Here is a 60,948-nt window from a genome sequence, read left to right on the forward strand (position 1 = left end):
TAATTGATGTAACTCTGTTTGCAATTGAGGTACTTTTCTGATGAGTTTGTGTTGTGAAAAGGTTAGCTTCTCACATCACAATCATTCAGCGAAATTCTAATTCTAGCTTTTTGCAAGTTGTGAATTGTGATAGAATAGAATAAGGTTTAAGTGACTTTATGACGAAACACGATCCCCGTAATGTCTTCGGAATTTGTTGCTCTGAAGCACAAAGCCCCTGCAATTACACGCTACATTTAGGCTGGAGAAAGGTAAATGTTCTTCAGTGGCTTGATGACGATTACGGCAGAGTTTGATTGACAGCCACAGGTCTACAAATGGACACTTGATCTGATGAAACTATGCTGTAAAAATATTTATTTAATTACCATTCCAATGCAGTGTTTGCTTTCATGTGATGATTTTTAAGGTCAAAATATATGTTACGGTACAACTCATTGTCAAAGTAAAAAACTATTTCATGGTGCAATTATTGAACAACACATGCTGATACTGTCCAACTAAATAAACTAGTGGTTATTTCCACATAACTTCACAAATAATTGCTATAGGCAATATTGTATATTCTCTTGAGAGTCATATCACATGTAGCCCACTGACGCTAACCGCTTTGAGCATGAACTTTTTTATCTTACTTTTTAAACCAGCATCTTCTAATTATACTTGCATAGAACACAGCTTTACTAAACACAGTAAATTAGCAGTTTTTGAGGTTCAAATACTGAAACTTGGAACTCCGCAACGTAACAAAATTCGTCCTTCCAAAACAGAATAGTATCAGCACAAAAATTAGCTCCAAAGAATTGAGAACCATTCGACTTTGGATCAATTCAGTTTTACCGACCACATTGATTGTGTTTAATTTATCTAGTGGAGAGTTAAGATCGTATATTCTCCAACTTATGGACACCACGCTGGGCATCCAGGGGTCACCAAACTTTTTTCTCTGAGGGCCGGATTGCTGCGACATTAACACTTGCGGGCCGGATGCTAATTGTGAAAAGATATACAACTATTTAGAATCTCCATTGACTTGAATTGAGCAAAATAAATAACAAAGTGAGCGGTGTAATGGCAAAGTTGTGATGAAAATCGAAAGGTTGCTGGAAAAGTTATCCCCTGCTGTGATACACTACTGGGCATCGTGCTCTTGAAAAAACATTACATTTTTCCAAATTTGGCCTAGGCTGTCCCCATTTGTGGTGGCCTATTTCAGTCCCCATTTGTGGTGGCCTAAAAACAGAACACCAACATGTAGGCTGCCTGGTGGAAAAATGTACAAATTCAACATATAACAATGTAGTGCAGCCGTTATTTCCGCAGCACGTGGCGGGCCGGATAAAATTAGTTTGCGGGCCGGTTCCGGCCCGCGGGCCATAGTTTGGTGACCCCTGGGCATAAGCCAACAGAATTGTGTGATTGCTAGCGCAGTACTTAAAAGGGAAAAAGAAAAGAACAGGCTCATCTCAAAGAGTATAGTGTACAACTATAGCCGATCATAGTAGGGGAGACTGGGGTAAAGTGTGCAATGGGGTAAGATGAGCAACCCCTGTTTTTGGAAAAACGAGTCGGCGGAATTTTTTTTATTTTTATTCTGGATGTATCACTCATAATGCCACATCACTCAATGTATTTGTTATGTCCACTGACAATTGCATTTTACAATGGCACGCAATTATATCAGATTATATTGCATATGTCGAAAATTCGAAATTTTTATTTTTTTGCCAAAAACTGAATAACTTTATTGTTACACTATGTAAATCAAATCTGTTTTTTTTGTATTGGTAAGTATAAAGTGTGAGGATATTCAATAAAACGTTCAGGTTGGTTAGTCTTGTAGTTTTTAAAATATTTGTAATTTTGTCACAAAAATCAGGATGGGGTAAAGTGTGCAATGCTAGTTGAAGTACTGTATCTTGGAGCAATTGCTCAACTTACCCCAAAAGAAATAGCCTTAGCTTATTTAATGTTTGAACTGTTGAATTTGTGTCTTTTTAGGTTCGTATTGGATAAAAAAAACAGTGTTGTGTTGTGAAGCATAATGCCTCGCAATTATACAAACTAACTGACAGGGGAATGCTTCAACTTAATCGAATTGCTCAACTTACCCCAGGTCATTGCTCAATTTACCCCATACAATTTATGCCGGGGTAAGTTGAGCAACACGCGAATAAGTATCAATATAAAAAAAAATAAAAATCGCAAGGTGATAAAACTCAATCTAAAATGTAGCTGATTCACTAGTGCTTTAAGTTTACCCTATTAAAATTTTCCAAAACAAACGGTTCTTTTGTAAAAGCGACTTAAGCAAAAAGGTGCTCATCTTACCCCACCCTCCCCTATACGTCAACAAACACTTTTTTTATTCATACACGGACTTTAAGACCAAATTTGGGGTAATTTTAGAGGTTTTAATTCTAATCCGACTCAGATTTCTTCCTTCACATCAGGTTTTTGATGCATAATAATAAAAACTTGTTAGACTATCTTAGCTAGTTGTTTTGAAATTTCTGTAACGTTTACCACCCATACAGTTCTGTAGTAAAGGTTTGTGTCACTGAGGTAAACAACGCTCAACTAATAAATTCACTAGTTCCAATTTGGTGCTAAAGTTTCTGAATCGCTGCAAATTAGGCTTGTTTCAACTATTTTTCCCTTAAAAAACACTCAGATTTAGCACCTTAATACCAGCAATTACCTTGAACGAGTGTTCAAACTTCAAAGTATATGCAAAAATTGTGTTGACCAGTGATAATGAATTTAAGTGAGTTCAGGTGCCAAGTAAACTTAACGTTTAATAGATTAACTGCACATAATTTTGTCTTGCAAACAGCTATAAGTTTAGTCTACAATTTAACAACGGTTTAATAAGAGACCGTGTAAAATTACCGTAGGTTCTTGTTTAGGTTACTTTACACTGAAATTTATTTTTAGCTTTAAATTGTGAGTTTTTGTCATAGGTGTCATCATGTCATAGTTATTTTAGTATTTAGAGCATATGATGTCAACAGTATACTTTATTTTTTTAGTAAAGTGAACCCACAATACATCAGACCACCCTTACCATGTAATCAAAATATTATCCGCGGTATCACCGAAATCAGGTATTGATTCAAATCATCAGGTGAAATTATTGCACATCTTTGTGGCTGCACAGCGCACAGCCAAAGCATTGCCACTCGCCAGGCAGAACTTTTTTTCATTTTTGGATAGTGAGAAAAAAGTATGCTTTGAAGTAAAAATTGAATATTTTGGAATATTGGGGACAAACGCGTCAACAATCAAAAACAATTTTTAAATGTTAATGTTCGTTTCGATGTGAGCATTTTGGAGATTTTGTTCAATCCACGGAAAACATTTCTCGAGTTTTGGAAAGAAAACTAAAAGTTTCATTTGAAGGGTAGCTTATTTTTCAAACAATATGGCATGCAATAAAAATCTTAGATGCAGAAATACGAAATCTTTGAATGTCGATATTCTACTTGCTATTATTTTTGCTGCGCCTCCATACAGCTGCACTGACTTTCTGCTTTAAAAAGCGCTACGAGAAATGCAAACTTTGATGGATACAGCGCTATGCAAAACATTATTATTATGATTATCATCAAAACATGGAAACGTAGCTTAGGACGTTTTTGCGACATATTTTAAATCACTATCTTCGTATGTTGTAGATTAGTGGTGGAACCTGTATTGTCGTTTTGATCATTCTCGTTGTCACTGAGACCAGTTTAGACATTGATCACTACGTTCTGAAATTCTATTTGATTTCACGCTATTTGGCAGCATCACAAAGATAAACGAAGCTTTTGATAGCGCAAATTTTCATTTAAATTATTTAGTATATCAGCCAACACATCCATTCCAATTTAATCTTATCAGTTTATATATATATATAGTTTCTCAGATAATTGGTATCATTGCTACGATATCAGCTGCCACTTTTCATCATCGCTTATTATAACCTACACATGAAAACTCTATCAAACCAATCAAAAACGATTTAATGATATGATAATAGCAAATTAAGCCTTTTTTACGTTCAAAGGTAAATTTGTTTGTATTTTTTATTTGTTTATCATGTTAAGCGTCAGTATGGACAGAATGAGATGTCAATCCTTCTTTGGCTTCACTTGAAATTTTCCAGCATTTCAAGTGGAAGCTATTATTGTGTTGTCTCAAAGTGTTTTCTGAAAAACTATAAAACTTTTTATGAAGCTGGTTTTAAAGCTTTGAGCTTTAAAAAGATGAGAAATGTTAATGTTTAAAACATTGTATTCAAATGTCGTTTGTGCCAATCAAATGATAAAAAGTAGAAACATTCTCTTTGCTTCTCAATTATTAACAGTTAAACTACGTTAAAAATAATTGATTCTCGAAATTAGAAGTGCATTTATGTTGTCTTTTTATGAGTTTTACTTTTAGAAGTGGTAGTTTTTAATTTTTTTTTTTTAATTTTTTTCCTTGTTTGCTTGATACTTTACGGCTACAGCTTATGATTTGAAGTGTTGCCTAATTTTCCAACAATATAGCAGAGGTTGATTGATTTTCTGTAGCATCCAAGCTCATGCATAATGGTGTAAGATTAGGGTGAAGTTAGCAGAAAGGTAAAAAAGTCAATTTTCATGTAGCCTACATCTAAGTTACAACCATGCCATTAAGATTTTTTGTCAAGGCAAAGCGTTTGCTTTCGATGGATGTCGCATCAAGGTTATTTTGAATTTGGATTTATTCCAGTTGTTAGATAGCCTACCACTTACATTTGGTCAATAGTCATTCACTTATCACAGCACTGAAGCTGGGGGACTATCGGTGGCTTTCGTGTCCATTTCGTAATTACCAGCATGTCATAAAATAGCTATCCACAATCTACAGTGCAATATACAACAGAGGTTTCATCTGGACAGCACAGCTGCAGTGAAAAGCAAAGGCATTGCCCACCTATGGAATTTTGTTATAAGAAATCATTCCGTGCTGATTCTGTAGCGTTTACGATTTTGATGGAACAAATCAGGTGCTGTGGAGAAATTCCTACTATAACTCAGGGTTGGACAAAACGTAAATTTTTAAAAACCTTGATCATGTTCAAATATTTAGGGTTTAGCGTGAGTTCAAATTTTCTTTTGTTGTTCGTTGCAAAGGTAAACAAACCGGGAAAATGTAAAGGAAACTTCAACGCAGACTATAATTGTCACATAGCCTACTATCTTGCAAAATCAGAAATTACAAAGTGAACAAATTTTGTTAAAAGCGAATAACAGATTTTATGTTGCGATTGCTTCATCTACAAAAAAGCCGCCCACATCGTACCACCACAAATATGAAGTTTGTTCGCTATTCGAGTGGCAATTTGTGGTAGGCGTTGTTTGTCGCACACGTTTGCCGCAGATGTCTTTTTTTGTACAATTTGCAAAGTAAATAATCTGATAAACTAGAAATGTGCTTATTGGTTTGCAACTTTGCATTTTTTTTTAAAGACAAAAGTTTTGTAAATACTATGGTCTACCGTAGGTAATCTTTACTTGAATGCCCAACGTGAGATTTATCAAACACAAAAAAAGCCGCATAGGAATCATTAAAAAATCAAGATTTTAGATAATAATAATTATAATAATAACAATATTTATATAGCGCCACATCCACAGTCAAACTATGCTCCTGGGCGCTGTACATGACAATGGTGATAATTAATACGGTAATTTCAGTCATAATGTTCATTGAAGTAGAACGTTTTCAAGCGAGCTTTGAATTCATTTAAATTTTCTGCTTCCTTCACACAAATAGGCAAACAGTTCCAGCAACTGGCAGCAACAACTGGGAAGGTACGATTTCCATATTGTGTCTTATATGAAGGGTTGCACGAGAGCAATTGATGTTGAGAACGCAAAGTTCTGGCAGGTTTATAATGAACAAGCAAAGTGTCCAGATAGTTCGGAGCAAAACCATGGAAAACTTTATAAATTAATAGACATATTTTGAAGCGAATACGATACAATACTGGAAGCCAATGTAGGGATTTTAGTATAGGAGTGATATGCTCACGTTGACGTGTTAATGTAATTAGCCGAGCAGCAGCATTCTGAACTCTTTGAAGACGCAAAATAGTACAATATGGAATGTTATTTAACAATGAATTTGAATAATCAAGCCTGGATGTCACAAGTGCATGAGTTAAAGTTTTACAAGCATCAACATTAATAAACTGTCTGATGGAACCAATATTTCTAAGATGAAAAAAGCAAAATTTAACAGTGGAACTGACAAAGTTTTCTAAACACAAATGTTGATTTAATGTTACACCAAGCAATTTAATTGAGTTAGAAGAAAAATTGATATTACTCAGGGTAAGGGTCATGTCATTAAACTTTGAAATACATCGTTTCGGAGAAAATACAATAAACTCACATTTTTCTTGATTCAGTGCCCGGAATCCCTTTACGAGGCAGGGGAATTTGAACATATTACCTTGCATTATACTTCAAAGTGCGTTAACATACAATTCATACCTTTTAGAGCCAATCCCAGGTTTTTTGAAAACCTACCTCTTTCTTCAGCGATTTCACTTGTAAGTTATTTTCCTTTTTTCAGTTTTTTATTTTTTTTAAAGTTGTCTTTTTTCTGAGGTGTCTTATTTTGGCGCCCGGAAATCTCATCAGCACCGGATCCGAAGTATTTTCTGGACGGTTCCGACTCCTGACTACTACCTCGGTTAACCAAATGACTAACTAGGCCTTCCAATAGGCCTATATCTACTACGTAATACAGTGGTCTCCTGTCGTGTTACTTTTCAATCGTTTGAAAGGAAATTATCCCTATAGCTAGCAACCCGCTTTTTAATGTTTGCAGAATGCGATCTCACTCATTACGATAGTTGTTCATGAATTTTGCTACGATTACAAAACGTCGAGTTTTGTAATCGAAACTCTCGGACACACCGTGGTTTTGTATCGCAGTTGTTTCCACACAAATAAAACATATTTTATCTTATTGAACATTCACAAAAACAATGACATCTAGACACGCGTTGCTCCTCAGCGCGTTACAAACCAGATAGTGTCAGTGTGATTTAAATATACTTCAAGCTTATGAGTGTTCAAAATAAACAGAATATTTCGAAATGATTCGTTTTGTTTCAATAAAGAACTTTTATGTTGGCTTAGCTTCGAATTGAGATATTGTGAAGAACTTTGTTCATATACAAAGGAATTGTTTCAAACAGCCTTATCAAAATGTAGACAAAAATCATACAAATCAAGGAAACAGTTCAAAAAAATCGTTTAAATAAGAATAAGTTAACGACAAAAAACTAAAACGATAACAGTTTAAAAAACACAGCTTGAATAATGAGGTAGCCTATAGAAAATAAGGTGAGAACTGTTACTAAAAGCAGTAAAAATGACAAAACAAGTTTTACGATTTATTTTTGTAATAGCCTATACAGCTCTCAAAGAAATGTTGCTTGGCTCAGTTTGTGATGAAAGCGATGTGTTTTAAGTTTTCATAGATTGACCCATCTATAGTGCTTTCAGGAATAGTACTGTACTTCTAGCTGAAGTAACCTGCAAAAAAAAAAACAATTTTCAAACATTTCTCTGGTGAAACAATATATAAATTTTGAAACAACTTTATGAAATAATTTTTTGGAGGGCCAACAAAATTATATTTTTAATCATTACAAATGTTATCCTCTAACATTAGTAGGCTTCTAGAACATGGAAAGGATTTAAGGTAAGAAAATATTTTATTATGATGGTTTTGTATACCAACAGCAAAACTATTAGTTTTCAAAAATTTTCGAATACATGCAAAGACAGCATTTTTGTTTCCTATAAGAAGCAAGCATTCTTCTTCCCTTGTTTGCTTATCACATAAAAAATATTCAGGAAAACAAGATAAATAAATGACTTACACAACGAAAACCCACATATTCCATGGTGACATGCGCAGACCTAAGTGTGTCGAAATTTTGTATTATGTTTTTTTCCAATTCGTCAGAAGTATTCTACTTGAAGTAGTAAGTGCGATAGTTCATCGGAAAGCTTTTCCTAACATGCCATTTGGCTTATAGCTAGCACAATAACAGCCATTGCTGTGCTAACTAGATTGTAGCGCGACCAAAACCCAAATACGAACGTTCCACTTCCATCATTGCTTGAAAAGTAAGTTTTTGAAGGCCAAAGTTTGAAACTGATTGATTTCAGGTCATCCGATACTTGGTCGTGATTTCTTGAGGAATATGCGTAGTAAGTGCTCCATGGATAATTGGAGGCTGCATCTTTTTCTAAGGATCGATCTTGTTTCCAATCTTCATACAAATGAGATGGGAGGATGGTAGGATAATGATTGACAACTCGGACTTCATCTGGAGATTCGTCAAACGACAAATAAGTATCTTCCTCGTCAACGTCTAGAAGACCAGGACGAATTCTTTTCCTAAACAAGTCATTATAATATTAATTTTGGAATTCTTTGACAAACCGATGCGTCAAAAATGTATTAATTTTGGAAGTTTTGTTATTTGCTTACATCTTCACATATGCAGCTTGTGTTTTCTTAAAGTATTGAATTGCACAAAAGATTAAAAACAAAAAACTGATCTATAATAAACGATATCAACAACTGGGATCATTGTGCCAAATCCCATTAATTAGAAAAAATATTCGTGAACCGATAAAAACATTTTGAACAAATTTTTAACACCTCTTGTTGTTTTTAACGGGAGTCCACAAACTGTTACGAATTTCTTGTTTTCGATTATTGTTTCTTCTTTTTTCTCTTTGCCTGCGATTTCTCTTCTTTTGGCGTCTCCTCAAAGCATTTCGTCTTCTTCTGAGACACAATACAAAGACAAAAGGTACTGTAAAATGTAATCGATACGAGAAGTTTGCGCCTGCCAATTGTGTTTCATGAGACCTTAGGTAGCGCATTACGTTGCTTTGTCAGTTTTTACGTTGTTAATATTATCCTACTCGACTGTGTGCCATCGCAACAAAACACATAAAATATCCGCAACTTATGGCACGTGTTTTACAAGATATAGATATTTTCTAATGCAAAAAGTAGTGATAGTAGGCTACGACAATCTACAGTAAAGCTTACTTGGAAGAACGGTGTCGTTTCACGTTGTGAATTTTAAAACCGTCTTGTCTCAAAAAATCAAGAACGGAACCATTTCCAAGGAAATGTCCTGGAAATAAAATTACACTGTTCGGTCAATTTGGTTACGTTCAACATGGATGGAAAATATTACACAAACGCATTGAACAAATCTAAACAAAAGATATAACGATAGCAAATCGTTGCATAAACAATGAAATACACACGAAAGATCAAAACACTGATTCGTTTGATCTACCCGACACTTCAAATTTGAAAGACACTTTTGCGACTCTCGAAACTCTTGAGGACCTCTCATACAGGATATTTTGTTTAAATAATTTTGCCGTTTTACTACAAGTTCGAACTTTTGATGTTGTAATTTGTTGTAAGCTCAATATTCTTTGATCTTGTTTAGGAGAGTGTTGCCCAATATGTGTAGCGTCTTGGACCTTTGTGAAGATTTAATTCTAAGATGTGGTGATAATCTAGCTATAAGTCCGCCCTGGCAGAAACTAGCTTCCACGGTTTTGGTACTAAACCTTTAGAATAAATCACAATAATTTTTGTTGAAGATTGTGAGTTTTATATGAAACAAAACGTAATGGATTAACACTGCAGATTCGATGAGCTTGATTTAAGCGGTTCACGTCAACAAAAGGTGGGTGATTTATACTGTCTTGCTACTACGGTGTTGTTTGATTGTGCTAATGTTATGCAAAAGCTCATTCTTTTCTGACAATTCTTCCGAGTAAATCTGGTTTTCAGATACCTGGCTAGGAACTACTGTGGTTACTAAATTACCAATAATGACCTGGTTAAAAATTATATTTTTCGTATTCCGAGTTTTAGGATGAGACACGATGTTCGTTCAAAGTTGGAATGGCATTCGATGTGTTATTTGATTTTCTGCGCAAACTGTTTTCCAGATTGTCATCTGGTTGTAAAAACCATTTTTGAAAAACTATTTAAGAAGGGTAAAAGGCAAGAAAATTACCAATGAAGTAATTATAAACCAAACGTACATGCTTTAATGGCAACTCTTAAACATGCTTGAAATCATTAAAACAATAATTCTATACACTGTATTTTCCATTATTTTGATAGGCTACATTTTGTACCAGAATTAAATGCCAATCAATTAGTTGTCTCAATAGACAATAATCCAATTGGGACAGGTGTGGAGCAAATCTTCGTGTAGTTGCGTTAAAAGACAACAAAGAAGAGATTAAAATTAATCATTTGATGGTGCCGACGAAAGATAGGCACACAAAGCTCTGCATCATTAGCTTGGCCTCTTCACTTGGCACTATTATCTTCTTCTAACAAGCTTTGAGGGCTCCTAATTAACGTTTAACACGGTTTTCGAGAAGGTGCCACCAAGGTTTAGTCTTTCAAGAGCTTTCAAGTAGATCCTGACCATCAAATCCAAAGAGCGTTTAGATATTTGAGAAGAGCAAATAGTCATACGTTAATAGCCTAAATAAATTTCTGTAGCCTACGTAAGTAAGACCTATCGATACAAGGATGGCGATCATATCATATTTTTTCGTTGCCAATAAAAGCTCTTACAATGAGGTTTAGTTTATCGAGAACTGTCCTTCTAAACTCTATTGCTGTAGGCCTACGCCCTACGCCTTCAGAAAACATCAATTTTGATTAGAATTTATAATGAATAAGGCTACTACTCATCATAAGTCATTTGAAAATCGCTTTTAGTATTAAATCAACTTCGTCTCGTTGGAACAAGAATAACAAAAGTAACTCTTTCTGACCAATAGTCGGCGCCTCAGTGTCAACTAACCGAGCAAAGCAGACACCAACACGGTGTTTTGTATTCATTTTTCACCTAGTGATGTTTTTAATCTTTCATCGAAGAAATTGTTGAAATTGTACACGTTGGATAGCTGTGACGTGTTAAAACGCTGCAAAAATAGACCTTTATCAAGGCAAAACAAACAGTAACTTCCTAAAACTCATCACTTCAGATATAAATTAAAAACAACAATAAATTATACGGTTTGTCATTCCGTGACGCTGTTGGATATCGTCACCAGTGAGAATTTTTTCCATAATCAAACCAAGCTGTGTTTACAAAGCCAATGTTTTATACATCGCTTTGGGTCATTGATCATAATTTTAACAATTAAAAACAAAACAATCCTTCACCTATGAATGTTTCTCTTCTAGTTATCTCGAGGGGAAACAGCGAAAGATTGTTGTGATAAGAAAATGGTCAAGAAAATAATAAATGGCTGAATTGCAAAGGAAATATTGAAATCTATTTATGAGTTATTGGGTTGTGTGGCAGAAATTTGTTAAGGTTGTCGATAGAAGAAATAACTTTTACGTCAATAATTCACATGCTGGTATTTACAACAAAAAAACCTTCACATGAACCATACAAGAATAATTTCGTCCGACATTTTACAGATCAATGTCTATGTTTCGGGACATTACAATCTATGTGAGAGCACATGTTAGGCTATCTACTGAAATGTTATTCAACCTATTTCTAAATTTTTACCATCATCCGCAATTTAAGTTTCTTAAATTTCAAATACAACGCGTCTTTTTTTCTCCACAAAGAAATTTGTTTTGAAAGCATACAGCTCTTTTACAGCGAGTGCATGCCAAGATCTAATCAGGCTTACAACCGCGGTGTCTGCCGTTATTTCAAGGCACAGAGTAATTCCAACCTTTAAATAGATAAAACATGCAATTTCACATTTGTTTTGGGTTCGAGATATAGTGACCTCGTGATGTCGGGTCCTGATGTGGCGTGAAGTCGGTTGCCATGCAAAAATTCAGCAGAAGCGGGAAATGTTGCAAAATTCAACTGTTCGTGAAAATTGCAATTTATCCAAACAAAAGGAAACAAACAAGAATCAAATGTTGTTACTATATCTCGGTTGAGATGACAGAAGAATCAATCCTTAGTCAAGAGGAACTCAATAATGAGACAGGAAGAGAAAATGAATGTGAGAATCACGCAAGAAATCATCTTTGTACAGTATATAGCCTACTGATAGAAAGGCAAAAACATGGAATTTTCAAATGACACTTGAAACAAATGGGATGGATAAGGTCGAAAAAGTATGAAAATTATGCTTCAAAGCATATAAAAAATGTAATTGTAGACATTTGTTTAAGAAAATTAAAGGCTCTCAAAATAGGCTTGGAAGAGAAAATTTATCACTCAAGTGAACCGACAAAAAAGATTTGCACTGGCTCATTGCTTTACTAAAATTGACAATTATACGGAAAACATGTCGTGACGATTATTCAACAAGCTTTACTCATTGATTTTCAGCAGTCATTAACGCATTCTTTACGGTGAAGAAGGGTCAATTATTTTAACCAACGAGAAAAAATTCTCAATCAAAACAACTTTGATGTTAAAGTGATATTTTCTTTCATCTTTGATCATATTTGATTTGATTGCACTTGGCAGTTCACATTGCTCTAATTGACTGCTGGATTTACGATAAACTGGAATTCACTGGAATTGCAAATGTACGATTTATTTAAGTTTTTCTTGTGCCAGTCTCTTTCTTACTATAAAGTGAAAAGTTACCTAAGTGTTCAATATGCCACCTCAAGTATAGGCCTGCACACGTTTAAACAGTACGGTGCCCTACCAGACATTAAATCAGCCGTTTTTTACATTGATTTAACGTCTGCAGACGTTGAATAAATGTAAAAAGAGACTTAAGAAGCAAAGAAACTTTTGAGAATTTTCAGCAACCTCTCCATTTAGTAATGAAGAAATCTTCCAATATTTTCGTATTCAAAACCAAAAAACGTACCATCAATACTAAAATACACCAATCATAAACCTCCTTACTGTACTTGCAGTGGTTGGACGGTTGCAGCTGTAATAAACTATTTCCAAATTGTACTGTTAGGTTTCAATTTAACCAAACTGTTCTAAAGTTTTAAACATGTTTACGTAGCACTGTCACAGCTGTTGATTAATTATTGAAACAATAATAAATTGTCGAAACTAACAACCATATACATCTTCTCAATGTGTTTTTTTTAAAAAATCAGTTGTTTTTTAAGTGTTAGGCAAAATCTCAACATGTGGCTGAAGTTGAATGCAGAAAGAGGTAAAGGTCAGCAATGAGATTGGCATCGGCGACGTGTGCCGACAAATTAGTTTTGTGATCCAAGGTGAGCAGACTGCAGCTGCATTACCATTACAGACGTTAGGCTATACAATTACACATTCCAGTGTTTCGGTGTGGCCCAACTGTGCCTGTCACACTGGATTAATTAGAACAACAACTAAAGTTTCCCCGCGTTTTTAAATAAGACGGAAAAATGTAGCTTAAATTGATAGGAAAATTCATTCATGCATTCATAGGAAAACAGACGGAAACACGAATGTCTCTTCAATTGCACAGTTCACTTCCACTTAATGCAAATAGGGACGATCGTACCATGAGAGAACGACGCATTGTTGATTGTTTTTTTATATAATTAATATAAGAGGCTTGTATTATGCTGAAAACACTTAGATTAGATACCCTGATATTATACTGCTTTGCGAATAAATAATTATGCGGTTAGTTGCTCAAAATAAAAAACAACTGCTAGCTTTTTCTCAAAAGATTTAAACAAATTTCATGAAAACTTGAGCAGTAATGATCATTTCCTTGCTAAACTTCATCCAAGACAACTTCAACACAGTATCTACCCAACCTTCACACCATGAAAAATATTATGCTAAATTGGCAAGTTTAAAATACCTTTCCCATACCAATGACACCTGTGCAACAATTAGGGTAGAAATTTAAATGTTGCTCAATTGACACTGGTCAATGGTCATGTTAATGTTAGCATTTAACTCGAAAAGAGAGAAAATACAGGTTGTACGATTTTCAATTATTATTTAGAAAGAACAAAGTTTTTAAAACGTAAATTTGAAGACTTTGCAACATCTAATTCTTTAAGTTGATTTGCACTTTAATGTCAATGTCTGCTTGAGTAGCAACTTTCAAAAAATCACGGTTTTCATGCTTTCGAAAGTTCGGTAACAATTTGCAATGTTTAGATTTAACACAACTAATCATGTTTATACGTTATTTTCTTATTGTAAATATTTCTGAAAACCCTGAAAAGTCTGTCTTAATCAAACGCAACTCTATATTTTTATACTTCTATTGGCCAACAATCAAATTCTATAAGTAGGTTTGGCGCGTATGCAAGTGAGCCGATGCCTTCAAAACGCAAGACACAGCACGCTTGAGAAGTACAAATAAAAGCTGAAATAAACAAGCCACTCAATTTGATTCATTCAATGCTGATGGACCTTGCAGAGTGGCGTCTGTAATGAGAAAGTACTTGTGACGACTGACCTATAGTCAGGGGCGACTGAAGACGAAAGGGTTTATCAAGAGGCAAACCAGGAGTGTTTCCGGATGCTTGTAGACAATGGTCCATTTCATTGGTCGAGTAAACGGTTCGACAACCGCTTTTGTTCACTAGATACGATGTGATCTTCTAAAAATTTCAGTCTTCTGTTACTAAGTTGAAAATTTTAATTACTGTTTAGATTTAGGACAAAATTACGCCAGACATGTCTTGTGAAATGTATGCATACCACAAACTACCACCATAACTCACAGTCAAAATATTTAACCAAAGTTTTACAGCTAGGCAAGCACGCGACTTTTCATATGCAAAGAAAAGTTGGCATAAAATGAAAAAAAAAAAAAACAATTCAGTTTCATGTTTACATGAAGAATGAAAGTTTCAACAATTGCCAAAGTTATTACCAAAAAAAGAATAAACGCCAATACCAAAATATAAAAAGCCTAATTTTATATGGGCAGCAGCCTACTCAAAAAAAAAAAAATTGATCATGCAAAACTATAGATACAATCGATATTTTTTCACAATTGAAGCGCAGTCTTATTTAGCTTTTTCATACATATTTGAATCAGCAGAATGAGGAGAAGGGGTTAAGAACATACACTGGGGTTAATTACCCTATAAACATACATGACTGCTTTGATTACTGGCAAAACAGATTTTCGTTGAAGTATTTACGGCATTTAACAAAGTTTGTTTTTAGCAAAAGGAACTTGTTAGAAATCTTTAACGTAACGTCAAAAAGCAGAAAAAAGCCACAAAACATCCTGCATTTAACTGCAGGCCAGAATTTTCATTGGTATGTTTTTGCACTAGGCCTAGGCCTACTCAAAAAATATACACAAATAAAAAAGGTCAATTCTACAGTATGATTAATAAATTACAGAGCTGCGTTGAGTTTGGCAAAGCTATTGTCTGTCTAAAATAGCCACTCACCATATTTTTGTATAAACAACACGGCGCAAAAAATCATGATGACAACTCATTAATATTAATTTATAAGAGTGTTTATTTAAACACAAACTTTTCGTTACCGTAAGCTTGATGTTAGTGTAGATGATTATAAAGTGCATCTTTAATTTTAAGTTTGAAAAAGTCAAAGAAAAGAATCATAAGAACGGAAAAATGTTGATGAAACAAAAATACAGGAGACTGCTATTTTGAATTAGAAAGTTACTTCGCCATGTATGACAGTTTTTGCATACCGCATTCAAAGCAATTGCCTGTAGTTTACTTTATACCACGACACGCACACATTCATGCCAGCTATCGGTGTTTTGCTGAATGTACGATAATATTCCCTTTCATGCTGCATGCATTACTTTAAAGTAATAAATGTATTTCAAATCGCTGCACTGTTTCAGTCATTCCCCAATTCAAGCAGTCCAAATAATTTGAAAGCGTGGCTTTTGTTGACTCGCTGTGCACTGTGATTTACGATTCTAAGGTAAAATTTCTTGGTACGATTACATTAACAACATTAAACAAAAACTGCTTTCGTTCTGACAGCTTCACCCGGTAGCCCATTAGGCATATTTGTCTAGCGGTGGCCTTTACGACATGGCAAAACACTAAAAGAAAACACTTCACTGAGTATCAAATATTTTTGATCATTGCGCACCAACAGTCCAAAGATCGCAAGGTTTAAGTTGTGGAACTGCAACTAGTCCGAAAGTTTTCACAACCAGAGATGTTAGATCTTCCAATATTGAACAACTGCTTATTTTTCTTAATTTGTTTGCGAAAAATAAAAACTGTCTGCATTTCTAATTTCAACTCGCCAACAAATAAGCGTTTGAAATTATTTGCGAGCGAAAGGTAAGCGATTTGTTTTTTTATGGTTTGCTAAACGGAGAAACTCTGTTGTTATGACCGAAAATCTGGGCTAAAAATTACATCAAGCATAAAAACAACTTACTTAGGGTTTATGCTTTTTCAAAGTTATCTGCTCAGTGCAGAAAATTTGAAACTCTTATATGGAGATGTTATGAAAATGCTCGCAGAGTTCAGTGTGTTGAAGCGGAAAGTATGTCCAGTGTCCACAGCTTTACATTTTTTTAAAATTATTACTACTGCATAGGCTATGATTGAATTTGGGACGCAATTATCTGAAGTCTTATATAATGAAGCTTGTAAAGTATTCTGCACCAAAAGGTACCACATCTATAACTATAATACTACACAGTAATTGATGAAAAATTTTGTCAGCATTGGTGTAAAGGTGTATGATAAAAATGCAAGAACATTCCTTGACTACTACGATCAACTCCTGGTTTGGAAACCAATCTGTGCGTACTATCAACCGTATCGCAAATCAAATGAGAGAAAATAAAATTACATGCTAAAAGTAGCCACGTCGAAAACAACGTTTTGAAACGTTATAAAGCAACATTTAAGTTGGCACTATTCAATGTGAAGATATGGTTTTACTATGCATACCACAAACCAGCGAGTGGTTCTAATAAAAAAACTAGTAAACCTTCCATAGAGCATGAGAAACTTGATTATAGGCAAAACTATTAAACTTTATTGTTAAAGTTAAAGTTTAAATGTTTCTCTAAAAAAATATTGTACGGTATGAATGGATTTTGTGCAACGTTGTGCTGATGTAAAAAGGCATTACAATTGCTAAATAGGGTAAAGCTAAATTTTCTCTTCCTACCTTGACGAACATAGACAAACATCCAGTTATAAAATGGCATTGTTATAGTATTTACTGAAGAATGGGCGTTGGCAAAACCTTGCGGCACCAAAAACACATTTAAGTTTTCTAGCGTACCGCAAAACTATAAAAAGAACACTCAGCTGGAAAACGTCCGTTAAAAAATACTACAACAAACAGGCCAACAAACGATGAAATCAGTGGCAGCTAACATACATAGATCAGAGCTCACGGAACAGCTCACATAGAGATTTCTGAACTATGGTATAGCTAACATAATAAGAGATAAAAAAGACTATGATGTATTTTGCCACATGTATCATTTACACTTAATGTTTTGCCAGCTGATTATTAAATGGTTTCCAAACAGCAAATCAGTCGTTTTTTACATTGATTCAACGTCTGTAACCGTTGAATTAATGTAAAAACGACTGATTTGCTGTTTTGGTTGTTCTTTTGCTGTCGTGATTGATGTGGCCATTCATTGGTAATATTTGCTATGCGTTTGTAAGTGAAATTACTGTATTCTGCAGGTGTATTTAACTAATTACTAAACCAACCAGCATGCCCTTCAAACAAAGACCTGCGTGAAAGTTTTTCTGTGTTTGTACTGCCAATCAGTTAACGCCTAAGAAATTGATTGTGTGCCCAAGAACGGTAATATTTTGGCTTGTTCTTTGTTGAAGCCAGGGCGCTAAAACAAAAGCTACCCAACGCTGTCATCGCATGCGTAAGAGAAGTTTAAACAATAGAGCAATTATGAAGATTTGCCATCTGCGGACTCACAAACATGAGAGAATGATTGCACTTTGCTAGCAACGTTTATCCCAACGGAGATGCGGTCGAGAGAAATACCAGAATAGACGTTAAAGTTTCAATCAATACTCTGCCAGTAAATAAGTTTTTCTTTGTTTTTTCATTGTAAAAAGTGACTTATTTGTTGGCGAAAATAATTACAGTTTGTAACAGTTAAATAATTTCCTGTAGAAAAGCTACACAAAGCGGAAAAGATCGAGAAGTTTTCGAATCAACTGTTTAGAGTGGACAGAAAAGTTCTCAAACGACTAGTGCACATAATCAACATTACAGGATTGAAAACTATCGTAAATGACAAAAAAACAAACATACCTGTTCCAAAAGCGAAGAAAAAGCTCCGGGTGGGGTTGTTTTTCAACATGCTCTTTACACGTTCAGCCATCCGCTGATTTCTACGATAAATCAGCTCGTTTTTAAAGTAAGAGTCTATGTCTGTTGCTATGGCTACGTTCTCAGTGTCGCTTTCAGTTTCCGAAGAGTCACCCTCATCGTCATGGCTGCTGTGGTTAGTCATTTGAGGGACCTGAATATCCAAATGGATTAGGCTGCTACATTTTTTTTTCAAACATAAATGAATCATCACGTCTATTGACATCTAATAGCGTCTACGTACTTTTGGCATCCACGTTTTACACAAGGATTTATGTTATCTAAAGACCATTGTGCTTCACTACTTCTTCGATGAATGATTTTTGGAACGGTACGCTCTAAGACCCTGTAGGCTCCCAGACAACAAATCCGTCATTTTTACATTAGACGTTGAATCAATGTGACAATGACGGATTTTGCTGCGTGGGCTACGTTCTTTATTCACCAAACGATGCACACGCTGTAGTTTTCAAAACTGTAACGTCATAAAAAACAGATTTAAATTGCTGTTGAAGAAGCAAACATGTTTCATAACTTTGATCAAAATTCAGAGTCTCTCTTACTTGCGTTGACTCTTTGTCAAACATGACTGCATTGAGGGCTCCACAGTTGTACTCCTTGATCAGGTCGTCTGTGGTGTAGGGAGCTTGGAGTTCTCCTTGACGAAGTTTCTCAAGTGTCATAAGCGTATGATTGAGAGCGAATATCACCTGAGAAAAAACTCGTAGGCTTTATTTCAACTTAATTGTATGAGTTTGTGGAGTATGTCTAAACGCAAAATTTCTCTTGGAAGTTTTTATTTCTACACAAACTTGTGCAGATGCTAATGCAGAAAAATTACAAAATAGGTCTACATTTAAAATCAAAGCTTTCATTTTACGGCTGGTATTTTTATTACATTGAAATTTTTGCTTTTTTATGTGTTTTACTTGACTTAAAGACTCTTTTTTGCGGTACATTCTTAAATTTTACACACTGTAGAAACTTCAACACAATCAACTACCTGAGAGATGTTCAATCCATTGAGAGGTTGACATTGTTCATCAACTCTCTCCACGGCGCTGATTTTCTTCCCCATTCTTCCCGCTTGACGAGCAAGATGAAGATCAAGAACAGGAGTACCACGTGATCTCACACCCGCCTCTGTCAGGGAATTTATCATCAGCATCACCCAGATGGGCTTTTTGCGCTCCCAGTTTCCAACAATGGCGTCGTACATTTCTTTTCCGTAGTAACCTACGACAATATAATGTGTGTGAGCAGTTGAGCACGTACGAATATGAGTAGTTTGGAGTCGTGAATTCTTGGCAAGCAGTTTATAGGCACCTGGCAAAGAAGGACAAGCTTATTCAAAACAATTCAGCAACAAGGTGGAAAGAAATAATTAATTATCCATAAATTTTACAACAGAAATAATTTGGATTACATATCCATATTTATACAAAGCCATCAATGCTTAGCTCAGGAAAAACTATGTTGAAGATGAAAATCTTTACAACGTTAGATAATTTTTATGTAACGTTGTTATCGTGCTATCATAATCTCTGGAGTAAGTTCACTTTTTAAGACAAACCTTAGGTTCCCAAATCCAAAATATCCTTAGCAGAGACTTGATACTTTCGATACCACGCAAAAACAAAACAGGAAAGATTTTGAAAGATGATACTTTAGTCATTAAAAAGATCTTGTGAATAATATTAGTCCAATGGGAATTTAGAAAAAATGTTTGATTCATTCTATCGAACCGTTGATTCCTCTTTAAACTAGGATGAATTTCTTGACTAATTGAAAAAATATCTTTTTAAATCCAAGACTGAAAAGTCTCATTTTCCCAGGCTCTGTATTGATTACCTCTGATTTTTTGTTCCGACGTCACCCATCCAGGCATTGCTTTTTTGACGTAATTGAGATGGCGTTTCAAGCGTTGATAAAGATCAGGTGGGAGGACCTCACGCAAATCTGTTCCTCTTGGCAACATCTGGCAACGAGACAGCGCAGTCCTTGTTCGTGGATTGGTCAGGTCCAATTCAAAAACGACGTTCTCACTGGCGCTAAAAGCTTTCTGTGGAGTTGTTGAGATATCTCGTTAGTTTGGTGGTGTTTTTTTTATTATGACTGGAGAACAAATGAGCAAAAATAAATTCTAAACCCTCACCTGGGTCATATAAACCGATTGGGTTTGGCAACAAAATGTCAGTACTTTTGTTTACTTTTACAAGTTTGTTTAGTGTGATCGATATGCAATTAGTTCTTTCATGAGTTAGTACGCTTCTATAAAGAAACTATGTCCACTTTCTAACGCTGATATAGTGAAGTTTTGTAACACTGCTGACCAAGTTTAATCAATCAAGCCCTGATTTTGTAAACTGTGATCAAATGACCCCTATAATTTTGTGTTCAATTTGACCCCTATAATATAATGACCAATACAATGATTTTCAGACAAGTCTGAAACGTAAATTATTATTATTATAATTATAGTTATTTTTATCATAATCATTGCTATCAGAGGATGAAAATAGAACGTGAGAAATTATTGCTTTGCTGGCATTGACAAAAACAGCATGTCACAAAAACATAATTCCATTGTTTTTATATGGCAGTGAAAATACCAATCACCTAAGAGCAGTTATATCAATTATCAATTAATTATTATCAAAAACATTCATATCAATATTAGCCTACCTTAGAACTTTCAGGAATGTAATCCCATACTCTTGTATATGGGACATGGATGGTTCCGAAAAAATGCACAGGAGGATCTCTCTTCATCGTCCACAGAAATGAGCTTGATCTTCTCTGAAAGGATACTTGGCTGTTAATTTTGAAGGATTTAACTTCAGTGACATCTCTTCAGGTTCAAAAACAAAGAGCTTAACTTTACTACACTGCTGCGTTTACCACCAACGTCATCCTGACAAAGCTGCACCAAGCTAAGAGTTAGTTTATAAATTTGTTATCCTATTAAATGCGTTTAATGCAAAACTCATGTGGTGTTCTATTTAAGAGTGACGTCGATCTCTACTACGTTTCGTGTTTTGAAGTCAACAACAGAACGAATCCGGTTAATCCAGTATTAAGGATGCTGGACATAAAATAGTCCCCGGATAATAAATTGTCCGTTGATATTGCTTCATTGACTACTCGTCAGCAGCCTATGTACCACGTTCTATGTTTATCGAACTTCAGTCAAGATTTGAAATCAAGTACAAGTTTGTTGTAGTGAATTCGTGCCAAAAGCTATGTACATAAACTACAAAGGATTTTAAGTAGGCATACGCCATAATGCGACGTTGTGAAAACTTGTAAACTATTACTATGCATTAAAACAGTATTCCGAGAAATCACCTTTTCTCCACAAAGTTTTTCGTGTCTTGTTTTCTTGCAGGAAACGATTATGCAAACAGACAATGCAAACAAAATGAACAAACTCCGCATCTTTAATCTAACAAGCTTTGATGCCTCGAAAAAATAGTTGGTTGTTTTCTTCCCGATCACTTCTTCGCTCCAGTTAAAGCAAGTTTTTTAAACAAGTAAGTTTACTGTTTCTTGTAGTTGTAATCTATGTAGCACTAAAATAAAGTAAAATGTACTTTAAGCTTTATTTGATTGTTTTGCTTGCTGTTTCTATCTGATAATAATTTATTTTCTCTGATATCAATTTAAAACTCCTAAAATAAAAACTACCAAGTTATTTTTGAGATTGTTTAAACTGTGGGTGGGCCTGTTCTTGCTAATAATTTACTAACACTTTGTGTTTTCGGTTTTGCCTATTGTGATGCCACAAGCTGCATCGGTAACCATACACCTTCAAGCATTGTTCGTTTTCATCCGTTTCTCAGAAGTGCATCGATCGACTGATGGTTCTTTTACAAAATAGTGAGACGCGTTTTCTTTTTCAGCAAAACAGAAGAAAAAGGGATCATCCCAAGCAAACGTTCATCGGTGTGTTTGATGATCTTTATCCGCCGCGCAGTGAAAACATCCTGGTCAAGCCCTTTGACGGTTCACCGAAAGACTGCGTGCCGCAATTGTGCTTGCCGTCAGCCATTTCTAAGTGGATAAATTAAAAAAAAAAACAATCTAAAAATGGCATGCATCAGAAATTTGCTACCAGATGTTAATGTTGTAAGCTATTTACAAATGCTATTTCAGTTTTAACAAGTGCATCATTAGTCGAAAATATATTTGAAACACTGCAAAAAAACTTGAGTTTGCATGAAACACCTCAAATATGCGCTCATTGGTGCCATCACGTCTCATTCGTGGTTTAAAGTGGCATTTTTGTTATAAAAGAAAACAGCAAATGCTCATTAAAGTATACAAAGCTGGCCCCAGGGTCGATAAACTACCATCCATGAATTTGCAAAAGGCCCACGAGCCACGGAGGTCAAATAAACGACTAGAATTTTTTATATATAAAGTAGGCTATTACACACCAAATAAGCTACTAGGCCTACACACAATGCATTTTACATATGGCCTACAAAAATGCCAAACTCAAAAAAAAAAAAAAAAAAAAAGCCAAACTCGTGATGAAGTGTGATATGTTGTAAAAGACTCAATTTGTGATCTAGTAAACTTTTTCGAGGTGGACAAAGGGGAAAATGTCTACATTAGTTGGAAACACTGTGAACATCTGTGGCTACATTTCAAAATATAGCCTTAATGTTGCTTTCAAGATTCAAGGAGTCGGTTGCATCGTTAGCTGACAGTCCGACACCACTAGCTTTAGCATTTTTCGGATAGTAGGCTAGTTTTGAATGGCATTTTTACACCTGAAACTCGTTTAAGCCACTTTTTCAATGTATTTCTGGCTAACCGTGTTGTCAACTGAGATAAACTGTGTTGAAATCACCGATAACATTAATTCAACATAGGCTACGCCATCACGCCATTTTACAAGCATGGATTAACTTTTGACCTGGAAAAGCAGCGAAAAAGGACGTAGAAATCGAGAAAATCGAAAAAATCAACAATCGAGAAAGCGTTTAACTGAGCGCTGGGACTTAAAAATAAAACCGAACTAAGCAAAAACGCACTAAATAACTGCATCCGTAGCTATACGTTTCTGAACGAACTAAATTCACTTTGAGGAGGGTAATTTATAATTCTATGATGGACGACATCAGTGTCTTTCAGGAAATTAAACAAAAAAGAAGTTTTCAACATTCTGCAATTGGAGTGCATGTACTTTCAGCGTGGGTTTGGTTTGAAAAAAGATTTTAGCAAATTTTCATTTGGTTTGAAAACAAAAGTGTCCAAGTATTCACAGATGGGAAGGTGTCATGGAGTCATTATTTCGACATACATCTTTATTTAAACAAGTTTTCTCCCGGATAAAGAGCATCAAATGTCAGCCAAGACGCTGATAGTTATAGAAAAATACTCAATTTTCGCATTTCCGGATCATCACTCCAATCGTGCATCGAGAAGCTAATTCATGAAAAACCGTATCAGATTTCTTGTTGCAACTTTAACTAAAATAGTATTTGATTTTGTTTAAGCGGTAAGTTACTAGCGGTAGCACAAACTTTTCCTTATTTTACAATTTTGTCAATTTGAAGCCAAAGCGATTTTTAGCTGAAATTTTAATTTCATAAAACTGAACCACAAGCATAAACTAACTCACTTGTAGATCACAAAGTTAGATAAAAATTAAATCTAACTATTTTGAAGATATTCAGCCAATGAGTTGTGTAGGCTATTGAATGATAAAAATCATATCATAAATTCAAAATCAAATCATATCATACATATTGTTTTCAAACTTTTATTGCCAAACATTCAGCCTAATGAGTTTTAACTTAAAACCTTGATATTTCTGACATTATGCTGCAATGTATGTCTACATTTCTATAGACTCTACTACAGCACATCCTTGAAGTTAGACAGAGCTTAATGAAGTCCGTAAACCTGTCAAACAAGAAAGCGTGGAATGAGATGGTTTTGCAGGTATCACCTTACCATTAGAGCAGTAAATTATACACTCCATTTACAGCAGATTTTTTTTAACTTCTTACATTAGTTTCGTTGCATTGGTTCAACTAGTGTGTTTCAAATAAACTCTACCAATTAAAAATGAAAAAAAGTTCTCCAGCGAGGGGCTGCATTTTAGTGACTTCGTCTGAGTTTATTCCAACTCAAGTTGGGTCGTCGGTGCAGATTGCCAGAGGTGGGCATCCGTTGCTTTAAAAGTAGCGCACTCCCGCTAGTTTAAAAATCTCTAAAAATGATTCTGTTTTTTTACTTTAAATTGGAAAGTAGTAAAAATTCGACTGCAACAAATGTCTTACCTCTCCACTACCTTGGGAAAAAATAGCGTCGCTACTCTAACAAATTATTATTTGGCGCTCTTATTGCAACCAAAAAAGTAGCGCACAAGTAGCGGCGATACAAATGCTCTGCAGATTGTAGTCCTCCACATCACCACACCATTCAGTATATTTACTTTTTTACAGTTAACCTACACTAAAGTAAATCTTGGAATTTCGCTTTTTACAAATTAGAAACCGAAGCTAAACTAACAGAATTTTTTCAAGAAAATTCCTGGTAAAAATAAGATTTTAATAAAAAAAGCACACTTGCTTCTTGAAAACAAAATATAAAATTTTAAAGCAAATCTATGATTTACAGTTAGCCTACAACTAACAACAAATCATCTTTCAAAAGCAGTTATACCAATCAATTCAAGTGCTGAAAAACCACCTTGAGGCCTGAGCAGACGGACAGTTCTTGCGTCAATTCCATTTGGGTTTTTATTCCAAATAAGCTGATGGTTCAAAAAATACCTCTACATGCCTCCATATGCCAATTACAAGACTCTTCACTGTCCTAAGATTTAAATTTTTCTTAGCCATTATCCATATAATTCTATAGTTTCATTGCAATTCTTTTGTAACCGCAGAGCAATCATGTCTTGATCAATTTATCATGTCAATTTCACTAAAAATTCCTCACTTCAAAGCCAGCAATTATTAAGAATAATTGTAAACTGAACGTAATGATAGCAGGTGCAACACGTTCTATCTCTTTCCGCAATTGAAAAAGTGACAAGTAATGCAGATAGGCTACAAGTTCTAACACAGAGGTGGTGGCCTGTGCGTCAGATTATAAATATCAGTCGTGATTTAAAACTACTGTGCTGTATAACGTAAGTAAACGAACACCATCCAACTGTATGATTATACTAACAATCTCAAGTGATTTTTCTGAAGGCGTTGTGTTGTCTGCTTTCGACGTGATGTTAGCTGGACATTTGAATATGGAAAGACTAAAAACACCTACAAAATTAGGAAAGAGCAAAGATATTGAAAGTATAAACATGTTGCAAAACTAAAAAATAACAGTGCGAAACAGAAAGACTGACCATTTCCTTTGCAAATTTATAGTCGAACACCAATGATTGGCTTAGTATGAGTGATCTAAATCCTTTTAGCAAATAGATTGCAAATCGACTTATGAACCTGACAACTAATAGACTACACGTCAGCACAGGGCACTGTCTTCACTGCAATCATTTTCATAAATACTTCAGTTCTGTTTAATATTGGTAAATCGGTAATTAACATTTATGCTATCACGCATTCCTTAACATCACAAACCCTTTTGAAAAAATGACCGCGATATTAGTGATTTATAAGTTGATCTCAAGTTTTGTAATTTATCTTTCGCCCTACTATACGATAGGAGTAGTAGGCCAAAAGCTTCTTGGCTAGACCTACTAACAAAACTTCAACTGAGTAGGTAAAAATATTGCAGACGCAGCTGTAGCCTACTTACCGCTGATAATTCTGGTTAACCCCACACACATTGAACCAGTTTAGTAATCACAGCAGGCTACCAACACCCAACAGCACTGTATCGTCAGTCCTAGCAAAACACTTTTTAATTGATTACTAAACGGCTATCAGCATTTTTCAAAAAGCTGTATATTTTTTCCAACCCAAAAGCAATGGTTATGTAAACTGTTAATCTTATGAAGGAATTAGTGGAAGATAATCCGACAAGAAATCAACACAAAAGCCACAAAGTCATAGCAATATCAAGATTGATCTCGCAAATCTCCTTTATGCTGCAAAGCCATTTATGTCATTTTTGTTCTAACTTTTCGTAAAACTAATGCTAGTGTCATAACAAGAATGCTGAAAGATGTCATGAAGCTCTTAAGGTTAATAGTTGAAAATGGACACTTAGCAAGGCGGCTAATTAATTTAAGGATGTATAAATATGTAAATGGTTTAAGTCAAAACAGTGACTTGGGTTGGACTAATTGTATTAAGGCCTGTCTTAAAAGTAAGCTAATCCATCAGCTCACATAACCTGGGTAATATGTACAGTAGCTATAGCCTACTAAATTTCAAATGAAGAATTAGTTCCGTAGAGACATTGTATGTGAACGTTAATTAAAATGATACAAGGCTTGTAAATAGATGTCATTCAAAGATGAAAGCAATGCAAATGTGTTGTAAGCCGAAGTAACCTACTGCCAATATTAAGTTATTGTAGGCTACAGTAAGTTTTATCGTAGCATGAAAATATGAATTTTGTGATCAATTATGTACCATGAAAATACAACGTAGGCTAAAGAGACAAATATTGCCAGGGTTAGAAGAAATCAGTTTTTTTTTCAAAACAGCCGAATAGTTTTATGAAAAGCACCTCGCCCAGCAAAAACTAAAAAAATCAAATTTGGAGCAGTGGTCGTATAAAAATGAGGGTTGCTATACCCTTTGACAATGACCAACATGTTTTTCTCTTAGTATGATTAAAAATGAGCAGTCAATCTGGATTATAACTTCTGGTTATTCTTTGTTTAATTGAAAATAAACAATCTTAAATGTTTCTGAGTAAACTGACAAAAGAAACGAGTCCACGATTGCCCGCCCGGGGCATCTCAAAACTAGGGAGGAGAACCTGTTCCCGAGCCACGTTTAAGTGATTCCATTTGTTTCGTTAATAAATAAAAAAGTTTACCTGATAGCATACTTTGTTGCAACTGTTGGCGTCGTAATGAAGTTCTTCCTTGTTTGTTGCAAGATAGTAGGCCTATGCTTTTTGTAGCAGATTTTGTGGTAAGGTTATGTTATTTATTACTCTTGTGACATGTTTTTCTGGAAACAAAACACAAAATTCGCTCTAGTTGGCCTATTTACTGCTTAAATTACACATTTTTGATGAACTGCCTGTATTTAAAATAAATAAAATGCTTGGTGTTGCAAAAAATTAGATCTTTGTCACATGCAAGCTACAAAAACCGCTAAAAGACTTGAACAAAACACATGATGCTTATCGCTGGTGTATCAGTTTGCAAGAACATGAAGATAATAAAAAGCTGGCGATCATCCAACTGACAATACGCTGTCAAAAGCAACAGCACTGTAACTTATATGCAGCACACGCACTATTTTGCTAATGGAAGATTAAAAAAATAGCTGTGCAATGTATGTTAAATGTAAATTCTAAGCTAAAACAAAATATTTGTTTACTTTTTTATTCTTTGAAATCGATCTTTGTGAAGTTGACCAAAATTTAACGACAGTGATGCTTCAACAGCAACACTGGATACAGTGCAATTATGAGAGCTTGGACTTCCAAATAAGTAGACCTATGACCAGGTTGTGTACAAGGAATGTGGCTTTACATTTCAGTAAGCAGTGTAAACTTAATAAATCTGACTAACTTTATTTGCTCTACGATTAAAACCTCTTTTCTGTTGATGCTATTTTATGGTTGTTGAATACTTCAGCTTCGAAAACAAGTTCATTTTCACTATTTTTTTTCTCCACTGGACATAGTTGAACTAATTGTTTTCCTGCTGTTGTTGTACTCAAAATGTTTGGTGTGGGAAACTTTGAAAACCATGCAATGCAGGCTACAGTAGTGATGCAAGCCGCGCCGCGCCGCGCCGCGTACGCGGCCGCTTTTGACTTTTTCGCCGCGTGCCGCGCCGCGCCGCGTGGAAGGTTGAAATGACAAAGCCGCGCCGCGCCGCTTGCCGCGTAAACTTTCAAGAAATTAATTTTTCGTAAACGTAAACTTTCAAGAAATTAAACTTTCGTAAACGTAAACTTTCAACTTTTCAAGAATCAGCTATGAAACTTCAAATTTAAATTGGAAACACGGATCAGTTATTTTTCCCTTCGGAAACCCTAAGATGGAAAGCTATGCAAATGCAAATTGCAAATGGCTTGCAGTTGACAGGGTTTTAGGGCTTGCTTGTCAGGGAAGCTGTACGAATGTTTTTGGTTAGTAGCCTAGCTGATAAGCTCAGTTACCAGGCTATAGGCCTAGCGCAACTACCGCATTATTTACTATATCAGTTAGCCCAGTGAGTTCAGGCTATAAGTTTTACTCTTGTGTGTGTAGTTCATATAGCCACTGGCATTATAATTGCATTATTGCTTACAAAAAGTGTTCAAAAGTCCTGATACTGGATCCAGGAACATTCTATTTGTCTTAGTTTGTATTATGTCTTAGAACTTAGATGCATTGCTGATAAGAGAATATGATCTGGTTAGCCTGGCCAATTAGTGCACAACTGTATTGGTACTAGGTTACCAGTTATATGCCATGGATGCTTTTTCCTACAATTGACTTTCTAAACAATAACTCGTTAAAATATTTTTTTTTAATTTTGTAATTTGCGGTGTGCGGTGCGGTGCAGTGTCAAAGTTCCAGATAAATTGCGGTGTGCGGTGCGGTGCGCGGATAGATGAGTCAGTTGCGGTGCGGTGTGCGGATAAAAATTTTGGGTTCGCTGCATCTCTAGGCTACAGTGCTTTCTCATCGCAAATAGTGCACAGCTCACTAACAGCATGCACTAGCTCAAAGGTAGTTACTGGTTGATAATTTTTTCAGTGATTTCTACTCGGATTGCAATTGATTTCCACTAAGTTTACGTGCAATAACGATGATCTGACTGTTTATTTCGACAAAACAAATCACCTTTTCAACTGTCTAATCATTTTTACCTAAATTCAACGTTGTTAAAAGTTGAGTTTTTGCAATAAGGACTAGCTCTGTTGGGTAAAGGTACGAAAGGAACACAGAGAATATCGCGACATCAAATATTACCGAACGGAACAACACAAAAACGAACTCGACCAAGAATACACTCCAATACATTGGGGCAGATTTTTGTTTAGTAACAGAAGTAAAAGGTGACTGGCGGACAAAGGTTATTAAAGGTCAAAGCAACAGCTAAAAGGGACATGATTTGAGAATACAGTAAATTGCACGGGAGCGAAAAAATAGAATAAAACTGATCCACTGCAAAAACTGGGCAAAATAAACGAAGTGCATGAACACGAAGTCGCACAATAAAGCATTTAGAAAATACCAATTAGGTAAATCAGTAATTTGACGTTATTTTAACGTTAATTCCTTTGTCTTTGAAATTTTCTGAGCGATGTGATGCAAATTTTAGAGAAATCATTAACATTTTTTAGATATCTCTGAAAACGTGAAGTAAAATCAGAAGACTAGAACTTGTGTTGTTGCAAGACTGAAACTTGATGCAAAAAGCACATTATTTCTATGAGAAAATAAGGGAGGCTGGAAAACTTTTTCTTTCAGTATACCTCGCCTTTAGGTAAAGCCCACTATATTAAAAAAATGATCACTGCCAATTGCCATTGAAAAGAAATGATTACATTGGACTTCCTCCATGTTAGAGCGAGTTCAAGCGTATTTCACTAAATCGTACAAAAATGAGCAAAAAACAATAAAATTAGATTTCGACATCAAACTTATGAAAATACAATTTAACAAATAAGTGAAGTGAATTCGAAACAACTGTTTTGCAATAGAAGGATTGCAAGACTTAACAAAAAAAAAAACAACTGTTCTTTGAATAAAGCATTTCGCCATTCACAGATCAATTCAAGCCAAAACCACAAATAAATATAAACCTCTGACGACATCTCGCGGAAAAAAAAGCAATGATTTGAGGTCGCACGAACACTTTACGCTATGAGGTCATTAACTCGATTTTCTAATGTTTGATACTTTCCAATGAGAGTTTGGCTTCTGAGTACACCTGAAAAGCATAAGAGAGATAACACAAAAATCACAGAAACAATCCAAAATCGCTAGATGTAGCGTTTTCAAATGATGTTACAAAACGTAGCCGCCGCAAGGCAACAGCGCCGGCTAACAGCGCTCAAGAGCACGGGGCTGTGTCTTACGCAAGACTCTTAAAGGCATGCCTGAAGGGGGACATGAAGATTGGCTTCCTTGCCTTCCCGTCCACTTAATCTAAAATTTCAACCACCGGGCGTAAGCCTGGATATGACAGAAAAACATTGAACATGCAAAATCTGCAAATTGACATTTAATTTAACCATGATCAAACGTAATTCATTAACGGGTCATGCCACTGCTGATCACATAGAACGGTGAAGAAAAACATGCGAAGACCATTTCCACTAAAAATCATTTGACTCCTGAGTTGTTACGTGACTTGTGGGACATATGAAAGTACTGAGTTGTTACGTGACTTGTGGGACATATGAAAGTACTGAGTTGTTACGTGACTTGTGGGACATATGAAAAGAGTGGAGGATCCCACACAGCAAAATCGGTCATTTTTACATTGATTCAACGTCTGCAGACGTTGAATCCATGTAAAAATGACGGATTTTGTTGTTTTGAGTTGTCGCTGGTGCTACAGTTTTCACTGATACCGGTTATCAAAGTCAATTCAACGAAACGACAACTCACTTCAGTGAAGCGAATATCTTGGAACAATTCCTGGACAAATCTCCTTGTGGTGAGCCGGAAGCTGTACTCGCTCATGATCTTCATGATGTTGTTATAGAGTGAGATCGAGTCAAATAAGTCCGGCTTCTTCTCTTTCATCCTGAGAGTAAAAACTGGATAAGTTCAGATGAAGCTTTCAAGAAAAATAAACTTCAGGTTTTCTCGACAATTTTAACTAATTTACCTTGAACTAAAATACATGCTTATAGCAATTCAACTTCACTTGTCAGCCAAAAAACATTCCTTCGCAAACACATGGCTGTGTGAGACCTATACGCCGCAGGCCGTCAGTGATATGCAAAAAAGAACATGCAGAACAGAACATCACATTGGATTTTAAAAAGACAAATGGAACGAGCATACATGAGCAGTGACGTTTCGTGAGCTTTGATTCCGACGGAACTGGCCAGATTTGAAACGAGTTGGATGATTTCATCATGAACCAGCGCCACGAATTCCTCGCTGCCTGACTCCACGAAGTGGCCGCCTAAATGGAAAAAAGTCTAAACTTAAAGGGCGGGGAAACCCAAATTAACTTTTTGCGAGTTTTTTGTTTCAGCGTGATGTCATTGTGTACAACATGCGTTTTAGCAAAAAAAAATCCAAATTTTGTTGCCCTCGTCTCGCTAAGGCCGCTTTTGTTTGATACCCGTTTGCGAGATCTCGCGCGCATCAAGCTGTGATGCTGTTCGCTGTGACGTCACAATGTACATATAGTTGTGGCCAAAAGTTTAAGACCAGACTTGATTTATGACCATTTTTGCATTACTTCAAAATACTGCATCATATATTGTTTCAGTTGCATCATCTTTATGCATCATCTTATATCTGATGCAGTATTTTAAAGTTATGCAAAAATCGTCATATATCAAGTCTGGTCTTAAACTTTTGGCCACAACTATATGTACCTTGTGACGTCACAGCGAACAGCATCACAGCTTGATGCGCAACGAGACCTCGCAAACGGGTATCAAACAAAAGCGGCCTTAGCGAGACGAGGGCAACAAAATTTGAATTTTTTTATTGCTAAAACGCATGTTGTACACAATGACATCACGCTGAAACAAAAAACTCGCAAAGTTAATTTGGGTTTTCCCGCTCTTTAAAATAACGTCACTCGACGTAGTGGAACGCCAATTTCAAACTCGCTGTCTTGCGCTCGTAATAGTGATGAACGTGAGTCACGTGACCTTACGCTAAACAGCGAAGCTTTGCGTCTAACCAACCTTTTTTACATTGATTCAGCGTTTGCAGAGATGAGGGCTTGCGCAAATCATGGTGCGGTGGATTCCATTGCCTGAGAGCTTGTTCTGACTGTTTGCACCCATACAGAAAATCGATCACTTTTTACATTGATTTGCTGGCTGGGAATTTACTTTCACAGAGCGGTCGCTTGAAAGTTTAGCAATGCAGTCGGAAGATTAGCTTACCAATGAAACAGAAGTCGCTTGCTTCGCTCAGTATGCTGTCTGGTGTTTGAGCGAACGGTGTCGTGGCTGTGGGCTGCATCTTGCCGGACTTGGGCCGCATGATCTCGGCAGTGACGGCGGCACCGAACGTCGACTCATCGAGTCCGCGGAACTTGGGGGCTTGGCGCGCAGTGGAAACTTTTCTTTCTCTCAATGTCTCGGACGCTTCGAGCCGATCTGCTGGATTTCACAATTAGAATATTTTTATGAGTGTACTGTGTAACTCGACTTGTTATTATACATACTGATCGTAATCGGTCTTGCAAACCTCCACTGAAGGGTGTTATTACTGATCTATTGCATATGCAAACAAAATAATAAGTTATTCTTGTAGAAGCAATTGAAACAAACAACTGCGACCTAGTAAGCTCCACATTCAATGTATTGGCAAGATGGGTGTTTTATGAACAAAGAAATGGTGGTATCTTCTGCGCATTTGGCCAATACATCAGTCCTTGAAAAAAGCACTGATTTGTTGGCTGAAATATGTCCAAGAGTGGCACAAAAAAGACAACATGACGAGAGGTGGAAAGCTACAGCGCAGTAAATATTACGTCACGAAGTGGCAAAATAATGGCAAGAAATAACTTTAAATGTGCATTTCACTTCTTTGCCAAAGAATTGAAATTACCTACAACTGACACGTTAGGTAACTTAGCACGCACTGCAACAAAAACCGTAAAATTCTCAATCCTTGAATAACAAAATGTTCAATTTATAAGAGTATATAACTCTGGCAAGTTGGAGTCGTCAGTCATTGCATCCTACATGACCATCACAGGTTCCGCTACAGATCTATTAACTAGGGATAACATTATCTCAAATTGGGATAAACTTATTCAAGCACAGACGGTGCGCTATCACAACTGTCTGCCATGATCAGTGAAGTATATGAAGCAATTGTCGAACTTCACCGTTGTTCGTAGAGTCTCGGAGTCTGAAGCAGCCTTTGGACGAAGACTTTCCAGGCAAATGATTGGTCGGAGGCTGCAAAGCAGAAGTAAATGCGCAAATTTGAACATGACAATGGCAAAAGTTAAGCAGGTTTCAATTAACAAGTGAGCGCTGAGAAAAACACTACAGTCGAATTTTTTAACGCATGGAATACGAGTACACTTCAAGTTAAATGACGCCAAGCATGGTGCGGGCACTAAGGTGGCTGGGAAAACCACAGTGTCAAGTTGTCATGGCCTCGAGACCCTAGGGCAAACTGGATTATTTCACCACTGGATTTCCTTCAACACCTACACCCATGCAATCTATGACGCTATCTGTAGAAGTGAGCGGTGCTTTTAAGCTTTTCAATATTCAACCTGACCGGATGTCGAACCAGGATCGGTTAGTTGGAAGTCTAACACCTTACCCACTCTGCCACCATACCACGACACAACAAAATACATGGGATCAACACACAAAATAAGTACATATAACGTTCAATATAGTCTAATATAAGATAATAACACAAAATAAATTCAACGTATACTTGATGGTACACGACGTAAAGCTATCTACCTTGAATAGGTCAGACAACACAATCGGAATAGCGATGCCAACATATCTAGTGTTTTTGATGATTTCATCCCTTTCTTCAAAAGTTAATAGATCGCTTTGCAGAATTGACCTAAAAAGAAAGTGCAAATATGAACGCATCAGGTCTTGTCGACCTCTCCTTCTTATGACGGGATCATATACTTACTCGTCTGATTGGGAATTTCTACTTTCAGAACTCCGTTTGGATTGCTTTTGTCGGATCAACCTCAAAGCTGCTAAACCTGAAGAAAACAAAGCAAGCAAGCCCATAAAGCGGTCTATCGACGTATGCACAAGATCACACAAAAATTTTATAAAAAGAAGTTTTTAATTAGCTGTAAATCAACAAAAACAATCGAATAAAAAGACACTTTCAAATAGCTTCACAAAACAACAACACATCACTTTCTTTTGTACAACCGGCAGGCACATGTAGATTGTGACAAAGTACTCTCAATGGTAGTTACGGCGTTAGTTTAAGATGTTTTACCATTAAGTACCAGCGAACTTTTCAAGGCGTTAGAACAGATCATAAACAACCTGATTGTGCAGCACACAAATGGCCAAGAACACAACTACCGAAAAAACGATATAATTAAAAAGTTTTCACAGTATTTTAAAGGAGCATTTTCGAATTAATCAGAACTTTCCATAACAATTTTTTTAATGTGGTTGCAAATATATCAACGCTGGACAGTGGACACACTCTTACCTTTAGGAGTGGAAAACCGCCATTGATTTTCATTCACAGTTTCAGGTAATTCTCCAAGAGGAGAAACTATTTCCACGGAAGTGACGTCATCGTATTTAATGGTGGGAGAACTGGTGCGTGACGTGAGTGACGTCACGCACATGGTCGGCGTCGAGTCGATCCCAACGCCGGAGTCTTGCGACACTTGCGTGTTGCCGCGAGCTCTGGATTGCACGTCGCTGAAATGTGCGTCGGGGTCACGGTCGGTTTGCGATGGCTTTGTGTCGTCACGAGCAGCAGAAACGTCACAAATGTTGCAAGTGCTTGTGGATTGACTTGTAGAAACTAGCAGCGCAGGCGGTTTTAACACTGTTTTTGCGTCGATGATTTTGCCGGATGGGATATTTGGATCTTCTGCTTGCAAATTCGAAGCTGCGGTATTCTTGGGATTGGCTTGTAGTGTGTCGCAAGACTGGTTTTGACTGGTGTGATGCAGTTTTGCTCGAAAGGACCTTAACCTGCGCGACGGCAGCGTGTGGAACATCGAGTCCGACGCACTGTCATCGGCATCCACGATTTGAGGCAAGGATCGCGTGCGTTTGGCGTCTTTACATCCGGGATACTCGGCTCTCATGCCCTGGCGCGGAGTCGAAGAGTTGTTGCAAGTTTGTCCGCTTTCAAAATGCGACTGCGTTCTTGGCCGGTCTAAACTGGTGCTTGACAGCATCGAGCTGGTTTGACCCGAGTTATTCGTGTTCCACAAAGAAACATCGGCTTTGAGTGTGTTGTCCTTCTCGCTGTCCGAAATCTCGGTCGAGTTCAAATACTTGGAATCGCTATCTTGGATCATCTCCGACGACACCTGGCTGTGACCGGACATGTCGACTGTCTTGAGGGTGTCGACTGAGTTCGTCGACGACGAGGCCAAGGTAGTTGAGCTGATGCGACAACTACTGCGAACAATATCTACTTGAGGTTGAAGCTGAACTGGAAACGACTCTGGCGATCCCGGGTGCTTTTGTTCAGCGGCTTCAAGCATGGTCGGTTGATCGGACACGTATCCAGACGAGCTGTCGTCCTGATGGTTGCTCAGCACCTGTCAAGCAGCAATGACCTTAAGTAGAAATTTTTGCACTCCAATAAATCATTAAGGAATTACGAAACATTTATTTTTGGACAAAGAAAGGCCACTCTGCAATCATTCTTCTTGCTTGGCATCCTACGACGCACTACAGTGACTGAAAAATTGGTCTTTCATTCGCTGTCTAGCCTCGCGTGTTGCGTCTTGAGAACAAGGCATTGGTCAAAGAATGCCTGTTAAGTCAAGATAACAGCGCACACAGACGAGTCTTGTAAGCCTTGTTCTAACCTTTTAGGTTTCGACCTCTATGAGAGTAAATAAGCCATAATTGAAAAGACTTGAGCTATCGCAAAGTGTATTCACTATTTCAAATACTCACAAAGTTTGATCCACCGCCTACAGACTTGCTGCGGCGATTTCGTGAAAATATATCTGTGAAAAGAAACATTACAAATGAATCGATGTGCAGGAACGATAACCATGTTTCAGCCAACATGTACAGTTTTACTTAGTTGAGCTTGGCCCTTAATGATAGGTTTTCGCATGAAACGCATGAAGCTTGACAGGCAGAATAAACAACAAAACAGCAGTAAAACCTCTTCTCAAGCAATCAGCTAGCAGACAGATACGACTTTCCTAAAGAACAATATACAAAACATTTTTACCAAAGTAACCATAAAGGCGATCTTTAAACTTCTGCTTTGAAGGTGTCACGTTGAGTTGAAGATTGGGTCCCAGTGTCTTGGTTCGCCGGTCAATGGTTCTCGTTGGAGACAAAGTTGCTGTTTTGTTGTTGCGGAGACCAAACTCCATCGCGACTCCTTCGAATGTGTTCTTGTCGAATGAACGTGACGGGCTCGGCGTTTTAGCGTAAAGAAGGTTAGAAGACGCCAATGAACCTTTAATGCAAAATTAAATTAATAAAACATAAAAGCAACAAGAGGTGGGTAAACAAGCGCGAAGCAGAATTCAAATAAAAGAGGCCACAAGATAATTGCTGACTTACAACACAAAAAATTGCTGACTCACCGGTGTCAAGATCGAAAACGCTCGACCGCGAACTAACGTTGGATGTGGACAAAGTAGATTTGGATGGACTTGCCAAATAAGGTCTGTCATCCGCTGACGAGCCCTTCTCGCCACGCCGAGCTGCAATAATGGAAATTTAAAATTATTTTCAAACGGCAACCCTTATGTCCAATATTCCATCAACTAAGTTTGTTTTAAATATCCAATAAACCGTATCGAAACAAATTTCATGAGATTTTCTGTAATTTTATTCCTTGTCACGTGGCAGACTCAACATCGATCGTATTTCCACAAAACGTCTACGCACAGTAGTCTCACATATTATGCTTTCTTTCAACATGCTCAGCACTGAGTACATAACACAAAATTTACCTTTCTTTTTCTTGAAGCTAGACCCTGACTCGGAGCCGGTAGCTCTGCTAGAGGCCCGAGATCTAGAAGACCGACTCGATTTTAACCCATCGACTGATGAAGACATAGTGGCATCCGACGAGGAGCTGAGGTTGGATAGGCTTCCTAGAGGACTTTTTCTAAAAAGTCATCAGAGCTTTGTTAGTGTAATGTCTGCTCAGTGCTCATTAATATATTTTTGTGAATTAGACTGAAACATGCATGTTTGAATAAGGACAGTAAACACTTTTTTGTCGAATTTCAGTGGGGACCCCCTGGAATTGTTAGGTTGCATCTAAAAACCCAACAAACCAAATCTGAGCACGTTTGGTTCAGTATTAACCGTGCAACGTCAATTTGAAAAATTAGATTTTGGTTAAAATTTTCGAAATTTTTTTTACCCCCCCCCCCCCCCTGAAAAAAAAACATTTTTTTAACTTTTTTTGCATTGCTTGCAATGGAATAGCTGTAAATAAACCTGTTGACAGTTTAAAAGCGAGTAGTCATGGTATAAATGTCACATTTTAACAATAGTTGTGAGGTTGTTTTATGCAAAAGATGGCTTTTTTGCATGTTTTCATGAACTTTGGATAAGTTGTTGAATGTTGATATAATTGTGTGAATATTAACTGCACTATTTTTTTGATCTTTGACATCACGAGATCATTGTGAGTTGTCTCTCTCTTGTATAACATTATGTTGAACTTCAAGTCTTGTGTGTAGCTGATAAGCTGCAGTCAACTAATCTTTTTGATTTTCTCATTAACAAAGATTTGTAATAAGTGATAGCTAGAGTTTGTTCCTGATTGCATAATTACTGTAGAGTGCTGTAATTCTTCAAATTTGTTTACCTGCTGCCATGCATTCAACACGTTCAAAAGATGTGGAAGTATTTTTAATCGGAGAGCCCAAAGATCAACCATTCTCTCTCAGTTACAATTGCCAACAAAGAGAGCTGTTTTACAAAAGTTTTTTTTTTCTATTTAAAAATTCAGAGAAAGCCAAGACAGGATGCTGTGGCCACTACATGCAGTGAGGTTGAATTCCTGTGGAAAAAGATCTCTGGAGGATCCACACCTGAATATCCCTGTTTTCAGACCAAGAAAACAATCAAAGTAAAACTGAACAAACTGTGGAACGAGCACAGGAAAATTGAAGCACAGGCTTGTGAACATCCCAAACAAGGTAATACGAGAAAAGATCGGTTTGGCGCTGATTTGGATACCCTTTTTGATATAGCAAAAGCAAATTTTAAAGAAAAACTTAATGAAGAAGACTATGCTTTCGTGAAAGATCAACAAGGCCAGCGAAAGTCTACATTTGGATGCAAAGCTAAAGCATTGGAAAAACGCCTTCTACGGAAAAGAGCAGAAGAAGTTGAACTGGGAATGAAAAACAAATCGGTGAAGGAGATGGAAGTATTAAATTCTGTGGAGACTGACCTTGATTTCCTAAGCAGCAGTGATACTGATGCCAGTTCAAGCTGTGTGAGCAGAGAAGATTGGGAAGGTACATCCAACATCCCAGCGAAACCACAATCTGTTTCCTTAGAAGTGCCAAGGCAGATAACTAAACTGCCACAAGTCATAGCAGCTGCTGATCGCCATAAGATCTCAAGTAATGCAGCCAAAACATCATTTAATGCATTACTTGCGATCTTATGGCGATTCAAATTTCCTGTGCTCGTTCCACAGTTTGTTCACTTTTAGTTTGATTGTTTTCTTGGTCTGAAAACAGGAATATTCAGGTGTGGATCCTCCAGAGATCTTTTTCCACAGGAATTCAATCTCACTGCATGTAGTGGCTACAGCATCCTGTCTTGGCTTTTTCTGAATTTTCAAATAAAAAAGAAACCTTTGTAAAACAGCTCTCTTTGTTGGCAATTGTAACTGAGAGAGAATGGTTGATCTTTGGGCTCTCCGATTAAAAATACTTCCACATCTTTTGAACGTGTGGAATGCATGGCAGCAGGTGAACAAATTTGCAGAACTACAGCACTGTACAGTAATTATGCAATCAGGAACAAACTCTAGCTATCACTTATTACAAATCTTTGTTCTAGTATAATATCTAAATGAGAAAATCAAAAAGATTAGTTGACTGCAGCTTTCAGTTACACACAACACTTGAAGTTCAACATAATGTTATACAAGAGAGAGACAACTCACAATGATCTGTGATGTCAAAGATCAAAAAAATAGTGCAGTTAATATTCACACAATTATATCAACATTCAACCACTTATCCGAAGTTCATGAAAACATGCAAAAAAGCCATTTTTCGCATAAAACAACCTCACAACTATTGCCAAAATGTGACATTTATACTATGACTACTCGCTTTTAAACTGTCAACAGGTTTATTTACAGCTATTCCATTGCAAGCAATGCAAAAAAAATTGAAAAAAAATTTTTTTTGTCAGGGGGGGGGGGGGGGGGTAAAAACAATTTCGAAAATTTTAACCAAAATCTAAATTTTCAAATTGACGTTGCACGGTTAATACTGAACCAAACGTGCTCAGATTTGGTTTGTTGGGTTTTTAGATGCAACCTAACAATTCCAGGGGGTCCCCACTGAAATTCGAGAAAAAAGTGTTTTTTTGAACAACCCTAAAGGACAGTGATGATGTGTATTTTGAGAACTAGCGCATGTTATTCGAGTGACAAAAAACGTAGAAGTAAATTAAACTAATTGCCATACATCCGAATAAAAGATTCCATACTTCCAGAACTAAAACGCATGAAAAGATGTCACTTCTAACAAATCGTCTTCCAATTTTTTAACCCTTTGCGGTCCAACGTCATCCCTGAGATGACATCATGTCGCAGCAGCCATACCAAGCCCAACTGCTTGTATAGGCTGTGCGAGAGAATCAGGCAGCGAGAAGAAAGTCCTTTTTTCTGTAGCGACTTTTATCTAGCGGTTGAATTCTTTTATTGTAGTTTTTGATGCTTTGCTGCTTTATGTTTTGTGAAATAAAACTGCTTTTTCAGCATCGCAAAAGGAGTTGTGTTACTTGGATGTTATAAATTGGCCTCAGTTGTAAATATTGACTCCATAGTGCATACCAATTTGATCGAATGCAATATTATAGTTTAACAGCAAAGAAACCTACTTGGTAGCTCAACACAAACCACATTTTATTACAAAAAGTTTTTTGGTTTTGTTACAATGACTATGTAGTAATTGTAGTATGCACTATGCAGCACTAAATTGCATCGTAGAACTACCGTGTTCTAATGTGAAATGTGCGAAAGTTCACCTGAACTGCATCCTGGAGGCTGTTTCAAAAAGTAGCATACTGCTAAAAACTACAAAGATTGAATCTTAGACAAACATATGACGATGACTGAATCAACGTGTAGTCACTAGTCAGGTTTCTTTGTAAAAGCGCAACATTTTGTTGCTATATTGTTTGATTTTACAATAATCGTATCCATGTGCGACAAAAACCTATACAAGGTTACAAGTGACAAAAATTAAGGTTAGCTTACAGCATGCATATATCTGCAGTTGAAAGTATCTTTTTATGATTTTTTTTATTTAATACATATTGATATCTAGAAATGTGGGTAAAATGTTTCAACTATGTCGGATTTTTGCGGTTTATTTATAAACCAAAAATCGCTAAAATTCTTTGCATATTTGAAAAGGTAATGGAAAAACAAACCGGTTTCATGTTTTCAGACTTGTTGTAGTGTTAATGGTTCGAAACTTACAACTTGTCAAGTAAAGCACCAAAAAAGCTGTTACAAACTGCACGAGATAGAAAAAAAAGCGGACCTGCTGGCGTAGACGCGACAAAGCAAAGCGGACCGCAAAGGATCAAGTGTCTGAGCCAAACTGAAAACGTAACTTTTTTCAGAAACCACAACAGTTGATTATTATAAACTAACTGAAACGAAAGACACCTTACGATATAAGCACAAACCAGTTAAGCAATTTGTATGCTTATGAATCCGTAACTTGTATTCTCATCAAGAGAAGTTTAAAAACTGAAAATGAGACGCAACATGAAAATAGTCCTGGGAAGCCTGTGACTACAAGCAACCCGAAATCTGAATAAATATAATCTTTTATGAATTCTTACGTTGGTTGAGGATTGGACACAGTAGACCATTGAGATGAGGACGAAATTGATGTGCTAAGCGGATTACGAGTCATTCGGGGGGTGACTATGGGCTGTGGAGGGGTCATGTGACCATTATCCCTTGCGTTGTCCGTTTCACTGACCACGTTAAGAACACTCTGAAAAGCATGAATATTTCCAGGTCAATTCCACGTGTAGTTGTTGACTAGATACAGAGCGATGCAGAAATAAGCCTCTGAGTGAGACATCCACCTTGGAAACGAAGCCAGGCAGTGGGCACAGAAGCAGAGCCGAACGACGTTTATGCGTGGACCCTGATTGAAAAGACATAAGTGCCAGCTCGTCAGCCTGTAAGCGATCATATCCCAGACACTAAATCAGTCGTTTTTTGCATTGATTTAACGTCTGCAGACGTTAAATCAATGGAAAAAACGACTGATTTGGTGTATGAGGCTACGGCTATTTCACAATCGCATAAGAACGTATGCCAAATCAATACTCTTTTGGTTTCTCTTTAACAGAAATGTAAACATTTTTGATCTCAAAAACCCATTGAGATTATGATCACACTATATGTAGTACACCTAAAGTGATTGCACGGCATGCAACGTGATCTTGCCTGTAGCTGCTAGCCGATTGTTGCATTGATGCAACAAACCGTACGTGCTTAACAGTAGCTTGGTAGTCAACCTAACGTCAGGTTGTCTGTTTTGTTAGTATACGTATCTTTGTTAAATGGAGGTTTAATGCATGTTTTTGTTTTCTAGACACTTTCGTTATAAGTTAGTTTAAGCTTTTAACAAAGCAAATACAATGTACAGAATAGTTTCATTTCACACTTTTCGTACATATCTTCACACAGATACTAAAACAGCATAGAAAACAGTCATAAGACAACAGAGGCTACAACACCGAACCAGCGCGTAATTTACCTGGTAACCGAGTTGTTGGAGCGCCTCCACTCCAGGAATGGTTTGGGCAATAGCGCAAAGGCAGTATACGCACGTGCCCCGTATCGATGACACTGGAGATTCACATGCGAGCTTCGTAATTAGAGGTAACGCTTCACAAGTTTTCAGCAAGGAAAGGCCATATACTGTTGAACCTATATGAGCCTGTAAAGAAATCCACATGCTTGATTTGTGTTGGTTGGCTCGACAAAAAGCTACAATAGGAATTGTGAACAACATTTAAAAACAAAACAGAAAATAACTTCACAACCATGTATTTTACATTGTACAAGCCAAAAAGTTGTTATGGAAAACAAATAGGAACGAGAAAATATTGCACAAATGTTATTTTCAGAGAAGATTTCTGTAGAAATCTTCATTTACTTAAGCATGAAAACGTAGAAGAAATAAAATCTATAGTGTAACAACAAAATACTTTTCCTCATACCAGCGCCCACAAGTAGCTCTTGATCTTGAGGGAATGAGAGCTTTTGTTATCTTCCTCCATTTTCGACCGGTCCTCTTTCAGACGTACGGGCATTCCATTCTCCTCTGAAATGAGCCGCTTCAATGCTTCGGTGCACAGTCTCGGTATGTTCTCCCTCTCTACCACAGCAGCACCTTCCTCGTGCCTGCACAACTCTCCGTACAAGTGAGCTGGGAGGTAGACGGACTGGCGGGTTTTTCTAAAGCAACATATGATTGGAAGGTTTGAACCTGCCGAAAAGATCACATTCACTTGCAGTCATTCACTGTGAGGTGAAAACGGGAAACTCGTATAACATGTAAATTTTGAGATATAGGCAAATTCTGCAAAATTTTATACAAATTTCTTACTTTTTGTTTGTTTAAAGAGTGTTTTACAGGAGTGATGGTGCACTGTGTTACTTAGCAGGACCATGCAAATGGTGGCCTAAGCCCTAAGTCATAAAAAACTGGATGTCCTGTCCCAGCCAACAAGTCAGTCTTATTTTGCATTGATTCAACGTTTTTGCGTATGTAATCAATGTAAAAAATAACTGATTTGCTGACTGAGGTAGGGTCACTACCTGTTGCCGCTCCTCCGCACGAATCCGTCTTCTTTGTTCGCTTTTTCATAAGTAGTCAGTGACAACTTGAGTAGATCTTCCACATGGAGAACATATCTGTCGTTATATTCCGCCCACCATCTAAGGAAAAAATCAACTACAATCACCAAGTGTACAAAATCCGTTCATTTTGCTTTACATTGATGCAACGTTTGCAGACGTTGAATCAATGCAAAAAAGATGGATTTCGCAACCTGGACAAATGCCTTTTGTTCATCGTAAAATTATGTTAGCAAATGTAAGCTTAACACTATACAAATAAGAGTTTCACTCGCTCTACATAGCAAAAGTTACACAAGAAACTAAAAACAGCGTAAAAAAAGTTGCAGTTCTTACCGCTTCAGCTCTCTGTTGAGGTACTTGTTGTGCGACAAATAGGCGAATCCTTGTGGCTCCGACATAAACCTGCACACCAAGATGGCACCACGCTCGCCCAAGTGTAGAAGTGTGGGGCGCAGACTGACCACGGCGTGGAGATAATTCTGCGGAGATAACACAAAATTAAACCTCACTTTAATTTTGTAAAGCATTTATGGCAGCGTCCCAGACAGCAAAATCCACCATCTTTCACATTGATTCAACGTTTGCAGACGTTGAACAATGTAAAAAAGATGGATTTTGCTGTCTGGGGTTCTTGATCAAGACTGTGTTTGGAAAGTTCACTTACCCGGTCATCGCAAGCTTCGTGCAAGATATCCAAGGCCTCGCAAGCGACCTCGTTGCTTTTGTCGAAGAGTTGCGTCGTCAGAAACTCGGTGCCCCAGCGCAGGAATCCTGGACAGTTCGAACGCAACAAGACTCGAAGAAATCCGGTCGCATACAAACGAGAAGACTGAATGGAAATATTGACAGCTCGTTGTTTACTATGGGTTGGATTGTTTAAGAGAAAATGGTTTTGTAACATTGCAGCAACGTACCTCATTGCAAGTCGTGAGTACTTTTCCCAACACCATCTTAGCGGGACTATCTTCGCTGTAATGGAGACTTGAAACCAATAAACGTACAAGATTTTCATGAGTGTCTTCCGATGCCAATCCCATGAAGCTGCAATAAAAACAAAATTAATTTATGAAATATTCCAAAAATCTACATAAGTTTCAATAATAAGAAATCGTTGATCACAAATGAGCACAAAATCTGTGAGCTACTCACTAATGGTAGACTTTGCAATGGCCAAGGATCACATCCCCTCTTGGATGGAAAGACAAAGCCCCGAGAATTAGGAAGTATTCCCGACTGCAGGTAACAGCCAGCGACCCGGATGCCTTGCTGTAATTGGTCGCGTCTCCGCTCACCTGAAAAACGCGTAAAGAACATCAGCACGAGTTTTAGACCAGCACCACATTGGTGATGTGTACGGTGGCGTTCAGCGCTTGCGAGACGAAAGTTACAACTTCCGCGTTTTATGTTGAGTTAAAAAAAAATTGTCCAATAACTCTCCATTTACTGTCCGATTGCACTGTTTTTATTTTGTCGTAGGCTTAAGTCCAGTACTTAAGGATTTAGATAAGGTGGACGGGAAGACAAGGAAGATAATCTTCGTGTCTAAGGCTGTTCTTCAGGTCTAACGAAAAACTGTTTGGCCGTATGTAATATTAATAAGAAAAAAAAAAAGTTTAACGTTACTAGGGTTGCCAGGCTTACTTTAGGTAGACTCTCAACGATATCGACGATCAGGTTTTTGAGGACCCTCTGACCTTCCTCGTCGGAGAAGAGCAGGACACGGACCATGTAGATCGCGGTTTGGACAAACTTCCTACAAAGATCGTCGCATTACTTTTGTCATTATTGTTAAACAACAAAACTAAACCATAAATTATGCCAGATTATTTCATTATTTCAAACTCAGCCATTCATTTGTTTACACGTCTTTAATTTCTGAATCTTATCCCAGTTAGATAAAGGTTCTCTAGAGTCTAGACGGAAAAATGATGTAAAATAATGGCAACTTTTTCTCGCTCACATAAAAACCAATCGCGTTGCGTTGAAAACTTGGTCAGGGCGAAATCTTTGGTCCAATACTCACTTGTTTTCTGTGCACTTCCCGTCCTTGGACAAGTCGAGAGTGCTGAATAGTTTGCTGGAAGGTTGGTAGAAGAAAGTCAATCGTCTGTAAAATCTCCTCAGTCCGTCATCAGCACCGACAGCCCGGAGGAAGGCCATGGAAGGAGGAGAGATGAAGAGACACTGAAGAGCTTCCCAATCCCACTCTCGGTGGTCTTTCATGGTCAAAACCTGAAGATTAGATAAGTGTTGATGACATTCAAAATCTTGCATGCATTTTGCACTGAAAGTATATTACCAAAACATTGTTATAATGTATTGATGGGCGCATGACCAGGAAAACTGATTGAATTTTTAATTAAAATCAAAGAATATTATTCAATGTGAACGTTGCGGAACAGCAATAAAGCAGGCAAAGTAACACAAAGTTGCCGATAGCATTATCTCTATACAAATTTACTTCAGTGTTGTCAGTTTACATACTCTCTGCCAATAAAACAACTATTTATTTTTTCCACTGCGAAGAATTTCAACTAACAATATTTCCACTGGAAAGAATTTCGACCTGTCAATTTTGTTATCAGGGTATGCGTCAGTGGTTCAAAGCTTCTGCAAGTATGCAAAACTGTCAAAAAGCTTGTGAACATGACTTCCCGGTAGAAAGATGGAATTCACATTGAACTTGTCCAACTTAAACAGAACATTCACACTAAATCGAGCAGCTGTACAGCGCCACAAACTTTGGTGTTCTTGAGAGCAATCAGAGAGTTGTCCTCGGAAAAATCTCGAATCAGGTTCAGCGAACGATTCCGCTTCAAAATGGAAAAGGATCCGGCGGAAAACGAATCCGCCGAGTTGGTTGTGCTTGATCGAGACCTTGCCATCAATGCATTGAGAGGCAGAGATGACCTGGAAAGAATCAAGACGTTTGCAAACGTTGAATCAATGTTAAAAACAGGGTTGAGAAAAAACCCAGCTTTTTTGGGTTTTATTTAAAAAAGATGTAAAAAAGGTAGATTCATGCTTATTTCACCTCAAATACTACTTTTTACCAATGAAGTGCCTCTCACTCACAGTACATGCTGGCATAACTCAATAAAATAATGGCACTAGGGCTGTTTAACTATGAGGCCTTCTTGCATAAATGAGTTTTAGTGTAGTACAAAGTGGCATTACTTGATTTTTGTGTACAGAAACATCCACTGTGTTTTCAATTTATCCTTGGAAATTTCCTTTACAATCACATCCTTAAGTCCTAATTTGAAGTTTGTTTTAAGTACATTGTAGTACTTTGGTTCATTTTTTAAATTTTCTGATAAAAATTGGACAAATATGATGCTCTGTTTTTTTTTATGGGTTTTGGGTTTTTTTGGGTCGGGTAAAATACCGACAACCCTGTTTAAAAAGGAACTGATTTGCAGGCTGGGTTACGTAATTTGTGAAAATGGTACCTGCAATGTCCCATTCAATCGATTGCTTTAAATTAAAAAAAAAGAGAAAAGTTGTTTAAAGATTGACCCATTGCATGGCGGTATCCTTGACCGGCACCGCTGTTCTATGGCAACAGAAAAAAAACTGGACTTGTTTACCAACTTGCTGTTTATTCAAAATGCAGTCGACAAATTTGTTTACTTTGATGACGAAAGTTTCATATCCTTGTCCACTACACGCTTGTGCAAATAAACTTTGTGAAAAACATCACGTGATATCAACTTTAGCCAGGTGATAATGTTTCTACGTACATGGTGTTTTTATTGAATACAGCCATGTGCTGTACAATAGACAGTTTGAGAGAAGTTGCGCAGACAGCCAGCCGAGTTAACTATTACCGGAAATTCTATTTCCCTCATTCAACGCTTAGCGTTTGGCAAAAACAAATTTCAGTGACGTGAGATTTTTGTTATGGTACGATCAAGAAGAGGGCAACTTTTTGACAACGTACAACTTGACTAGACCAGGGGTTCTTAACAAACGAAGCACGCACCACTAAGGGTGCGAGACCTGTTCCTAAGGGTGCGGGGATGCTGAATCATTAGGATTAGTTATAATATGACGTAAGAAGCAATGTTTTTTTACCAGGTGTCAACTAACATTTTGAACTGAAGCCATCTATTATTTTAATCAGTCATTTTAGAAAGGGGTGCGACAACTGGTTGGTGATTTCAAGGTCGGGCCAACAAGGAGAAAGGACAAGAACCACTTGGGTACACAACTACACATTGACAGTATTTATCAGGTGAGGAGGAAGCTAGCCATCGCCATCATTGTTGAAGACAATATATACAATATACATATACACTAAATGCGGTGAACAAGTTGCCACATTGCTATAGCTTAAGAAAAATCACTATCACAAACTACCCTTGCACTAGTCAGCCCTTTTTTCACACGGATTCAACATCTGCAGACAACATTTGTGCTTTTTATATCGTTTGCACGTTGCTTGTGGTTGAAATGATGCAAAAAATTGAAACCTTTGCTGGTCTTCTGGACGCGAAGTTCGTTATGTAAAAACCATACAAAGACATTAGACAAAATATACAAGGACACACAAAGCAACTAGAAAGCTGTGTAAGTATCCTTGAGCACTCACTTGGTGGAGGAATGGTAGGAATTGTCGGTTGTGAGGTGGCTGAGATACAGGCTGTGTGGTTTCGGTGGATTGTTGTGCATCAGGTGGACTTCCTGCAGACGTTTTACTGTGAGGTTTATCCTTCTGTAATATAACATATGTTGTCTTAATGTTGTGGTGTGGCATGAAGGTGATCCAGAAATAGAGCGTAAATATCTGGCTTGTTGTTTTGCTATGAGAAATATTGAACAGTACCCCGCAGTAATTTGCAAGTCTGATATATATATTAAAAAAGCAGTTTTCAAAAACTATTCTTTGTGTTTTAATAGAAAAGAAAAGGAGGAAAGAAAAAGATATAATTTGTAAGAAACAAAAGTCACTGCGTATGCATCACACTCACAATAAGTTAACTACGAGTTTCCGACATCAAAATATTGATAAATATGAGACAAAAACTCAAGCAACTGACTGGCTTTCTTCCATTGATGTGTTCACGGAATTGTTCTTGAGAAGATGGGGAAGATGCCATTGCCACGAAGAGTCGCCGTTGGAAGGAAGCAAGCGACCGGCAAGGTGCAGAATCGAACCGAGGACTATGGTTGCGCTCACGGATGAGCAAGGGTCAGTAGAGGTGGCCACCCGACTAAGTGTCTACAGAAATAAAAAATAAACTTTACACTCTAGTTTTGAGATCACTGTAATTAAACTTCAGGACCAAAACCTGCAGACAAAACTGTGTTTTTTCCACATTCTTGTTGCAAAAACTGAATGTAAATAAGATATTTTGGCTTAAAAACTAATCCTTTTTACATAAGTTGGCTGAGATTGTTAATGGAAGTTTGGTAGTACTTTTTTTTCTTTTCTTAAAAAAAAGAGAATTGTCACAGTAATAACTAGTGATGCACCGGAAGCAACAATTTGGCAGGAGGCAGGATGTTCCGGCTAGAAAATGTCAATATCGTTTGTTAATATCTAATGTTTAACCAAGTGGTCGTTGGCAGCAGCTTTAACAGGGAAATTTAGATGGTACTTTTGGACTCGTGATGATTTTAGAGGCCCGTAACCATTCCACGAAGCCTAACAACTTGAAGAAATCACCTCGTATTTTTGGATAAGGTGCGTAGCGTTTATCTTAAAAGTGCATGAATGTGAGGCCTGAGAGTCTCATTGGCACCGGGCCCAAATTATCCTCTCAACAACCCTGGTTTTTGGTACACCACTCTCATCAAGCAGTAAAGCGAAAACCAGCACTCTTTAAGAAGGTGCTTTACGGCAATGCTTTAGGGTCCTTTGAAAGGTTCACTTAGGAGTAAACATTTGGGTAAATTTCAAATTTGGATGTGTTTTCTATCCACCTGATGCAGCATTGTTTTAAAGATATTGAAGATTTTTGATTGACTTCTTTGAACCCATTTTCATCTTACATATATACATTTAAGACCAATGTTACAGCCAACATGTGTAATTGTGTATTCATTATCTCAATGATACATTAAATAGAATTTATCCAAGTTTATAAACTCGACCACAGCCACACAAACTGTTAGTTCACACACTTCCGACTCCGGCCAAGCCACTATCCCCTCCGGCCCGAAACCGTTACCGTAGTTGAAAAAAGTGGCCAGAGCCGGAAGTTGTTCCATCACTAGTAATAACATAGAAGAAACGTTGATATCCGATTAAGAGTTATAGCAAAGTCCACCTCCAACAAGCCAGCTTGAAGAAAACTTGACAAAATAATGGAAATGTGGCAATCCACGAGGTCAGGACGGGACACAGATCGAACGGGGAGGATGGATTTTGCTTCGGCGACTACAAAACCTTCCGACAATCTCCAGTTGTCCCGAAAATGTCCTGGAGCTGGAGGAGAAAAATGTTGATCAGAAAAATCCTGATTTTGCATCCGGGATTGCATATAACTTTAATTATACTGCATTTTCATCAACAACAAAACATTTCAAACTATACTTTTCTATTACGAGTTTTGCAATTTCTTATATTACAAGGAAACAGAAGCACTTTAGATTCATAGAAGCTAATTCCTCGTCTCACCTGCGACATTGAGAGCAACCTTAAAGTCATCCGCCCACACAAGCTCGTTGAAATAAAACAAATCGCATATGACTGATAGAATTCCCCTCTGCAATGTTAACGTATAAACTTGGGAGAGAAGTACTTTCATTGTACAATGGTCATAATAGAGTATTATACCACGAAATAATTGAGTTGAAACACTAATGAAACCAACAACAGCAGAACAAGCTCGAAAGCTTTCACCGCAGCACTGCACCCTTATCAAGAAAAAATAATTAAAGTTATTCTGGAGAAAAAAAACATTACTAACGTATTAAACCATTAGTAAATAATATTAAAGCAACAACTTTGAGATACATTGCATTTAAAATGAAAATTAATGTTGAAGAAATGGAATAAATACGATTTAATGCCCAATTTTAAAAAGTAAACCTAAACCACGTTCACATAGACATGTGCATTTTTGAAGCACTTATTTTGACATATTCGAAACATTCTGATAGAAAGCCGACTAGGCCTACCTCAACTGCCCCAAAGCTCAGCTAGCAAAAATTGAACTCGGTTTTGATCGCTCCGTGTTGATACAAGAATCGTAAATTACTTTTCTTCAGAATATATCAACATTCCACATAGATAAAGCACAGAGTCTCACCCTAACAGCATCATTTGGAAGAAGAAGAGCATCCACAAATGACTTGATCATGTCTTTGGAATTGCAGACGTGAAGTAAACCGGACCACGTACGGAGCAAGGACACGAGAGCCATCTTGCTGGCTTGGAATCTCATTTCCAACTCTTCCCTGTTCACGTAAAAATTATGTCATAATTTGTATAAGTTTCATTACATGCTGATTCATCCAGCGAAGAAACTTTCCCTTTCATCCATCGTTGCAACGTCCGGTTAAGTTGAAGTGATGTAAGGGGCAACTTAAGTGTGCATCTCTCCGCACAGAATGACAGTTTTAAGCATTTCGTAATCGTACACCTATTGAACACACGCTGTACAAAAAGGTATTGCACAAAAAACAATTAGTCGTTTTCGTTCATCGGATGTATTTTGTATCATATCACCAACTAAGCAAAAATCTATTAAATCAAACTAAAAAAGCAAACAATTTAGGGAGCATTTTGTGCTCACTAATATGGATAAATTGCCCTATATCGCGACTTTATTTTGTAGAGAAAGTATTCTGAGAGCAATAGCTTGTCTTTTCTTCTACACCATAGAAACAGGCGATCTAATTCTATGATTCGGATGCACCAACAGCAACAGTACTTTTATTAAACGGCCAATTAAGCCATTCGCTTTATTAGTTAATATGAGGATCAGTGATCGGCGATTTTAACTAGCAGATAATAATGGTTGGTGTGTGAAAAAAGTCTACAAATTAAAATTCCTAATCCGTGGATTTTCGTAATCCACGAATGATCCATTGTTAATGCATCCAACCCTAGATGTTGAAAACATACTTTAATTTCGAATCCTCAACGTCAGGATGGAGTCTGTAATTGAGCTCAGTATAAGGGGCAAATGCCGGGCTTAAGTCCAACAGCGGTTTGTACCATTGTCTGAAAGTAAAAAAAAGTCCATAACATTCTCACGCCAATCATAGGGTAAGATTTGTCGATTGAAAAAAAAGACTTTCAAATTAACAAAAACAACTAATTTTATTGATATAACAAAAACGCTCCTCAAAGAATGATTCTTTAAGAGTTGTAATATGAAAAACAAGCTAAAAAACAGTAGAAAATCGCAGCATCACAGTCACCTCAGTGAAGGGTGGTTTATAATGTGCATTAGACTAAGACATAAACACTCGTTGATTCTTTGGTACATGTGGCATTCCAGAACAGCATTGATCAGCGCTAGAACTCCGTTGCATCGCACAACCAGCCAGGGCTGGAGGAGAGCTGAACAAGACGAGAACTGATTATTATGATATACAAGAGGCGCTCATTTCAGAGATGTTTTCTGCAAAATTACATATTCTGAGCCTCATAAAACAGCGACACACTGACTCCAACACCATTCGTCATTGCATATGACTAAGGAACTGTGTTCCGAAAGCGAGTGCAAACCACCACTACCATAGCAAAAACATCAGGCTAAAACAGGTTGTTAATATAGACGTTCGTGAAGTAAAATTACATATATACATCTTTGTAGTTAAAAAAATACTAATGAAAACGACAGGCTATAATGCAGAGAGCATCGATTTTAGTTCTCAAAATTGTGATGAGTCTCACTTTGATCTTGCAAAACACAACTTTTCGTTCAATGAAGTGAAAGCAATCCTTACCAAGTTCGCACAAAACGGCAAGACAAGTTCTATAGACACGATCTCGCTCTTCTGCGCCATCTAGTGACACGGAAACAACACATGCGATGAGGGAAAGTGGCACGATCGGGTCTGTGCTACTGTTGCTGTTCTTTTTTCGCTTCAAGTGCGCCAGTTTCCGAATCAAGCGGACAGCCTGTATTCTTTCTACTTCGTTGAAGTGACTTATATCGAGACACCTAACAAGTTGACATCATATCTAGGTTAAAGTAGGTTACATCCAATTTAAGACACACATGCACAATTGCACGTATCTTTAAGGCAAGGAGATAGCAAAATACAATGATAAATGTGGTTTTGCATGCTATCGGTAGCAATCTTGTGAGTAAAGCATTCTTTACAATTGCTCATTACATAATAACAACTTTATAATTAGAAACAGGTGAGGCTGCAACCACTTCTAAACATATAGCTTAAAGCATTACTCAATTTCTATCTCGTACCTTGGACTTTACATTGCTATGCAAAACTAATCACAGCAAATGAAAATCCAACTCACTTAGTTACAAGATAGTCGAGGTGTAAATCGATAAAAACTTGTTTGGCTTGATGGTCGTTAATGAGGTAGCGAAGCACACGGACGCCTGCAGCCCTCACTTCCTTCACGTCCGACACTAATGTGTTCTTTAAACTGAAAGCACACAGAAATAGGCATTATTTTTGAGCAATTTAGTTCATCAATTGAAACTCTGACAACTGTTTTTAAAAACAAACAAGAAAAACTTTATTTCCATCATTACAACCAACCACTTACCAGGTCATGATGATTTTCATAGGAATATCTATGAATGTGTTATCGGGAAGGCTGCATAAGAGCTGAAAAACAAAACGACTGACTTAGTGATTGATGCAATGTTGGGAACTAAGCGCAAACCAAGACATAAAAAAGTGACGACCATCGCCATCTTTTCAAATGATTTTTGCTAGAAATAATGTGAACTTTAAATTATTTCTGATTCAACATGAAATATTTTGGAAATCGAAATTGGTTGTAACGGTTTAGAATCAGAAGAATCTTCGAACACGAGTAGCTTCTTCTTGAAGCCTCTGAGGCGGGTGGTCTATACTCACACTATGTTAATGTTTGTCTGCACGACAATGAAACGCTATCAGAGAGCAGAGTGTCATCTGAATTATCCAATATAATTTTATGATGTATGGTAGTAAACGATTTATGTGGATGAATATGTTTCAGCAACTTTTTAGCAACTGCGCAGTGCAAGTTGTAAGAATAAAAGAAAAACGAAGCCAGAACTGATTAATAATTATTGTGATATGCCATTTTAAGGAAAGTTGAGCAACAACGTTGTGTAAAATTGTAATGGCTGTGAAACCATCGTTTGATTTACCAGAGATTGCAATAACTTTTTGAATATCATCTATTTATCACCTATAAAATAATGACAGTGATATGTGAAAAAGCACAAAAAATCAATATTCATTATTCACCCTGCATTGACACACACATTTTTACAAGCAGGTGCAAGTAAATGAAAATTTTAACAAAAGCAATACACAATAACAAAACTGAAGATATGTGAAAGATGAGGATTTCCAGCCGTTCCAGACTGAAACCATAAAAGTGAAAGGATCATCTCACCAACACCATACAAATTACCTATCTCAGTTCTAAAAAAATCTATAAATAAAATAACATTTCACACACATTCTTTTTCAATTAAATAAACTTACTTTTACAAAGTTATTTAGATGACCTAACTTTCTTGATGTTGAAACCCCTTGTTGGCTACATATATTTTGAAGAATTTCTTTTAAAATGTCATTGGGATCTGTGAATAAAAACATACGTATGTTGTACACAAAATATACAATTAATAATTAGAATTGTGGAAGTAGACTACTATTATATCTTAAATTATATATAAATTAAAAAAACAAAAACTTACACACACCAGAATATTAATTATTATCAATATAAAGTAATAAAACAGCAGCAAGATAATCATATTTTTATACCTCGAGTTAAGTCCAGGGGTACACTATCTTCACCATGGTCTGACCTCCCTGAAATTCAACAAGAAGTGTCACCACTCTGCTTCATAGATTATATGAAATATTTTGTTTGAGTAAGCTTCATTAAAAAAGCAATACTTGTGTGATAAAAGTTTAAAGTAGCATTGGGTGCAACTGCAGAAGTGAACCCTTTTATTGATATTATGACACCATTGCTAGAACAAATATTCTAAACCTATGTTGCATAATAATATAAGTTTAGGATTATTAGCTATGTACATCTTACCAACATATACATAGTTGAACATAAGAATTTTTAAGAAGATATCCTTCTCATACATTATTACAAATAAACACTAGTACCGGTGTCTGATATATTGCGTGTAAAGCACGTGCTTAATTTGTCTTATCATCAAGTCATTTATATGAAAAATATTTAAAATGCACAGAACTATCACTTAATAGCAGGCTAGTAGTTCAATCTAACAAGTTATTTATGAATATGATACAATTGATACATTAATAAGCTTGGCTCAGTTTATTTAATATAATACACAAATAAACAGCTTTAATCATATAATCTTACTTTTAAACACTAAAATATCAATCTTCAATATGCAATTGTGCATTGAAGGCTAAGCAAGTTAGAAATATGAGATTTGATGAATGAATAAAATATATACTTCAAAAAATACACAATATATTTAATCACATTGACATTTTTCAGTCTTACCAGTGGTTCAGTTTTAAGATATACGGAAGGATTTGCTTAATAAATCCACCTTGGTGCCAAGCGATTGTGGATTTAATAAGCGATGAATACTATATCATACTTTAAAATGTTAATCATTAAAAATTCATCTCAAAACACATTGGATTTAATACACGGATGGATTTATTAAGTGAATTCTCCTATATATACTCAATAAACAAACATCAATACTGTAATTGTAATCATGTACAGGCCTACAGGGTTAGACTAGTGTTCAGCTGAGAGCATCTAATTTTTCATTAAAAGGTTACAAAGGGCCTAAACTAGATTTTACCACTTCCACTGCGTCCGCTACGAATCCTTAAACTCCTGATTCTCTTTGAGGTGGCAGGATTTAGCCCTATATTAGATGCCATCACAGACTTGAAGAGTAAGATCTCATGGATAATTCATAGGCATGCTGAATCAACTTTTTAAGTTTTTATTATTAAATCCTACAAAAAAACAGGAAAAACAATTTAAATAAAACACAAAAATAAAATGACTTCTTACAAATTTTTCATTTTGTAGAAACAGATAAATAGATCGGCAATTGGCAATTCGGCAATTGCCGAGGTGATTGCTGACACAGTTGCATGAATGGCGTATTAGTGTCGGCAATAAAAATGCCGAGGCCACACGAGCGCTTATAAGGCTAGGGTTGGACATTCCCTTCAGCCGTTATGCCACAGATTTGTTCCTTAGTCAACACCCTGATGGAGCTCTGCGAAAGAGGTGTATGGATAGCTATCAAAGCACAAAAGCCGCAAAACGTGGACGCTTCATTGCTAACGGCAAAGACAGTGTAGATTTACAGCCAAGCGATGAGCCTCTTGATGTGTCTGATTCCAGTAATGACGCGACAACCTCATCCTCCGATACAGCACCTGATGATTCCGATTCTGACAGCTAGTTCTTTATCAAACAGACTTTGTGTTGCTCGCAGTATCCCGATTGTGCCGAAATTATGTTAGCTTATACGTAAATCGAGGCAATCTTCTTGCAGGGAGCTATTAATTTGTTACCACCGGTACCTGGTTGAGCAATTAACGTCATTTTATGATAATTCAACGTCGCTAGATGTCGAATTAATGTAAAACAAACGTAAATTTCTTTTTAGGCATTGTTATTACACAATATAACCAGGAAAATTAAATCGATTTGTGCTGACTCGAACGTTGAATCAACCCAAAATTAACTTACTTTTTCTCCCCCAGTGAGTTATTTAGCGTGAATTACGTAACAGCGTGCGTATCGCGTTGCTCAGTTTATCGCTACTTTTGGTATCATTACATTACAACAAATCAAAACAGTGCGGTCGTGATAGACTACTCTTAGTAGGGGGGTATGTTAAAAGACGAATTTTGAGTACAAACTCTGAGTACCCCCCAAAATTATGCCACTGGTAGTAAAAAAACATATTATGAAAAAAATTTTGGATTGCCCCTCCGGGAACTCCCCGCTACCGGGGGGTTTTATGAGCGATTGTCAAAATACATGTGATTTGATACCTAAAATTTGAACCGGTTGTCATGGAAGGCTGGCACCAGTCTCAAAAGTTTTGTTTTGAAAAGTTAAGATAGGAATGTAACTGTTTCAGAAGTGTCAGGTGTATGGACAGGCCCATTTTGGCCCAAAACGGCCTATTTGGCCTATCGCGATTGTATGAAATTCAAAATTTTACCTTACTAAGTATGAAACTGGGGTAATTTTTTGTTTAAAACGTTATGATTCGAATTAGTACTTTCAAATGAATCATATGCATGTCTAGTTGTAAAAAATTGATTGAATATATGACGTCATTACGTTTAAAATCAGGGACGTTTTGGGTAATGTCGTAAAAATTGTAATATAGGCATACAGCCAGTCATTATAAAGCATTTTCAATTTTCTTGCCCATGTTTGCTCTTTTGGAATATAAATATAATATGTACGTGTCAGTTACCAATGAGACATATTATATATATTCAGTATTGCTGTAGTGTCTATAATGTACTGATAAAATAATAAGAACAGGATGCTATGTAATATTAAATGATAGTTTGTTTGTGCATTTGCAGTTTGTGTATTATTTCATTGTTTTGAATATGGACAGCTTTGTCTGACGCAAATAAATAATAATAATAGTTATGTTTCAAAGGTCCAATGTTATGGAAGTATTGTGTAGTTCCAGATATCAAATTAGTGTTTTTTATCTTTTCATTAAGAGCTTCATTCAATAGTTGAACTGTTTCATTTGAAACACAGCATTTGATTCGGGCAGATCTGACATATGACACAGTAACAAGAAGTTTAGGATTTTCAGGAAAATCCATATTTCTTCATCTCTGCTGTTGCCAACCTTCTTGAAGTATGTAAGTAGTAAGGCATCATCATTAAGGATAGACCCAAGATAAATATTAAGGATAGACCCATAAAAGGATAGACCCTCGGCCCCAGAAGCTCAGACGATTCACAACTTCAACAATGTTAGCAAAGTACCAGTGTTATTAGCTTCCTTCAATCCAGATGGCAGCTATGAACTCACCAACTTGATAGGCTGGTGCTGCAGAATCAGATTCCTGGTCGTTTGATGTGGAGCTTGAATTTGCCTCTGTAAGCAAATGCATAGCAGAAAGCACACTTTGGAGGTCTGACATTGTTGTACATGAACGTGAATTATCTAACTAGCTGATAAGGTTGTTGGCATAGTCTTCAAATCTGGAATTTTTATAGTCTCGTTTCAGTCGGAATATTGAAGCACTTGATTTTAGGGAGAGGCATGTCTTCTTTGCATAGCAAACTTCAGTGCAAAGCAGGCCTCGAAATTCACGGCGGACACGGCGGACATGTCCGCCGTCACAGCATGTGATGTCCGCGGGAAGTACCCTCTAGATCGGTCATATTTGTCCGCCGAGAAATATCGCAGAAACTAGCGATACAAATCGTCATTGCATAGCACGAACAACTGTTGCAAGAATATAATTTGCGCTGGGAATGCGAAATTATCGCATTCCAAGCGCGCATCTAGAAAAAGTTAATACTGTATCTTTTAGCTTCCATTCAAGCAGAAAAACTTTCGAATTTTACGTTGCTTTAACGATTGATGACATTGAATCAGCGTAACAAAGGTGAATTTTTTGCTAAGAATCGATGGGAGTACCGGTACTTCTACACTAATCACGCGCAACTTAGTTCAAGTCTTACGTCACAATGTCTGGCTTTGATCTCCGAGTAATATTGATAAGGCAAGGTTGGTTACAAAGTTAGATTATAAGAGTAGGCTACTACAGCAAGATGCAGCAAAACTTAAGTTTTGGTATTACAGTAAGAAAGAAAAGGCCCAGGGAAAATTCTGAAAGTGAGAATGAGGGCGATGAACCTACTACTAGGAAATTTAGTGGTGATAGACGCATATATTAAATGAACAACGAATGTAAGGATTAGCTTTGTCCAAGATCACAACATATCGTTTACCCCAAGCCATCAATTTCCGATCATCAAGGCCATCAACAATATGAGTGACAACGAAAAAAATCAAAAGAGGTTGTTTGAAATCGCATATTTCATCGCTAAAGAAGAGCTCGCATTTACGTTTTTCCCTCAACTAGCCGGTCTGGAGAAAAGACACGGAATAGATCTCGGTATCACGAATCTTAACGACAAGCACTGATCTCGTGGAGATTGGCGCACGTCTTTGAAGATCGATGCTATTGAAGCTCTCATCATAAGCATATGTTTGGATGGCCTTGATTGCGCTGATTATAACTCCGAGCCTGCCGTGGTCTCGTGGAATACTGATACTATTTTGAAAAGGCGACCGCATCATGGAGAGGGGAAAAATAATTGTGCTTTTTCTAATGTTTTGTTTATTCTTTTCGTCACTTTCGCTCACATAACATGTAAAAATAAACCTAAAGAAAAAAGCCTATAGTGAAACTTTGCACATCAGAAAATAGTAGCGTTACGCGTTAGAGTTTTCCGACTCGTGCCCAGAGCATTGTGACGCAAGAAGCCACACGACCTCGTTCGGCGGAAGTTAATCAGTTATGCGGCGTATTATTTTTTTATTATTTATTTGCATCAGACACAAAAAGTCCATAGAATTCAAATTTTTAACAATCATCATCATCATATTTAGTAGCTACACGGCGTCAAGCGCACGTTGTTGGTCTGATGAAAGCCTTTCAGAGTAACTTTGCTGAAATTTTAAAAAGCCTAAACCGTAGCTATGATTCTCAAATGGCGAAGATTTATCAAGATAAAGGGATTAAGTATGACGATCGACGTTAAAACTGGTGTGTCCGCCGTGAGACTTAATTTGTCCGCCGAGATAGCTGCTCAGACCGGACACGTTTGTCCGCCGTCAACAAAAACGAATTTCGAGGCCTGGCAAAGTCTTTTGTTCTTTATGTGATCTGTTACAGCATCACTTTGAAGGTAAGCACTCACTTCCTCAGAAGTGGTGAAAGGCCCTGGTGGATTTTGCGCCTTCAGGAAATCTAAATCAGCAAGTTTACTTTGCTCTGCTCTGATATTAAGAGCTTCTTTTTTAGAGTAACCTTTTTCTTCATAAGCTTTCATCTTTTCATTCCATTGCAGTCTAATTTCTTTGCTGTCTTATTTCTGTACTGGTTTTTCCCATTTCTTTTTGTCAATCTTCTGAATATTTTCAAGTAAATCTGTGCTTTTATTGAGAACTACGCTTCTGGACACTGTATCAAGATTTCTTCTACCATAAACATTTATCTTGTAGTTCGCTAATCCGACACTACGTTCTTCACCCAGGTTGTGGACTGGCAGATTATCCAGTTTCTGTAGGACATCATCACTTGCCCATCCAATTTTCAACAACGATCCTGTGTCCTCATTTGCAGCAGGACCAAAACCAAACAGAGACCCTTTTTGAGTTGCCAAGCCTTTTGCAAAAGATTGAAGGAATAGAGCAAGCAAGCTCTTAACTTCGTTACAGTGTTCTTGCAAGCAAACATCGATCGAGCTGAGAATTGTTGGTTTTGGCAATGTCGATTTGAACATATCAATTGACGAAAAAGAAGTAACACACTCTGATGTTTGCAGGAAATGATGTGCCTGAAGCATAGTCAAGTCGGGCAAATATATGACTCAAAAATGTTACATCCCTATCATAGCTTATTAATCAAACATTTTAGGCCCATTGCCATCTCATTAAGGCCAATTATTGCCAAATTTTCGATTTTGTACCATCGCGGTATGCTAAATGGGTCATTTTGGGCCAAATTTGGTTTGTACGGGCCAAACTATACACCTGACACTTCTGAAACTGTTACATTCTTATCTTAACTTTTCAAGATGAAACTTTTGAGACTAGTCTGAGCTTTCTATGACTACCGGTTCAAAAGTTAGGTGTCAAATCCTATGCATTTTGGAAATCGCTCGTTAGACCCCCCGGTAGCGGGGAGTTCCCGGAGGAGCAACCCAAAATTTTTTTCATAACATATTTTTTTACACCCAGTGGCACAATTTTGGGGGGTACTGAGATTTTTTTAATTTTAACATACCCCCCTACTCTTAGTACTCTAGTATATTTTTCGCTTCTCGTTTTAGATGTTATGGTACAATTTTTTCGTAATAAACGTTCACAGCAATTGCCGAGGCCATTTCAACTTTTGCCGTTTGGCTTCGGCAACGTTTTTGCCGAAGTAAAAATATGCTAATTTCAAACACTGGCTATCATGTTTTGCATCATAGCTGCTGCAATTTGCAAACTTGTAGGTTCACAATTGGCAGTCAGCCGGTCACACGCTACCGTATCCAACCTAAGCTAGGCAGACATGGAAATCATCAACAACTCTAAACAGAAAATACAAAAACTTCTCAATAATCTCATAAATTCGACCCTCAAATAAAT

General features: G+C 37.0%; 2 protein-coding genes across 3 annotated transcripts; both read right to left on the reverse strand.

Annotated features, from left to right (window-relative positions):
- Positions 1-7,341: 7,341 nt before the first annotated feature.
- LOC145778561 (metalloprotease TIKI2-like) lies at positions 7,342-21,120 on the reverse strand. The gene is made up of 9 exons (XM_082590070.1): positions 21,011-21,120; positions 20,177-20,387; positions 19,329-19,561; positions 18,889-19,035; positions 18,269-18,479; positions 9,103-9,190; positions 8,704-8,832; positions 7,913-8,436; positions 7,342-7,562 (listed from the first exon to the last, which is right to left on the reverse strand). The coding sequence occupies exons 1-8, from the start codon at positions 21,095-21,097 to the stop codon at positions 8,049-8,051; spliced, it is 1,494 nt and encodes a 497-aa protein (XP_082446196.1). The 5' UTR covers positions 21,098-21,120; the 3' UTR covers positions 7,342-7,562; positions 7,913-8,048.
- An 8,118-nt stretch (positions 21,121-29,238) lies between these two features.
- On the reverse strand, positions 29,239-55,524 carry LOC145778591 (rapamycin-insensitive companion of mTOR-like). 2 transcript variants are annotated; one of them, XM_082590111.1, is made up of 36 exons: positions 55,375-55,524; positions 54,332-54,379; positions 54,047-54,144; positions 53,109-53,170; positions 52,854-52,985; positions 52,316-52,533; positions 51,785-51,926; positions 51,486-51,584; positions 50,668-50,815; positions 50,034-50,121; positions 49,684-49,841; positions 48,451-48,632; positions 48,003-48,125; positions 46,150-46,318; positions 45,432-45,640; positions 45,050-45,161; positions 44,558-44,700; positions 44,323-44,449; positions 44,073-44,237; positions 43,742-43,887; positions 43,367-43,486; positions 42,766-43,003; positions 42,300-42,482; positions 41,368-41,525; positions 37,260-37,417; positions 36,888-37,007; positions 36,524-36,757; positions 36,238-36,290; positions 34,799-35,873; positions 34,253-34,328; positions 34,069-34,177; positions 33,471-33,543; positions 32,518-32,733; positions 31,451-31,574; positions 31,049-31,187; positions 29,239-30,365 (listed from the first exon to the last, which is right to left on the reverse strand). In XM_082590111.1, exons 1-36 carry the CDS (start codon positions 55,454-55,456, stop codon positions 30,321-30,323), a joined length of 5,772 nt encoding a protein of 1,923 aa, XP_082446237.1. In that variant the 5' UTR covers positions 55,457-55,524; the 3' UTR covers positions 29,239-30,320. The 2 variants fall into 2 exon arrangements, with proteins under 2 accessions (XP_082446237.1, XP_082446236.1); XM_082590110.1 differs by having other exon boundaries at positions 32,518-32,736.
- Between the last annotated feature and the right edge of the window lie 5,424 nt (positions 55,525-60,948).

The sequence above is a fragment of the Aplidium turbinatum genome, chromosome 10, assembly GCF_918807975.1.
Source record: "Aplidium turbinatum chromosome 10, kaAplTurb1.1, whole genome shotgun sequence".
NCBI lineage: Eukaryota > Metazoa > Chordata > Ascidiacea > Aplousobranchia > Polyclinidae > Aplidium > Aplidium turbinatum.

Excerpts from the sequence above, each read along its gene's own strand:
- LOC145778561 (XM_082590070.1), bottom strand. The coding sequence starts at position 21,097 with ATGAAGAGAGATCCTCCTGTGCATTTTTTCGGAACCATCCATGTCCCA. Across the intron at positions 18,480-18,888 it reads TTGACAAAGAGTCAACGCAA|GTCCCTCAAATGACTAACCA; the intron begins GTAAGAGAGACT and ends TTGGATATTCAG. Across the intron at positions 8,437-8,703 it reads CCCGTTAAAAACAACAAGAG|GAAAAGAATTCGTCCTGGTC; the intron begins GTGTTAAAAATT and ends TGACTTGTTTAG.
- LOC145778591 (XM_082590110.1), bottom strand. The coding sequence starts at position 55,456 with ATGGCATCTAATATAGGGCTAAATCCTGCCACCTCAAAGAGAATCAGG. Across the intron at positions 54,145-54,331 it reads ACCCCTGGACTTAACTCGAG|ATCCCAATGACATTTTAAAA; the intron begins GTATAAAAATAT and ends TTTTATTCACAG. Across the intron at positions 36,758-36,887 it reads CGTTTTCGATCTTGACACCG|GTTCATTGGCGTCTTCTAAC; the intron begins GTGAGTCAGCAA and ends TTTGCATTAAAG.